At 35.6% G+C, this 72,089-nt stretch overlaps 1 long non-coding RNA gene across 1 annotated transcript; it reads left to right on the forward strand.

The window, feature by feature from the left end:
- The first annotated feature begins 15,694 nt into the window (after positions 1 to 15,694).
- LOC141373313 (uncharacterized) lies at positions 15,695 to 53,659 on the forward strand. The gene is made up of 4 exons (XR_012379191.1): positions 15,695 to 15,823; positions 18,370 to 18,694; positions 37,376 to 37,453; positions 53,485 to 53,659. It is a non-coding gene; the product is annotated as an uncharacterized lncRNA (long non-coding RNA).
- Positions 53,660 to 72,089: the final 18,430 nt, after the last annotated feature.

Here is a 72,089-nt window from a genome sequence, read left to right on the forward strand (position 1 = left end):
GGCTAACCCATCCCCCACCCCACTCCCCTCTAGAACCCTCAGTTTGTTTCTCAGAGTCCATAGTCTCTCATGGTTCGTCTCCCCCTCCAATTCCCCCCCCTTCCTTCCTGCCAACTTCTTCTTCTTTTTTTTTTAACATATGATGTATTATTTGTTTCAGAGGTACAGGTCTGTGATTCAATAGTCTGCACAATTCACAGCGCTCACCATAACACATACCCTCCCCAATGTCTATTACCCAGCCGCCCATCCATCCCACCCCCCTCCGCACCTCCAACCCTCAGTTTGTTTCCTGAGATTAAGAATTCCTCATATCAGTGAGGTCATATGATACAGGTCTTTCTCTGATTGACTTATTTTGCTCAGCATAATACCCTCCAGTTCCATCCACATCGTTGCAAATGGCAAGATTTCATTCCTTTGATGGCTGCATTCCTTTGATGGCTGTGTATATATATACCACATCTTCTTTATCCATTCATCTGTTGATAGACATCTTGGCTCTTTCCACAGTTTGGCTATTGTGGACATTGCTGCTATAAACATCAGGGTACATGTACCCCTTCGGATCCCTACATTTGTATCTTTGGGGTAAATACTCAGTAGTGCAATTGCTGGAGTTTCCTCAAAAAGTTGAAAATAGAGCTACTGTATGATCCAGCAATTACCAATCATTCTTAAATACTAAGCTTATCAATGAACTTCTCCACTTAGAAAACTCTGATAGTGGTTATCTAATGTGTTGGGTTTAAATTCTACTCACTGGCACCAACCTACCAAGCCCAGCCTGCCCCTCACACATATGCAGTCACTGCTTCAGCCAAACCTGGCTCCTTCTTTCCCACCCACCTGGAGCATGGGCTACTACTACTCTGCTTGCTTCCCACCCTCTTGCTGCCTCCCTCCCTTGCTCCCTACCTTGTTTCTTCCCTTCCTTCTCCTCTCCTTCTCCTCTTCTCCCTTCCTTCTTTGCCTTCTTCATTTCTTGTCTTTTTCAACACCTTAAGTGCCAAGTCACTTTAATAGGCTTAACATCAACCATACTGATCAAAATAGAGGGAAAAGAAAAATTAATGCTACCAGTCTTGACCTTTGTTGCTGGGAAGATCAAAAAGATCAATAATACACTTAGTTGCTGAGAATATGAAAAACAGGCATCTACATAAGTAGATAATTTGGTACAAATTATGTAGAGGGTATTTGGTAATAACTACCGAGGTGAGAATGCACTTGGCCTGTGGAAAAGCAATGCCATTTTTTAGGAGTTCATCTTACAGATGTGTACTTGTGTATGTGTGTGTAATGGATATAATGGCTACTCACTGTAGGAGTTTTGTTGTGTTGTGTTTTTTTTTAATAGCAAAAATTTAGCAAATATTCATCAAAGGAATCTGTTTAATAAATTTCACACATGGAATGTTACCTGAGTAGATAAATATGATGTCTTTATTTATTTAAATGATTAAATAAGATTATTTCTTACACAAGATTAAGTAAGATTTATCAGTAAGGAAAAAAGAACAAAAATATATTTATGTATTTAAGTGGGAGGATATTCAAATATATGAATTGCAGAATGAAAAAAATGAGCAAGGTGCCAAAAACTATACATATGCTATAATATGTGTGAAAAACTGGAGAAATTAAGAAAGTGTATTTAAATTTACCTGCATATCCATAGATATATTCCAGATGAATATATGAGGAGTTAGAAACACTGCTATTAAACACGGGAACTGGGGCAAAGTAGGAGGAGAACTTACCTTTAAATGCCCTTTTGAAATCATAAAATTTGAAAATGTATTTCTGAAAAGAGAAGTTCTTACTAAACACTGCAACTAAACTACGTTCTCCTTGTCACCAGATGCTTCAGTTAGTGTGTTCTTTATCACTTAGCACGAAATGTTGCTTCAGTATGATGGTGATCAAAGAGTAGTTTCAAAACTCCTGGGACTTGATTCAAATTTTGAATTATATGTTCTGGTGTCTGGGAAGGTTGTCAACCTCATTTCAATGATTTTTAGCATGGCTATAGCTCTGACAGGATGTGGCATGCAGTATGATGGCAGACTTTCCACGTTTCGTGGACCATTGCATATCCAGGAATCTACCATATGTCAGTGAATATTTCTTAATGTCGGTATTTTTATTTTTGAGAATTACCGAATCCTCGAGACACAACAGTGCCTCTGAAAATTCCAAAAACCTATAATGATTGTAGTTTCCAAAAGAAAACCAAAGTAAGCATGAAAAAAAATGGTGACACATCATTCATTATGGAATCCATTGTGGTTGTAAAAGTCAACATATATATTTTTGTCAATTACAAATTTCATAGATAATTAAACATTATTCCAGATATGAAGATAAAAACTTGTCATCAGAATAGTTTTCATTTTTTTAAATACCATTAAACTAAAAAGAAAGTCTTTCTTAGGTGAAAATTTTGTGTATATGATTACTTATAGTTCATATATTTTAAGCATATGCTTTTTATTTAAGAGAATTTTTAAAAATATTCCATTTTAGTTTGAAGGATTTAATTTAAATTTTCAATCCTACCAGCAAATTTCTCAGCAGACTTTCTTTTGCTTGGCATTATATAAACACTGGGAATATTTACTGAATGGGAACCAAACCACAAAGTTCTACAGCCAACTTTGAAAAAAAAAATTAACTCATAGAAGCTTATAGTATGGTTTTTCATGTGATTTCTTTTGAGTTGCTTATGCTTTTGTTCACATGTCTCATTTCAGTAACTTCGAATGCAAATGTTTATGCGTGCAGCAAAACAGGAAACAACATTTTACTTTAAATGGGGGCAGGAAGACTCTTTTAATATGGAAACAAATATTTAGGAGTTATTTGCTTTTCTGTTTCATCAAAGTTAAAATGAAAACATACTAAGCGATATCTTGATTTTAATAAAAGAAATGTCTTGGTAATATTCCGCCATAAATTATTTAAACTTTAAAAATAAATCTGATAATATGATTTTATCATTAATTGCTTTTCCCTTTGACTGTTAGCTCTTATTTAGAATAATTTTAAAGATGTATAAGGGAATGTGTTTGCCTTGTATTTATTGTGACTAGCTTTTTTAGCTGTGTTGAGAAACATAGATTTTTTTCAAAGTTTTTACTTGAGTGTAGTTGACACACAATGTTACATTAGTTTCTGATATATAGCATAGTGATTCAACTTCTCTATACCACAAGTGTAGCTACCATCTGTCACCAGGCAACACTATTACAATATCATTGATTGTATTCCTTATGTTGTGCCTTTTATTCCCCTGACTTATTTATTCCATAACTGGAAGCCTGTATCTCCCACTCCTCTTCACTCATTTTGCCCACCCTCCCCAGCCCCTTCCCTCTAAGAACCATCAGTTTGTTCTCTGTAGAGAAATGTGGATTATCCTAAAGCTAATTCTTTCATCTCACTTTTTAATCCTAATTTTGTTGACTCTTAAAGGATAGTTTCAGAACTTCTAAAAATGAATACACTCAAAAACATTATTGACTTTAAAGTCATACAAGAAAGTCTTATTTTTATTATTTATTATTATTGTTATTTTATTTTATTTTATTTATTTTAGAGAGGGGGTTGGGGAGAGGCAGAGGGAGAGAGAGAGAGAGAGGGAATCAAGCAGGCTCCATACCCAGCATGGAGCTGGACGTGGGGCTCCATCTCACAACCCTAAGATCATGACCAAAGCCAAAATCAAGAGCTTAACCAACTGAGCCACCCAGGTACCTCATGAAATTCTTCTTTTTAATATGTAAAACTGTGTTGTATTTCAGAGGTATTGTGACATTTGAGAACTGTTTGCATGAGGCGGAGGGTACAACTATATGATGAGCTGTGTTCACGTACCATGACCAAATTCCAGGTAGCAACTGAAGTCGTTTTTAGGAATTGGAATTATTCTCCATAGTATTGGAATTATCCTTCATGAGCTTGTTCCTTAAACTTCTTGAAAAAATGTTAAGGAGTGGTAACTCCTGCAGATTTAATTCTTATGGATGTATTTAAATATAACCCATGACTTTAAATATTGATATTGAAGTTAGCTCCCTTAGCCTTGATGACAGAGGTCTCAGCAGAAGATTTATCTATCAGTGCTATGCTTCCATCTAGCTTTTGGAATCAACTCTGCCTTCATAGTCAGTTTCATTTCCCTTTAGAGCTTCTCTTCTCTCAGACTCCAATTTGACAGTCTGAATCTGCCATTGGAGAGACCCAACTCCTGCCATGTACCTTAACTAAGAGTAGCCATGGCCTCTGGAGCTCCAAAGCCCAGTTCACGAATCCTGAATCTCCTCTGCTCAAATTGTAAACTGACAGATATTACTGCTATATCTAACTCTTCAGGATGGCCTGGTGTCCAGTGGAAATGATTAACAGAGGACTGAAACAGCTACAACTCAGAGGTTGCTGACTGTTTGGCTAAGAGCATCATGAATATGATATAAAAGAGTGGTGAGCTATCCACAGAGAGTTGTTAATAACTGAGATTTCCACCAGAGCCAGATAATGGGTACAACATCTGTAAGAAATAATTGTCTGCCAAGAGGTAGTGCTTCTTTGCTACCATTAATACACTGAAAATGAACCATTCAAGAAATTCACAAGCTTTTGGAAACACATACATCCAAAAAAGAATGATAAGAGATCTTTGAGTTGGAAGTTGTACTTGGTTATCAGAGTTCTAGACATCCTATTATGATCCATTACTGAAACTGAAAAAAGCTAAAATGATTGGAACTTATAGAGAGAATTGTCAGTTTGAATATTGACTACTGAAGCATCCAGACTGGCACATTTACTCTCTTCACATTTCAAGTGTCTTTGTTTTAATCACTCTCTCTATGGGAAATAAATATTTATTTTTCCAGCTTTATTGAGATATAATTGACCTATAACATTGTGTAAGTTTGAGGTATACAATATGTTGATTTAATACATTTGCATATTGCACAATTATTACCACCCTAGTTTTAACACCTCTATCATGTCACATAATTACTGTTTCATTTTTGTAGTCGAAACTCTTAAGATCTACTCTCTTAGCAACTTTTAAGTATATAATACAATATTGTTAACTGTAATCACCATGCTGTACATTAGATCTCCAGACCTTATTTGTCTTATAACTAAAAGTTTGTACCCTTTGATTGACATCTCCCCATTTCCCCACCCCACAGCCCCTGGTATCCTCCATTCTACTGTCTGAGTTTGGCTTTTTTACATTCCACACATACTTGGTATCATACAGTATTTGTCTTTCTCTGACTACTTCACTTAGCATGATGCCTTAAGGTCCAGGCATGTTGTCACAAATGGCACAATTTTCTTCTTTCTCATGGCTGAATAATATTCCCTTTGTATATATATCTTCATCCATTGACAGATACCTAGATTGCTTCAATTTCTTGGCTATTATGAATAACACTGCAATGAATATGAGAATGCAGATATTGCTTTAAGATCCCATTTTAATTTCCTTTGGGTATAAACCCAGAACTAGGATTCCTGGATTATATGGTAGTTCCATTTTTAACTGTTTGAGGAACTTTCATACTGTTTTCCATAGTGATTATATCAACTTACATTCCCACAGAATAAAATAATTTCCCTTTTTTTCATATTCTCACCAATGTGTATTGCTTGTCTTTTTGATGATAGCAATTCTAACAGGTGTGAGCTGATACCTCATTATGGTTTCAATTTGCATTTCTCTAATGAATAGTGATGTTGAGCATCTTTCTATGTATCTGTTGACCATTTATATGTCTTTTTCTTTGGAAAAAATATTCTTTTTCTCTTTCTATTTTTAATAGAATTGTGTATTGTTTTCGATTTTGAGTTTTATGGCTTTATATATTTTTTTATATTAACCCCTCATCAGATACATGATTTGCAAATATTTTCCCTTCCCATAGGTTTCCTTTTCATTTAGTTGATTATCTCTTTTTCTGTGCAAATGCTTTGTAGTTTGATATAGTCCTACTTACTAATTTTTGCTTTTATTGCTTGTCTTTTTAATGTCATACCCCAAAAAGCCTTGCCAAGACCAATGTCAAGAAAGTTTTTCTTTAGGTTTTCTTATAGGAATTTTACAGATTCAGTTCTTATGAACATAAAACATTCAGTTTAGGTGTTCAATCCATTTCAAGTTAATTTTTGTGAGTGGTATGAGATGGGGAAAAATTCCATTTTTCTACATGAGGTTATCCAGTTTTCTCAACACCTCTTATGGAAGAGATTATGTTTTCACAGTGAGTGTTCTGGGCTTCCTTGTCAAATATTAGTTGATTGCGCATGTGAGGATTTATTTCTGGGCTTGCAATTCTGTTCCATTGGTCTATGTTTCTATTTTTATGCCAGAACCATTCTGTTTTGATTACTATAATTTTACACTATAGTTTGAAATCAGGAAATGTGATACAATCAGCTTTATTCTTCTTTTGCAGGATGGCTTTGGTTAATCAGGGTCTTTTTTGGTTCCTTATAAATTATTTTTTTCTATTTCTGTGGAAAAAAAGCCTTTGGAATTTTGATAGGGATTGCATTGAATCTATAGATGCCTTTGGGTAATATTGACATTTTAACAATATTAATTCTTCTAATTCATGAACTCAGGATATCTTTCCACTTATTTGTGTCTTCTTCAATTTCTTTCCTCAAAGTCCTGTAGTTTTCAGCATACAGATCTTTCGTTTCTTTGGTTGAATTTATTCCAAAGCATTTTATTGTTTTTGGTGTTATTGTGAGTAGGATTGTTTCCTTTTCCTTCTTCTCCATTTATTTTTTTTAGATACTTCATTGATAGTGTATAGAAATGCAACTCATTTCTTTATGTTGATTTTGTATCCTGAAATTCTACTGAATTCATTTATATGTTTTGGCAGATTTTTGATGCAATTTTTCAGATTTTCTATATATAAGGCTTAATAGTGCCATCTCATTGCTTTCTGTTTGTTTTATACTTCTTTTTTTCCTCTCTTCCTCTCTTGCTTCCTTCTTTTGTGAGTTGATGATTTTCTGTAGTGGCATGCTTTCTTTTTTATCTTTTGTGAATCCTTTGTAGGTTTTTGTTCTCTGGTAACCATGAGGCATATATCAAACATCTTATAGACATAATAGTCTATTGTACTATGATAACAACTTAGCTTCAATCACATATAAAAACTCTATCCTTTCACTCCCGTCCTCATTTTATGCTTTTGATGGCACAATTTAGCCCTTTTTATATTGTGTATTTATTAACAAATTATTGTAGCTATAGTTATTTGTAATTCTCCTGTCCTTTAACCATCATACTGGAGTTAAGTGGTTAACACTCCACAATATTACAGTATTAGAGTATTCTGATGACTATATACTTACCTTTACCATCTTGTAAATTTTCATGTTACTAATTAACATCTTTTTATTTCAGCTTGAAGGACTCCTTTCAGCATTTCTTATAAGACAAGACAGTGGTGATAAACTCACTCAAGTTTTGTTTTACTGGGAAGTCTTTATCTGATGTTCATTTTTTTTTTTCTGATGTTCATTTTCGAAGGACAGCTTTGCCAGGTAAACAATTCTTGGTTATTCTTGGTTGGCTTTTCTTTTTTTTCCTTTAGCTCATTTAATATATCATCCCACTCTCTCCTGACTTGTAAGGTTTCTATTGAGAAACCATCTAGTTCATGGTAGCCCATATATCTTAGCTAAACTCTGGGCTATGAACTCTGCCCACTGAGCTTTCTCCCCTTTTCATAAGAAACAACCTGTGTTGGCAGCAACTTAACAGCTTTCTCATCTTGCTTCTTTTCCAAGAGGTGCAAAAGTCCAAAGATCTATTTGCAGTGTGAGCAATTCCAGCCTCCCTTAGTCCAAGCTTGTGGTCATTTTCTGATCAAATTCCTTAAAGTCTTTACAAGATCTTAAACAGTGGATTATACTCTATCCATTTGAAAATTAAAGAAAGTCATGCCTACATATGTTTTTATAAAAGGTACTCCCTACTTTGGGGACAGTGTTGGGCTGCTGTAGAACCATGTCCTTAAGAGGATTGGGAATCCATTTTTCTTTTTCTTTTTTTTTTTAAGATTTTATTTATTTATTTGAGAGAGAGAATGAGAGACAGCACGAGAGGGAAGAGGATCAGAGGGAGAAGCAGACCCCCCGCTGAGCAGGGAGCCCAATGTGGGACTTGATTCCGGGACTCCAGGATCATGACCTGAGCTGAAGGTAGTCGCTTAACCAACTGAGCCACCCAGGTGCCCAAAGAATCCATTTTTCAAGTTGAGAAGGTCTACTACACCAAAAATATATCTGGGGTCTTGTTTTAGTTCAGGGTGTTACACCAAAGGACCACAGACAGAATGGCTTATAAACAACAAAAATTTATTTCTCACGGTTTTGAGGCTGCAAAGTCCAAGTTTAAGGTGCCAGCAGACTCATTGTATGGTGAGGACCTACTACCTGGTTCATAGATAGCTATCTTTTCAACATGTCCTCACATGGCAGAAGCGGGGAGGTTACTCTCTGGAGGTTCTCTTTTATAAGGACCTTAATCCCATTGATGAGGGCTCCACCATCATGATCTAGCCACTTCTCAAAGATCTCACTTCCAAATACCAGCACATTGGGGATTGGATCTTGACATTTGAATTGTGGTGGGACACACGTATTCAGTCTATGGTAGACCTTAAGAAGATTCTCAGAGCCATATTAGAATGATCTTTGGCTCCAAATCTCCTTTTATTTTTTTCAATATTTTATTTCCTTATTTGAGAGAGAAAGTGAGAGAGAGAACACAAGCCGGGGGAGAGGCAGAGGGAGAAGCAGACTCCCCACCGAGCAGGGAGCTCAAATGGGGCTGATCCCAGGACCCTGGGATCATGTCCTGAGCTGAAGGCAGACCCTTAACCAACTGAGTAACCCAGGTCCCACACAAATCTTTTATTTTGAGAATATTTGATCCACTTTTGAGACGAGGGATAAAGAGAAGTTTTGTTCCTTATGTATTACCTCTAAATTCTGATCACTAAATAGTTTTTTTTAGCTCATCTCTCCTTTTTTTATATTATTAAAGGAAACAAAAGAAGCCTAATAAAACTTTCAACATTCTACCTCGAAATGATTTTGTCAAGATTCACAAGATAATTTTGTTAGTTGTTTTGGTATCATATTCTCCTATAGTAGGTTTTTTTTTTTCCTGCTCTGTTATCTTCCACTAATAATTTTTTTCTGCCATTTTTCAGACCTCAGCCAATAGCAAGCCTACCAGTGGCAAAACTGCTTGGATATCAGCTATCTACAGACATATGAATGAGCCTGTCCAAGAACATCAGAGAAACTACATAGCTCTGTCCAGCCCCATTTACAGATAGACAAATTTGTAAGCTAAAAAACTGGTGTTTTAAACATTAAGTTTTATGATAGTTTGCTACATACCAATAGATAATAAAAAACATTATCCTAAGTAAACAATTCTTATTGCTTCTCATTCCAGTCTTTCTAGCATGTATTGATTCATTACTTATTAATTTTATTTATATTTCCCTTTCTGTGGCATGACATCATCTCTGAAATTATGCAGACTTGAGTTTTTGAAGGCTGGTTGTATCAGTTGTTGGCTATGGATACTGGAATATGTTATTAAGTTTCCGGATTTTTGATATCCTTAACTGTAAAATAGGGATAGTGTATGTCACATAGAGTTTCTATGATGATTAATAAATGAAATAAGATAGGTAAGATACTTGGAATATGGTAGGGGCTTAATAAAAGTCTCCTCTATCTGTGCAGTTTTACTTGTTAAATTTTTTTATATTCTGTAGTTTTTTAAAGATTTATTTTAATTCCAGTATAGTTAACGTATTATCCTTGCAGTTTTATTTATTTTTATACTCTGCAGCTTTTTAAAATTTTAGTTTTAATTCCAGTGTAGTTAATATACAGTGTTATATTATCTTCGCAGTTTTAAATTAATATTTTATAGTAGATTGGGAAAAATGGCTGCAATTTTTTTTTATCTCTGTATGCACATCCCTTAACAGTATGAGTTTGCTGCTCCTCCCACCTAAAGATAGAGTTCTTTCTTCATTCTCCAGAACTTGGTCAGACCTTTGACTCATACTGTGTGGCAGAAGTAATGTTGTAGGATTTCAATGGCAAGCATCAAGGAACCTTGTAATTAACATGCTCACAGTCTTAGAAAGCAGTCACCAGAGCAAGCTAGTCTTGTAAGAGAGCTGGAGTGGTTTTGCTGACAGCTTGAGGTAATTTCCGGAGATGTAAAGGAGGCCACCCTAGACCAACCAGCCTCCAGCCAGCTACCTCTTAACCACAAATGCATGAGTGATCCCAGTTGACACCATATGATACAGAGATGAAATGTCTCAGCTGAGCCCTGCCTGAATTGCAGACCTATAGAATCATCAACACACATTTTTTTAACCACTAACTTTAAAAGTATTTTTCTATATACCAAAAGCTAACTGAAAATATTTATAATATACAGTTATTAAAATACATGGTATTTTAAATTTTAAAATTTGACAAGCATGGTGTCTTTATGTTTAAAAAGGGGATCACATGCATTTTACTCTTTGAAAAGAGTTAATATAAAAATGCAAAATGATAATGTATGGAAAAGTACTTTGCAGACCAAAAGTATTTTCAGCTATTTATCAACCTATATTGTTTCAATCATTTTTTAAAAAAATGCATTTCTCACATAATTGTTCCATGCCTATTTATGTAATTGCTTGTTTGTATTATAATGTTCAATAAGAAAAGTCTACCAACAAAAACTCCAGAACTAGAATTAGACATAAACAAGTAAAGAGTCAATGAAAATGTTATGGGACAAATTCTCAAATACAGCACTCTGTGTGCAAACAGGAGAGGTACCTAAACCAGTATTATAGGGATAATAGAACAATTTCTCAGGGGAGTAATAATAATAATAATATCTTGTAGTGTAGAGAGCTGCTTATTAGGGGGGAAGGTCACACAGTGAGGGGAGGTACATTATGCATATACACTACAGTGGAGCATATCCAATCTATAGCATATTAAGTAGCTGAAATAGTCATAATTGCAGGATTCAGTGGAGTAAGTTAATGCTATCTCTTCCCCTTTCCAAATCAGAACCCATGAAATAATGGATATTGGATGATATAGTTCAAAATAAAAGTTTATTAACTGGATTGGAGATGTGAATTCAGTACCTGACAAAATGTTTAAGTTTTCCCCTATAGCACACAGTCTCTGCTCTAATCACAGGAAAACTAAAGCACTATGGGTCTCAACCACAGAGGCAGAACTCTCCTCATCAAGATTAATGCAAGGCAAGAAAGGAAATGTGGATTTGTGTCCTTGAGATAGACTGATTCTGAAAAAAGAGAGGGGAAAGGATTGGTTCAAGTAAGCTTAGTTTCTTCGCCCAGACTTAGGGGTTATGTTTTTTGGTTTTGTTTTGTCTCTTTGTTTTTTGTTTTGTTCCCTCCCCCCCTGGAGAGAAGTGAGTGACAATTTGAGAAGCTGGGATTATTATTGAAGCTGAAGTTCCTTCATTTGTAAACATGAGGCTCAGGAAACAAAGCTACCCCATTTAAAATATGCATTATTATCACAGTTATAATCCCAATTATGGCTATCCCAATTATAATCAGGCTAAAGAATATAAACTATAAAAAGGAAATGTTAACAATAAAAATAAATTTTAGCTTAGCAGAAGTATTCACCTGAAGATAACTACCCCAAGTGTAAACTATAGTGTATGTCTGTATCTGATGGTCTGAAGATGCCCTCTCCTTGGTTCTGATCTATCTGACTTAGGTAAGGGAGATGCAATCCCCTGAGTGTCCAGGCCTGACTAAGGAGCCCACTCCAAAACCTTGGTGTCAGTCAGTTCTAGCAAATCACAAGCCCTGAGATGTAAATTTAAGTGTCACTACCCCATGGGAGAGTACATGTTAAGTGGTCCAAATACCACATGTCTCCTAAGACATCCTTCATAAGAAATCAATTAGAAACACACATATTCAAAATGGGGACTGCAAATATATTGTACACGGTAAAATGCAATTATTTTTTATAAATTCATACAAAATAATTACTAAAATTTTTAACTTAGACTGATCCAGCACAACTATAGATGTGTTATATATTTTTAATATTTTAAATCATCAAACAATGGAATTCTTGATGCTTTGATATTAAAGCACATATTTCTAGAGCATATTTTTCAAGAAAACTTAAATACTACATCCGTGTATATATGTATATCTATATATACATAATACAAACAGCTATAATCTCATATACAATGTTTAATAACAATTTTGTATTGAATTTTTAAGAACCTCAAAACTAAAATCATTTATATAGCTTAAATGTTCTAATTTAAAAAATATATATATATATTTAGAAATATATGTGTATATGCATATATGGTATCTAAGTTACCTTTTAAAAGAGTCTGACTATGAAAAGATAGGTAAACAAGAATAAAGAAGGGTAAAGAAGTATCCCACAGAACTGAGTTCACAGGAAATGTTATTTTGCCAAAGATTCCACACTGCCTTGCTCTAAAGATGTATCATTAAAGATGTGTCACAGACCGAGTTTCACTGATGGGTGACTCACAATTAAATACTTAAAAGAGGAGAAGTAGTCTCACTAAATACATTCTCACCTCACCTCTACTTTTTATATGAAAAAAGAATGTATAAAACACCTTATAACTAATAGTTCTTTGATATGAATGACTCATAACCAATGCTGCTAAGTAAAATACCACTTACAAGTCAAGTAGTGTGAATCAGAAGGTGAAACTTTCATATATGAAATTTCCTCTATAAACTAAGAATAGTATATTCAGGCAGAGAACAGGTCATATTTCCTTAATGGATGTTGTAAACTTTTAGAGGAATACTGTGTGATTCATATCAGAAATATTTAGTTTCATTTCATTAAAAAACTTATGCATAGGATCTTAAGGTGTTTCTAGAAATATATATATATACACACATATATAAATATACATTTTCACCAAAGTAGATATAACTTATCAACAGGAATTTCGATCTTTTCAATAATTTAAATGCTCCAATAGGTCATCATGATGAAGCAATTAAAGCTCCAAATTAATTCTGGGGGGAGAAAAAGTAGAATAGATAGAAACAGAATTCTACAAGGAATAACAAATGGTTCATTTTGGTTGATTACAGTTAATTAGCACATGGTTGCACTAGTACATATTCCCTAAGAAAACATAGCTACACAAAGGAAAACGAAGAAATGTTTGTCTTACATGTGGTGATAGAAAATACAGAATAGAGAAAACTACCATTCGAAGGTGTCACCTTTGGCTACTCTGTTAAATTTTTTACCATTTATTTGTAGGTCCCAGCCCTATTTTCACAACTTGCATGTCTCAGGAAATAACTTTGCTTTATATTCCAAGGTGAAAACAGATGTTGTAAGCCACAACTTCCCTCCGTTTTCATTTCCCCTACTTCTGTGGTTACCTCAGAAGTCCCTATACTTACTTCCTTAGAAGACAAATGCTCTTCCATATGCACACCTGGATTCATCTACCTTTTGCCTTATGCAATTTTTCTCTTTACCTAACCTAGGATTGTTTTGTTTTGTTTTGTTTTGTTTTGTTTTTTGAGGAAGAGAGAGTGAGAGAGTGCATGAGTGAGGGGAGGGGCAGAGGGAGAGAGAGAGAATTATAAGCAGGCTCCATGCCCAGTGCAAGCCTGATGTGGGGTTCAATCTCATGACCTGAGATCATGACTTGAACAGAAATCAAGAGTTGGATGCTTAACTGACTGAGCCACCCAGGCCCCCTAACTTAAGTAATTTTTAATCCTTTTCTTTCCTGTGACTCACTTCAAACAATAAACACACTCAAAACTCTTCCACTGAAATATAACAATCTAATAAAGAAGTGTCCTATTAACCTAACCTCTACTTCATTTTTTTTTTCCTTTACAATCATATGTCATGGAAGTATCAAGAACCAGACAGACTTACCCAGTTGGTCCCTGGCAGTATTAGTTTAGATTAAGACCTCAACCTGCAACAGCCACCTCGGCTACAGAGTTCATCCCATGGCCTTCAACAACTGTTAACTGTGCTGTGGACAGACTCGCTCTCCAAACAGAAAGAAGATTGCAGATCAGAGCAAAGCAAGCTTATCCTGATTGTGAACTTGTCAAATAACCCCATATGGAGAAAAATGATTGAGTTGTGAAAAGCCAAAGTTGTTCCATTATGGGAGCAACCTTCATGAGGAGGGTCTGATCAGAAAAGAGGAAAACATTCCCCCACACACCCAAAACTGTGCTCAAATTTTTGTTCTTATAAACCATATAAAGTCTGTCTGTTTAAACTATGATCAATCAAGACTGTAGCTCTTGGGAAGAGGTTATATGTCCACATCGGAAGACAATTCTTTCTCGATTTCTCACCCTCGATCTTCTAAGCAAACGAAACTGAGAAACTTTGTTTGGGGATGATTGAGTAAAGCATAGAAGACAAAAATATCTTCCCTGCCCCCCACCCCCAGCCCCCCGAGATAATTCAGGATAATAAATTCCCTCATACTTTTCCTGGGGTAGAGTTGCTTATTTTCAAAGGTAAGGAGTAATCTCTTTCTGGAGGAGATTGACAGGCCACCAGTAGCTCTGATAGAAGATCATATTATCCTAATTTGAGGGTTGCAATTCTGTGAATGCACAGGTGAACATGCAGCCCTCACTTGTGTAGCCCTGTGGGGAATTTGGGCGTTAGTAACTGAGGTGAGATGCTACACTGCTTGATATTTCTGCTGTAATAGACCATCTGTGTGCCTGACCCATGGCTCTGGTGTCTTCTTCATCATATGTATGTGAACTTATACACATAAGTAGGCTAACTTATTAACTTGCCATTCGGAAACATCTGACACCATTCACGGTTTTTGACATAACAGCTCATCTGAGGGGCATGGTTTCCTCTTTCACTCGGTTATTTCAGAAATACCAACCATGAATGGTGTCCCTTCTGATCTCCTCATTGGAAGTAGTGGGAAATGTAGAACTTGTTGTTTGGTAATCTATTGTTTGGTTTCATATTTTTCAACAAAACTTTTAGTCATCAGTGAGGTAAAAAAATGCATAAGTAATAAAAAGTTGAAGATTGAATCTCTATTTTTCAAGAAATTTGATGATAAGCATTTATTTTGCATAAATGCTGTAAACACTGATGTCCACTCTGTGATCCATAGTGATTTCAGCGGCCATTTGAAAACCAAAAGACACAACCCTGAGGAAGAACCATCAGCAACTACTGCCAAAGTTATTATGTTAAGAAATTTGTGCCCAAAATGGCAATTTAAAACATGCTGCCTCTATAGCTCTTTTTTTCATTTATTTTTTTATGTTATGTTAATTACCATACATTACATCATTAGTTTTTGATGTAGTGTTCCATGATTCATCCTTTGCATATAACACCCAGTGCTCCATGCAGTACGTGCCCTCTTTAATATGTGGATTTTCACTTGGATTAAATGACCGTTATGATAAATCACATTTGCTCATTTTTAACTTCATGTTTCCTTTTGTATGTCCAACAGGGAAAGTAAGACAAAAGCAAGCATTAATAGTTGGTGCCTTTGACAGGGGAAGATCTTCATGGTTCCAGTTTGTATCAATTATATCAGATGCTTCAGAGAATCAGATAAGTAGATTCTAATAGTGATACGTTGTTTCAACAAATCATGGAGTCAAAGAAAAATGTTTGAAGATTCATTCTGTTGAAGGTGAAACATAGAACATTATTGTGAATGTGATTATAAATTTAGAAATTATACATTACACATTTCAAAAATTTACTATCGATGATAATTTTGCAGTGATAAAACACATAAATTTTAAAGACAGTGTAAGGGTAAAAACAATACTCTAAAATAAGAGGAGAAATTTACTTGAATTTGGCTATGTGTACATATAATCTGTAATCATACTGTCATAAATTGTGAGATTATACTGAAACTAAAGTTGAACTTCTCTTTTGCATGGTCAACCGTTATAAGTCTTATGCAAAATTTGTGAATTTTTATATATACTCAATGCAACTGAATTATAAAATTTTGTGAAAATACTGATGTTGAAAGCAAAGAAACACTTTAATACAGCAGTATCCACTTTCTCTCCGTCATCAGATTAATTTGACATGAATTGAAACCAAGTGTGTATTTTTATAAACAAGTCCTCTCAATTCTAGTTACGTGGTATTCCACATCTTTTGGAAATTTTTAATCAAAATATTCAGTGAAAGGGGAATCCAAATACTTCAACTTTTAGTGAATGGAAGTTATTTTTTTTTAAAGCTAGCAAGCAATAAGACATCTCTAAAATAACAAGGGAAGAATTGAATAAAATAAATTGATGAGAGTTCAAAGTTCATTGAGAAAAAGGAATTAAAATTATATTTGTTAACTAGATGGATTTTATCCTCTGTTATTTCACTTTGTAGAAATAGCTCATAGAAATTTTGATAAAGTTCTTATTTTTAATTGAATACTTATATGTATTCTCTACTGTTAATAGACTGATATCAAAAGATTCTATCATTTTTTAGCATCTAATAAAGACAGTATGAGGACAACTTATATGATGTCTTTCAAAATATTCTCTGAACAGCACCTAAAAGCAAGAAAAAATACTACCTGTTTTTGAGCTAAAACATTATAGCATTTCAATGTGAAAAAATAATAGAATTGCAAATATTCTCAACCTACTGAATTTTCTGGAGTATTTTTTCAATTATAGATGTTATTGTCTACAGAGAAAAGTCATTTTTACCCATAAAATAAGACTTTGATGACAATTGTAGACAATTTTTTATAGTCTTAATAGCATAAATCAAATTTGGGGAAATAACATTTCTGAAAAATACATAAATGACATTGTATTTAGAGACAGATCCGTCTAAGTCAGATATAGCTAAGAACGTAATTATATACAAATAATAATTATTCTGTTTAAGTTATTATTCTGCTGAGATTTATTATTTAATTTTTAAGTATTTAGATTACAAACAAAAATTTTAAATTTTCAATATATGTAGGTGTGTGTTGTTTTCTTGTAGAAAATATTTTTTTAAAAAATTGTTTATAAAATAAAATCATTTTACAAGTTCACTAATATAAAAATCAACTTTCTGGTTAACAAAAATTCCAAAAACTACATAATTATTTAGTATTGCCTTTTAGTCTCACAAGTTTCTCAGTACAGATGATAAATTTTATCGTCACCATAGTTATGTCCAGTAATGTAGCATTTATTCTCTCTTGGGAGTATAAATTTCATTTCAATCTCTGAGGAGTAGTTTCCTCTGTCTCTCTTCTCATGGAATTGGTTGAACCTAATAAACCTACACTCTAGAGAGAAAAATCTCCCTGATATAGAAGGTCCTACTACCAAAATTACCTTCCTAAAAATGAGTTACATTGTGATATGACTTCCAGTTAAAGAGTCTCACCACTAACGCCCTGTTCCTTCCCTAACATGCTAGAAAAACCATAAATACCTTCATGCATGCGCACGCAGACTCTCTCTCTATTCTTATCTCTACCTCTTCCTCTACCCCTACTTCGACCTCTATGTCTACATCTACTTCTGCCCGTACTTCTGTCTCTATCACCACCACATCTTTATCTCCATATTGCCTTCCTAAATGACCTATATTGTCTTATGATTCCAGGACTTTGCACATCTTATTCTTTTATTTCAACCTCTCTTTCTTTCTTTCTTCAGCTAGCAGCTTCCTATTTATTTTTCTTCTCAAACCCGCACCCTCTGTCAACATATTACACTTATTTTTAACTCTGTTGTGTCCCTCCTATGTCGTGAACTGCCTATGGCTGAAGACTAAGGAATATATTTATTGACTAGATGGATTTTAGATTCAATGTAATTTAAAGGTATAGAGTGACTTTCCAAATGTTCAATGCAATTATATCCGGGGAAGACTCATTTCATTAAGATAATTGTTGCTAATGCTGTTTTTATTTTTCCCTTTCAAGTTACTATAGAAAGTATAAATTTTATGTTCACCTAGACATAAAATGAAGTTGTTATATGAGTATAATACTGATTTTTGGATAAAAACTTGAGGGATTCTGATTTAAAAGACATATTTACAATTGCCAGGTATTAATCTTACTTTTCTCTTGAAAATATGATCAAGATATGAATTCTGGCCAAAATATTATTTAAAGAATATTTGCTTATATTCTACACCTTAGTCTCCTTATATGAAAATGTAATTATAATTATATTTACCCTGTTCTCTTTTCTTCAGATGAATGTTTCTGTAGTCAAAACCACATTCCTTTTGACAATAGGTAATTTTCACTGACTCTCTCAGTGTGGAAATCGTGAGACACAAGATTTAAAATGCTTAGCTTTATGTTAATGATTCAACAGAATATTCACTGGGGCAAAACCACTTTAAAAATCATTCCTGAAATATTATCTCATCTTTGAAATAATGATGCATGACTGAAGACATCCCATGAATCTAGAAGGGTGCGGTGGAAAGAAAATGTGATAGGAATGGCTTAGAGAGAAAGGATTCTCCAAGGAAAAGAGAAATATGGTCACACTACTAAAAAGCTCTTTGGTTGGTAAGTGTTCTTGTTTTTATTGTCATTTTTAAAATTTCAGGTGTTAGAACACTGTACATTTCTGCTCAATCCTTGGAAAACACACACACACACACACACACACACACACACACATATTTTAAATTTACTTTTAAAGAACCATAGGAGAACCTAGAATTTTTTCCCAGAGGTGTGCATAGCCTGATTGAAACAAAACAAAACAAAACAAAACAAACACACATACATGAGATTCAAAATAATCAAAGTTATATCCTGTGGTCAGAAAATTTTACCCAAGCAAGGTAAACCCATTCTGAAGAAGTTGGAATTTGCCATTAAAGCCAGGTAAACACTGTGTCAACACATTTAATAATAGTCTCTTGCCAAGTGTGTCAGCATTTCAGTTGGTTTAGAATGGGCCTGAATGATCCCTTTGTGTGGGAGTGCCTATTTGCAAATAAGTTCATTTCTATATAAGAATAAAAGAACACATAATTATGAAAATTACCTATTTCAAAATGCCCTGTTATCATGAAATGGCCCTTAAGCAGTATCAGAAAATGTATAATAATAGTTACAAGGAATATAAGAAGGCTTTTGTTACAAGAAATAATTCTACATTAAAGGCTTTAAGGAAATTTTGAATTAAAGATCTATAGGTTTTAATCAGTTGCTTACCTCATTTTCTTTATAAATGTGGGATGGAGGATAAAATCAACTGAAAAATATACAACCTTGAAGAACTATATGATGAGGGCCATCTGATGTTAAAGCAATTCGCTCAAACAAGAATACGCCTATTCTAGTAAAGCCTAGAGATAGACCTGTTGCCAACTAGAGAGACACCACAACAGCTGTGAATGAAACATTATTCACACATTTGAGGCTCTGTCATTCATTCTTCAACAATGTCAAGTTTTCCACTTGTGCAAGTTGTTTTGGTTTGTTGGTGTTTTTATCTAGGAGACAATTTTATTCACTGATGAAATATTTTAGTTATGCTGAACCTTCTTCATATAGAGTTAGGGAAGTTAGTATATCCAAATAAGGGAAACGGGAGTCATTCAATGACACCAACAAGCCCATTGTTCAGTTTATGATGACTCATTATATCTAGTGTAACATCCAAAAAATCAGAGAGCAATGGGGGGACACAGCTGGGAAAAGGTACTGTATGAGATGTTAGACTATAGAGTAAATCAGAAGTAGAATGGAAGATTTCCAATTGATAAATTTGTTCTATATTTATAGTTTTTCTTTTACTGGGGAGGACAGAATTATAGAAAACAAGAAGTGAGAAGCACTCATAAACTGCTTTAACTGATTGCAGACTCAGTTAAAGAAAAGAAAATTTTAAAACTAGAACGTTGCTTAAAAATCAGACCAGGGTGCCTGGGTGGCTCAGTCATTAAGCGTCTGCCTTCGGCTCAGGTCATGATCCCAGAGTCCTGGGATCGAGTCCCACATCGGGCTCCCTGCTCAGCGGGAAGCCTGCTCTCCCTCTCCCACTCCCCCTGCTTGTGTTCTCTCTCTCACTGTGTCTATCTCTGTCAAATAAATAAATAAATCTTTTAAAAATATTTTTAAAGGGGTGCCTGGGTGGCTCAGTTGTTAAGCGTCTGCCTTCGGCTCAAGTCATGACCCCAGGGTCCTGGGATGGAGCCCCTCATTGGGCTCCCTGCTCAGCAGGAAGCCTGCTTCTCCCTCTCCCACTCCCCCTGCTTGTGTTCCTGCTCTCGCTGTCTCTGTTTCTGTAAAATAAATAAATAAAATCTTTTAAAAAAATTAGGCCAAATATGACCAGTATATTAGTTTTAGTCTTAAACACTGGTTTCAAACTTTAATTCTTGTACCTATGATCCTTGAAATGATACAAAATGTGATTTACTAGTAGCTCTCTCATTAATAATTTTATATCCTTCAATCTTTCAATTTTGGTAAGTCTTTTTTGACTTATTACATAAAAGAAAAAATAAAGTTTTTAATTAGTGATGTCAAGTAATCAAAAGTAGTCATGACAAAAATTGTATGATATCTCTGGAATTTAATTAATTTATTTTAACTAGTTGATAAGCAATACAGTGACTTAAAATTCTAATAGATTGATAGGAGGATCATTATTTAAAGTATTAGTCTCAAGACTGGTACCTGTGACCATGAAAGAACATATATATCTCATTTCCCCTATTTTACATAATTTAATAGAGTTAACCCTCAAGGTTAGGGACACAAACCTCCCATGCAGTTGAAAATCCATGTATGACTTTTAACTCCCTAAAATTTAACCACTAAGAGCCTCCTATTGACCAAAAACCTTACCAATAACAAATAGTTGATTGACACATATTTTGCATGTTATATGTATTATATATTGTATTTTATACTAATTATGCATGTTATATATATTATATACTTTAAAATCAAGTAAGCTAGAGGAAAGAAAATGTCATTAAGAAAATTATGATGAGATAATGCATTTACTGTGCTGTACTACATTTTTTAAAAAAAATCTGTGTATAAATGGACCTGGGCAGTTCAAACCTCTGTTGTTCAAGGGTCAACTGTATTTAGCACCAAGAAATGCTCTGTTCTTTGAACACATCTTGAGCAGGTATGTGACCTACAAACCCAGATGGAGGGACTATTAGTAGCTTTCTAGTAAGTAGAGAAACACTGTGGAGTGAGGTAGAGATGTGACTTGGCATCAAGTATCTTGCTCTTTTGTGTACATTCTCCGTGGTCATTCTGACTTTTTATTTCTCTTAGCCATTCACTATTTTCTGTAGCTGTTTTGTGATCTCCCATTATGTTTTGTATTAGTTTCTTAGGTCCACCATAATAAAGTACATCAAATGAATGGTTTAAAAGAACAGAAGTTTATTCTCTCACAGTTCTAGAGTCCAGAAATCTGAAATCAGGGTGTTGGCCTGACCATGCTCTTTCCAAAGGCTCTAAGGGAGAATTCTTTCTCACCTCTTCCAAAGTCTGATGGGTCCTGACATTCCTTGGCTTGTGGCAGCATGTCTTCAATCTCTGCCTCCTTCACATGGCCTTCTCTACGTTTCTGTGACCTTTCCTATTCTTATAAGGACATTAGTCTTTGGGTTTAGAGTTCACAGTAAATTCAGAATGATTTCACTTCAAGGTCTTTGACTAATTACATTTCAAAAGATTTTTTTTTTTCCAAATGAGGTCACATGAGGTTCCCGGTAGACTTGAATATTTCAGGGACAGTCCAAGTCTTCAACGTGTTATTAATCCTTCTCCACTCAGTTATTCAGAGTCAATTCATCAGAATCCTCAGGCTCCCTTTGTGTAGCTCCAAGTCTTTGTGGAAAGCCAACATCTGTCTCTGGCATGGGCTATATAAAGGTACCACTTCCATTTCTATGACCCTTTAAATGATTTGAAGTTTGATCATGAAAAATAAAATACATGATTATCAGGAAAAATAAAATAAACATTTACATTCATGCCACCCCACACCACTGTGGGAATATTAAGCTATCATTTTGGCTGGTGTGTGGACTACAAATCCCAAGAATTCTTGTTGTACAATGGAATGCACCATTTGGCAGACCCACAGATTTGCATCTACGAGTTCAACAGCTGCATCTTGATGTGTGTCCCCAATTGAAAGAGAGGCTCAAGAGCAGAAATTCTTAGCTGCTTCCAAGATAGACTAAAGGAAGGAATCAACATAGTTGGACATGAACATATGCTCTTGCTGACATCAGTGAAATAAACAAACTACTTGGCAAGCCATCTGTGTCTGGGTTGTGGTAGAAGCATGATGAGTCAAAGCACCCCCTAAAAAATAGAACTTGAAGCAAAGTTTGTGTGGTAACACTTTAAGAAGGGGTGCAATACCAGGTCATCAAGGTTGAGGGAAAAAACTCATATTCAAGGTGGCGTGTTATTAAGCTGGCCACAAGAAACATAGCTGGTTCCTGGGTGATGCGGGATGTCTGTGGAGAGGCTAATAGAAATAGTTTCCGCAAGATGACTCCTTGAGGTGGTTGGAGGTGTTCAGATGGTGAGTAAATGTGAGGAAATAATATGTTGGCTCTTCCATTTCTCCTGATTTTTATTGAGCAAGTTTTATCCCAACAGTTTGAAATCCCCAACACTTTTGCATTATGTTACTTAATCCCTCTGACAGTAACTGGGGAGGCAAACTTCACCCTAGCTTCATGGATCTTTGCACTGGGCATTGGACTTGATATAGCTTCTATCACAACAGATAAGAAAAAGACTGTGCTGTTGTCTAGGCCATGCCAAAGGGAGGCTGAACCGTGGCATCTTGAGATAAGGCATGGACACTGATGTAGCACCTGTACCTTTAACACAAAGCAGAGGCCTAGGGGAAACAATTGGGAATGAGAAATACCTTAGAAAATATCATATCTCAATGGGGATAAATAGGGGCCATATGGTGATAAATAGTAGTTTTAGTCAACTACTCAATTCTTATAGAAATGAACAAGATAATTCTCCAGATTCATGCTCTATGAACCAGAATGGGTCCAGCAGCTCTAATGACCAACTCAGTCCAGGTAACCGCCTTTAAGGAATATGTATACTGTTTACTAGATCCTGCGACTGGGGTACCTTATCCAACAAGAAACCTCTTCCCTAGAATACAGAGAGGGGATCCTTTAATCAGAGAGCATCTGTCTTAGTCATTTTGGGCTGCTATCACAAATTTTTGTAGACTGGGTGGCTTGAACAACAAACACTTATTGATGATGGTTCTGGAGTCTGGATATCTAAGATTAGGGTGCCAAAATCGTTGGATTCTTGGTGAGAACCCTCCTCCTGGGTCAAAGATGGCCACCTTCTTGCTATATCCTCATGTGGCAGGGAGAGAGAGATTGAGGAAGCAAGCTCTCTGCTGCTTTTTCTTATGAGGTAGTCTCTCATCCATCATGAGGGCTCCCCTCTCATTACCTCGTTACCTCCCAAAAGTGCCATCTCCAAATACCATCACACTGGGGATTAGGGTTTCAACATATGAATTTGGGGGGGAGACGCAAACATTCAGTTTGTAGTGACCTCTAGCATCCATGACCACATTTCCTTTGATCTTCAGTATCTCCTGGAACCACCACCTCCCTACTACACAGACTTCATTTCCATTTAGTCTTTTCCCTTTTCTCTTTATTTCTTCTTCCTTCCTGATTCCCACCTGTGGTGGGCATAAATTCTCATCTTCCAGACTCAGCACTTTCCTCAGTGACCCTTTGGGTACTACAAATTATCCTGGAAACATATTTTCTAAGGGGCATTTTGCCCCAGGCAGAACACTTTGAAAAGCTTCCCCAGGAAAGTAATTTCAGAGATGATTTTAATAGGTGGATAATTATAGACAGATTATTTTGTACTGATATTTATTCTGTGTATTGTCAATGATGAACTATTCCAGTTTAATAAGTTAAATTGGTTGTAAAGACAGTTCCTTCTGAGCAGAATCCTGGTGATAATTTTGTTACTTGAGGGGCGCCTGGGTGGCTCAGTCACTTAAGTGTCTGCCTTCAGCTCAGGTTATGATCCCAGGGTCCTGGGATAGAGACCTTGTTGGGCTCCCTGCTCAGCAGGGAGCCTGCTTCTTTCTCTCCTCCCCACTTGTGCTCTCTGTCACCATTTCTGTCCCTCTCTTTCAAATAAATAAAATCTTTAAAAAACTTGTTACTTGAAGCCAAGAATGATTTAAATGCATAAAATGGCTGGGTTGATTGTTATAGAAGACATTAATTGTCATCCTCTGAAGCCATAGGTGAAGACCCATGACCTTAAGTGATCCGGTGTGGTGGAGAGGAAATGAAGTCCTACTAAAGTACACAAAGCATGATGCTTGGCAATGGTGGTCAGCCACTTAGGAACCATTGGTGTTAAGACCCCTTATCTCAAAGTGGAAGCAGGTGGTGCAGTGTTTGGAATACAGGACTCTTAAGAGTTGAGATCTTCAGTGAATTGTGTTGAATGCTGTGTTAAAATTCTCCACACATCTACTGAGTTTAAGACTTAAAGGCCTTCAATGTAGACTGTACATTCTACAATATCAGAATTTTTTTCCTCCAGGGCATTCTGATTTCATGTATTAGATTATTACATTGTTAGTACAATGATTTATATATACCAGATTATTTAATCCTTATAAAAACCCCATGAGGTGTGAACCGTTATTACTTACAGTTTACTAATGAAATAACTGGGGCAGAAAGACTTAAGGTAAATTATCTAAGATTATTTGGAATATGTATTAAATTGGGGATTTAAACTCCGTCGATAAAAGGTTGCACCTGATTTCTTCTTAACTTCAGTCTGTGACTTTTCCCTTTGCTGATTTTACTCCCTATCATTTCTTTATAATAAACCATAACCATGAGTATAACAATTTCTGAGTACTGTGAGTTCTTCTAGTGAATCATCAAGTCTTAGGAACCCTGGACACAAAACCCAAAAAGGAGAAACTAGTCTCTCATACAGGATTAGGCAAGATTAAATTCTAATGATGACCTTGAGTTTGTGCAATGCTTCAGTCTTTTTCTAACCAAAAATTAACAGAAATCTTTAACGCTTTTGGTCAAGGTTGAAACACTGAAATGAAATCCTCATGTACTTCCTAAACATTGATTTTAATACACCTAAATGATGGACCTTCTTACAATTCTTTCAGCAAGATCTCCTTTAAGGACATACTTTTGAAAGGTGAGATGTAGTATTCTGTGGTCATGTTCTCTCTAACACAACATTCATAGCTTGAACTACTGCTGTCTGGCATAGCAAGGCTCCTGAACACTCATAAACTTTCAAGCATCCCTGGATGTCACTAATTACAATAATTATATCATCTGACCTTTCTCCCACCTCTCTCTCTCTCTCTCTCTCTCACACACACACACACACACACACATTTTTCTACTCTCCTTTCCATCATCTCTGCCAAAAAAAAAGTTCAGAAATGGGCAGAGATTTGCAAAAAATGAAAGTCTTGAAAATCATTTTCTCTAGAATTCAGAGTACCATTAGGCTCTTTTCCAAGTTCTGGTTCATTTTAACATTTCATTATCAAAATAAATACTTCTCGTGTAGCTGACTGATTCTCCAGTTTTAAAGAAATCTAGTCTTAAATAAGGGGAAGAAAAACCATTTGTGATCTAGGTCACACAGCACTGCTGTTTCTCATAGTAGAAGCATTTTTCTTGACAGGCCTTGTAGCTGTCTGACCTCCGCAGCCAGATGCTTATGGGCAAACTAGAAAGTCTAACTTATGTAAAATTGGGTTATCATGTTCATTTCTCCTTTCCAATATATGTCCCTTTTATACACAACATTTAACAACAGAAGATATCAGAGAGACCTTGTCAGGCCTTATCCTCAATTACAGTTATAAAGCCAAAGTTGGATTTAGCTTCATTGAACTGACATGAGGAACAAGTCATTTGTTATCCACCAAAGTATTTGCTCAAGATTAAGAGCCGTATGTGGATGCTCCCAAGAGTGCCAAGTACAACAGAACCGAATCTCATTCCTCCAAATGACTAGTTATGCGCTGTTAGACAATCTCAAATTCAAGTTTATAGCCTGAATATGAAAGATGCATTACCATCTTTGTTTCTCATATACTAAGCGTGTTCTTAATTCTCTTTGTAATTACTGATGTGGAAAATACACAGGATGCTGTATAGTTAAAATTCTCCACACATCTACTGAGTTTAGGACTTAAAGGCCTTCAGTGTAGACTGTACATTCTACAATATCAGAATTTTTTCCTCCAGCGCATTCTGATTTCATGTATTAGATTATTACATTGTTAGTACAATGATTTATATATGCTAGATTATTTACTCCTTATAAAAACCCCATGAGGTGTGTACCATTATTACTTACAGTTTACTATTGAAACAACTGGGGCAGAAAGAATTTAAGTAAATTGTTTAAGATTATTTGGAATATGTATTAAATTGGGGATTTAAACTCCGTCGATAAAAGCTTGCACCTGATTTGGAATTGTAATTACTGATATGGAAAATATACAGGATGCTTCAAGGCTGAAATAATTTTTAAACATTTTGGACTTAATTAATAGAAAAGTCCTTTTGGAAATAATTTTTGGTCAGAATCTAGATTAGGAGTAAGCAATATATTCAGGTGAAAGTCAAACACTTGATGAAGTCAACTAAACTGATGAAAATCTCTCTCAAGAATATAGAATTAAGTCAAGCAGAGATTTACTAAAACAAGCTTTCTAATCTTGCATGCTTATTTCATTCACATTATCCACAAATGGTACAGAATCACTTCTGTTCAGTAGAAATTCAAGAACTTTGTCTGTAGCTTGATGATCTTGGCCCCAGTGACTGCTTCTCCCAAACAGATTTTCATTCAAGTTTTAGTTCCTGCTTTCTCAGAACCTTTGGAGACTGTATTCCTTTTTCCAGCTTCTGGGCCTTTTAGATCCCCATTCCTTCTAGAGTTTATGGCATGCCTAGATGCAGTTGGGGAATGTTGAAACACACTTTGTCAACTTTACTTTCAAATATTTTTGGTAACCATCCCATCCATGTTTTTTCCCCATCCTTGTTTTGATTTCTAACTTCCTAGAAGTCTTTTCAACCTTTTTCAGCCATTCACTACCCAATTGAGATAGGGTGTTTCAGAATCTCTCTTCCAACTAATGTCCTCTCTACGCTTATCAAAAATCTCTTTTTACTGACCAGGCAAACTAGAAAGAATCTGACATTTAGTTTAATTTAATGTACATTTATATTCATTTATAAGTAATTATTATATTTATATTTTTTCATTTAAACTAATGTGTTAATATATGTATATATTATCTATATAGAGATATTTACATATTAATAGAGTAAATTGTCTTTACTTAAATCAGTGGCCCTCAAACTAGGCTGTACATTAGAAATACTTAGAGAATTTAAAAATACATATCAATGCCAAGGACTCACCCCTAGAGGTTCTGTTGTGAATGCATTTAAATACAACCATCCAAGAGAGTATAGGCAAACTTCTTGATTCAAGTATCTCTGCCTCTGTCATTTCTGACTTCTTGCTTCCAGGATTTAAATTTGTCTGATAAAAGGGAAGGCACAGGAAAATTTTATAGTCTTAAAGGATACCTTGCAAGAGTTTCCTCCTAATATCTCATGTAACCAAGGTTACCCATGTAAGAAAAAGAAAAGTTGCAAATAACTGCATCCATTCATTTGTTTAACAAATATTTATTGAGCAACTATTATGGATTGAATATATTAAGTGTTAGGAAGAATATCAACAATGAAGACAATCAGGAAATATACAGCCCAGTAGTGAAGGATGGCCAGGGAGTGGAAGGAAGCAAACATTCAACCAATCTCTATTCCAAGGTAATTGTGGTAAGAATTAGGAGAAAAAATACTGGGAGGTATTTATCTGGGGGCCTTGGGGGATCAAGGAAGGGCGTATTTGAGGGAATGGCATTTAAATTGAGAATTGAAATATGGATATGGGGCAGAGAGGTTAATGGTGGGGAGAGGGGAAATGCAGGCCAAGAAAACAGATAATGTTTAGATTCAGAGGTGGGAATGAGCTTGAGAATTAAAGAAAATTATTTTAAAAAAATGAACTCAATGTAACTGGCACAGAATAAACAGAGGGTGGTGGTGGAAGGTGTGGCTGGAGAACTAAGCAGAGGCTGGAACTCTTAGAGGCTAGAACCCTTAGAAGCCGCATAAAAAAGGTCTGCGTTGGAAAAAAAATAAAAGGTCTGCATTGTATTTTAGGAACAATTATAATTAACTGCAGCTTTTTATAAAAAGATGGCAATCAAAAAAAAAGATTTAAAAAGGTGTATTTATTATTTCTTTCTTCATTCATTCACTCACCCATCCATCCATCCATTCATTCATTCGTTCATTCATTCATACTTACTCAAATCTCACCTTCTCAAATAGACCTGTACCGATTCCTCTATTTAATACAGGAACCTGTCCCTACCCTCAGCCTTGACCCTCCCTAACACCCCCGCTCTAATGCAGTTTTCATTCTGCCTCCTACCAATAGAATCATTTACTTATCACATTTACTGTCTGCTGTCTGTTCCTATTCACCACTGCACGCACCACATGAGCAGAAAGCTTTTCAGTGTTTTCTGCTGCATTTCAAGCAGATCCTTAGAGCAGCACTTAGGACATAGGAGAATATGTGCTCAATAATTATTTACTCAGGACATGAATTTCTCTCTTGGCTAAGTCACTTATTAAACTTTTGATCTTCATCACAAATTCACACTAGACAGTTTAAACTTAATTGAGTAGTACAAAAAAAGTTTTTTTCCTCCCTTTGTATTTTTCCAATGAAAAGTCTTAGCATTATTTATGTAAGGTTTGTAACAGACATGATCATGTTCTCAGCAGAAAGGTCATGGACCAAATATTCTCATCCAAGAAGATATTTTCTTTAGATCAGACTCAGGAGGTACAATATTGGCAAGTCAGCATGTATGATATTTTTCTGAGCCTGTTCCCACACATATCCATTTCTGCTCACAGTCCACAGCGTGAACTTCACATTTATGGGAGGTGATTCTTAAGTTCACATTGTGACCCCTCAAATATGTAGCTCAGCTCAATCTGCTGTAGATTGTGTAGCAGAAGCTCAAATTTTTTTTTTTTAACTCCTGAGGTATCTGAACTGTCATTACCCAGAAAGTGGCAGGCTTGCTTTCTAAAAGCACACTGGCCCTTGTCTCCAAGAGGGTCAGCAGTGTTGACCAGTAGAGGGCAGCTGCAACTCTTCAAATTTGGCTCCATGTCGTGAACTTCAGGAGACACATGCTTCATTCATTTACAAAAAAAAAAAGTGATTATTGTCTTCAGCCTATTTTTATTCCCTTTCTAATCATCCAATATTATTGATTTTTAAACATAAGAAATATATAATAATAAAAATAAACATATGCAAAAAAGAAAACTAATATTCCCATTAGTCAGAGATAACATAGCTACTATTAAAATTTGATATGTAATAATCCAGTTATATATGCATATAACTGCTATTAATTTTCCAAAAATGGAACCATAGAGTGAGCACTATTGCACTGTTTAAAAATATGTCTTTAAATGAAATAAATCTGAGTCTGGAGCTGTATCTTGTAATGCCAGGAAGTGCAAAGGAAGAAAGAAAAAAAGAAAGAGCAATGAAAGGAAAGAAAAGGAAAGCCTACATTTATGGAGATATGACAAAAGGACAGAGGAACCTAATGAATGTGCTCCCAGTGTCCAAAGTTGAAACAATTGGGCAAAAAAAAAAGAAATAAAGTAGAATCAGACCATAATCCAAGGTATAAAATAAATATGAGTTCATATGGATATCAATACATGATTGAATAAGTTAATAAGCGTAGAGACAAATCTGCTTTTGGAAGAATCTCAAATATTTGAAATAATTCCCCACTCCCTGAGTGTGGGCTGTGCACAATGACTTCCTTCCAAAGAGAACCTATGGTGTAGGAAGAGGAAAAGAACAACTTCACAGTGGAGAAACCTGACAAACACTATCTCAGTTGGGTGATCAAGGTCAGAACTCAACAACTTTTTTTTGATAGTACGTTCCCTTGACATGTGTGATGAAAATGGCACTTTATCTCTGTGACATTTCTTCCAAAACCCTACAACCTAGAAGAAATGAAGACCTGAAAAGGCTGAAGGCAAATTTCAAGTCGCTGCATTTATTGATCAATCGAACATGTGGAGAGAGAGCTAAGACAAAACTGGAGGGACAGCTGATAGTGCACATCTGGATGAAAGTAGATTGTATCCACTTCTGAATAGAATGAACAATCAGTTGCACACAAATGTAGTTGCAATATATACAAATGCCAGGGTCCCCTTGGCGAGACTGCTAAACCCATTTGCTGGATAGAGTATTGCCCTGTTCTCACAGATCACCTGAATCATAGAGCAATATCTCTCTACAAAACAACTACAATTACAGATTTAAAAGTTTAATGAAGTGAAAAATATAAGCTTGTGAATTGGAAAAACTTGAGATCAAATCCAACTCGCTGTTTTAACTTTGGGCAAGCAAGTGAACGTGCAAAGTGAGGTAATACCTAAGTTACAGGGTTGTTATGAGGAATTGATGAAATGATAAAATGTTATAAGAAATTGTAGTGTCCCTCCTGAAACTGGGATTAGAGAAATCATTATAATTATTTTTAGCTATTAGAAATGGCAGAGGGAATCTATTTGCTGGTGTCCCATTAATACAAGATGTTGAAAGATAATCCATATCCCCAAGCCACCCATCTACTATGGACGGACATCTATCTGTTGATCCTAAATTTAATAATCCTATTTTAATTAACTGGTTATTAAAACTTCCCTTCTCTTATTAAAAAAAATAAGGTCTCAGAGAATATCAATAGCAGTCTTCTGAGCCCTATGGTAAAGAACAGGAAAAAAAATCCTTTTCAGCTTTTGAAGGGTATTTTGTTTTTAACATAGAGTCTTTATTTTACAGGTTTTGGCCAATCAGGTACACATCTGCTATTAAAATGCTAATACATTCTCTATCAACCTTATTTTATTTTTTAAATTTATTTTATTAATTTTTTTGTTTCGAGTTTTTATTTAAATTCCAGTTAGTTAACATATAATATAATACTAGTCTCAGGAGTAGAATTTAGTGATTCATCACTTACATATAACACCCAATGCTCATCACAAGTGCCCTCCTTAATACTCCTCACCCACTTAACCCATCCTCCACCCACTTCCCCTACAACAACCCTCAGTTTTTTCTCTATAGTTAACGGTCCGTTTTATGGCTTGCCTCTCCTTTTCCCCTGTTATGTTCATCTGTTTTGTTTCTTAAATCCACATATGAGTGAAATCATGTAGTATTTATCTTTCTCTGACAAACTTAGCTCAGCAGAATACACTCTAACTCCATCCACATCATTGCAAATGGCAAGATTTCATTCATTTTTTTATGGCTGAACAATGTTCCATTGTACGTATTTACCATATATTCTTTATCTAGTTTTCATTTGATGGGCATTTGGGCTCTTTCCATAACTTGGTTATTGTTGATAATGCTGCTATAAGCACTGGGGTGCATGTGTCCCTTCGAATCAGTATTTTTGTACCTAGTAGGCAATTGCTAAATCATAGGTTAGTTCTATTTTTAACTTTTTGAGGAAACTCTATACTGTTCCTTAGAGTAGCTGCACCAGTTTACATTCCCACCAACATGTGAGAGGGTCCCCTTTCTCCGCATCCCTGACAACACTTATTGTTTCCTGAGTTGTTAATTTTAGCCATTCTGATAGCTGTGAGATGGTTTCTGATTGTGGTTTTGATTTTTATTTCCCTGAGATGAGTGATGTTGAGCATCTTGTCATGTGTCTGTTAGTCATCTGGATGTCTTCTTTGGAAAAATGTCTATTCATATCTCCTGCCCATTTCTAACTGAATTATTTGATTTTTGGGTGTTGAGTTTGATAAGGTCTTTACATATTTTGGATACTAACACTTAATCAGATATGTCATTTGCAAATACCTTCTCCCATTCCAACAGTTGCCTTTTAGTTTTGTCGATGGTTTCCTTCACTGTGCAGAATCTTTTATCTTGATGAAATCCCAGTTGTTCATTTTTGCTTTTGTATCCCTTGCCTCCAGAAATGTGTCTAGTAAAAAGTTGCTACAGCCAATGTCAGAGAGGTTGCTGCCTGTGTTCTCCTCTAGATTTTGACAGTTTCCTATCTCACATTTACGTCTTTCAATGATTTTGAATTTATTATTGTGTATGGTGTAAGAAAGTGGTCTAGTTTCATTCTTCTGCATGCTGCTGTCCAGTTTTCACAACACCATTTGTTGAAGAGACTGTCTTTTTTTCCATTGGATATTCTTTCCTGCTTTGTTGGCACAAAACAGACACATAGATCAATTGAACAGTAGAAACCCCCAAAATGGACCCACGACTATGTGGTCAACAAATCTTAAATAAAGCAGGAAAGAATATTCAATTGAAGGGTTTTTTAAATGGTCTATCTGTTCACCTAGTCAATATCTGAAACCCTCAACAGGTAAGAAATCTCCTTCTATAGCCAAACTAGATTATTTAAAATAGCATTGATTTTTTTTTGGTTATTGCTTAAAAATATCCATTCATGAATGATAGACACTTTAAAGTCTAACCATAACTGAACCGGCAGCAGAGTATATGACTGAATGCGATAGACTCATGAACATAACCAAAGATGATGTGAAAAAGAATCTCTGAGAAAAGCTTAATGGGAAATATCCGATGAGGTCACTTCCTGGGTAGGGTGATATGGTGAGGTTAGTGCAAATTCTAGTTGCTGTGTTAGAATTCTGTGTGTGCAGCCCATAACCTAGAGTTATTCTATTACATCTCTATAGAGGTGCACACCATTTTTGTGATGCCATTCATGATAGGAAATGGCCACCTATATCCAAAATTAATCTAGGAATTTATTGTAACCACCATTTCCAAAGTAATCCCATCATAAGAAATGATCGTATTAAAAGAAACATGTCCTTAGGGGATACTAGTAGGCTTTATTCCTCCCTTCTTTTTTTCCAGTCTATTTCTAGCCACATTTATGGATTTGATGTTCTTAATACCAGTTTTGAGATCTGAACTAAATGTGTCTTTGAAATTGATCAAAACTGTTGTCACTTAATTGCAAGTAGTCCCACAGGTCCTCTATTTTTCAATGTTTACTCCATATAAAGCTGACTCTTGAACAACACAGGGGTTAAGAGAACCAACCTCTCCCTGCCCTGCCACACAAACACACAGTTGAAACTTTACATAAAACTTCTGACTCTCTAAAAACTTAGCCACTAGTAACTTACCATTGACCAGAATCCTTACTGATAATATAAACAATCAACACATTTTTTGTGTTATAAGTATTGCATATTATATTCTCGTAATAAAGTAATTTAGAGAAAAGAAAATCTTAAGATAATCATAAGGAAGAGAAAATATTTATAGTACTGTTCTGTATTATAAAAAAATCTGAGTATAAGTGCATGTATGCAGTTCAAACCTGTGTTGTTCAAGAGTCAACTGCAACAGAGTTGATAAGAAGTAGATGAGATTTAAAACTCTGAGTTGACTCTGTGATTTATTGAGGTTTTGGGAGAATGGTAAGATAAAATGAATGTATTTTGCACGTGGATTGCTTGCAAATCTTTGGAGGTCAGACCGCAAATTGTGGTGGGCAGAGTAATGGCCTCCCAGAGATGTCCACATTCCAGAACCATTGGTTGCAAAGTGGTGAGAACAGCTGCTTTCCAAAGATGTTCTTTTTTTTTTTTTCCTTTAAAGATTTTATTTATTCATTTGAGACACAGAGATACAGAGAGAGAAAGCATGAGCCGGGAGAGAGGCAGAGGGAGAAGCAGGCTCCTCGCTGAGCTAGGAGCACGATGTGGGGCTCGATCCCAGGACCCTGGGATCATGACCTGAGCCAAAGGCAGACGCTTAACCATCTGAGCCACCCAGGCGCCCCTCCAAAGATGTTCTTAATCTCTGGAACCTTTTTTTTTAATTTTAATTTTAATTTAATTTAATTTTTGGGAACCTTTGAATATGTTTTGTTACATGGCCACCAGAATTAAGGTAAAGATGGAATTAAAGTTGCTATTCAGCTGACCTTAAAATAGGAAAGATTTCCTAGATAATCCAGGTGGGTCCAATGTAATCAGAAACTTGGAAGGAGTGGGAAGGGCTACTATCAGCATAATGCACAGTGTGAAAGACTTGACAGGCCTCTTCTGGCTTTGAAGATGGAAGGGAGCCATAAGCCAAGAAATTTGGGCAGTCTCTAGACACTGGAAAGTAATGACTTCTTCCTAGAGCCTCCAGAAAGGACTGCAATCCTGATGACCCTTGATTTAATCCTTTAAGCACATTTCAGGCTTCTGACCTCCACAACTATAAAATAATAAATTTGCATTTTTAAAGAGACTAAGTTTTGTGCCACAGCACCAACAGGAAATGAATACATTTGTGATAACCTAGTAAATAAATATTCTGGACCCAATCTAATGTGGATCTAGTTTGTGCTAAGTTTTGCTCTGCAACAAATAGAGTTATTATAAAATTACAGTATAGTTATTAAATTCACACATACACTCATTAGTTCAAAAATCTATATACATCCTAGTTAGTGTATAAGATCAATCAATGTGTATTAAAGGATGAGCATATCTCCTCAACAGTATTATTCTAAGCTATTTTTTGCCCCCCTGCTTTTGAAAAGACTATTCAACCTGTCTTGTCATTTTCTTATTAACCACATCCTTCCTTCTCTTACTAAATAATTCCTTTTGTCCTTGAAGATTCAAGTCATGCATAACCCACTCCAAGCAACATGCCCAGACCACAATTAGCTCAGGTAGATACTTCTTCCATATGGTTACTTATGTTCTACCCTAGTACGCCTTATAGTTTTCTGCAATACACTCTTCAGGTGTTTTCTCCGTGACAAAGCAAGCACTTTGAAGGAAATTACCTACACCTTACTTATCTTTGTAGCCCCACAATGACTCCTATTGCTATCTACGTGACACTAATATGGTACTCACTAATATGTTGTTCCAAAATGAATAAATGAATGAGTGATCGCCCTCTTGTTGAGTTTCCTTAGAGACTGGGCCTAAATAATTTCCTTATTCCTGAAAGATTCTTCCTCCTCTTCCCTTTAGTTTATAAACATGCTTGCTTGTCTCCTAGCTTAAACAAAACAAAACCAACAAACCTTAAAGCTTTTCCTTACTGCAAATTTCTCTCCCCTAGTACGTCCCTTTAACCATAAGGCTTATAAGAGACATTCACATTTATTGTTTCCTCTTTCTACCTTCCAGTTTGGTAAAATGACTTTTCTTCCCAGCTGTATTAGTTTCTAAGGCTGCCATAAAAAAGGACCACCGACTCGGTGGCGTAAATGACACAAATTTATTTCCTCACATTTTTGAGGCTAGAAGTCTGAGAGAAGCCCTTCTGAGGCCTCTCCTTGGCGTTAGAGGGCTGCTTCCTTGCTGTACCCTTGCATGGTTTTTCCTGTCTGCACACCCTCGTAGTGTCTCTCTGAGTGTCCAAATTTCCTCTTCTCATATGGACACCAGTCAGATAGGATTAGGGCCCACCCTAAACACCTCATTTAACTTTGATTACCTTCTTAATGCCCTATGTCCAAACACAGTCACGTTCTGAGATACTGGAGATTAGAACTTCAACATACAAATGTCAAGGGCACAATTTGGTTCATGATACCTGCCCCTGGTCAACACAGATGCTCTTTTGTAAATCCTTCAGTGACTCCATAGTGTCAGCACAACAAACACCGTTCAGTTCTTTCTGACTAAAGTTATTGGTGTCTTACAAAGTTCAGCCTTTCCTTCCTCCTGAAACCCTCTTGCTCCTTGGTAGTCAGCTGCTGCTGTTCTGTCTCTTGTTTTCTCTCCATCCCACCTGGCTTCTATTTTCTGCTCCTTGTCTGGTCTTCCCTTTCTTTGTTCTTCATATGCACCCTCACCTGTAGTGCCCTGTCCCTCCTAAGACAGTTTCCTAAGCAAACTCATCCAAACATTTTGCTCCAAATTCTATGCATATATTAATGAATGTTAACTTTTTCTTTCTAACACCTCCATGCTCAGCCCTTGACCTATATATTCAAATGCCCACCAAATATCTTTGTGAAATTCAGAATAGCCCAAATAAAATGTGCTATATTTATTTTTTGCATTTGCTTTCTCTTTTATTAGCATTTGCATGTGTGAGACATCCATTTACCCACAAGCCCACACCAGAGACATCCATATTTTCCTAAATTCATGTTTTTAATCCTCACCTCCTATCTATACCTCCAAGTCAGGCTTCTTTAGCTCTCCTCAGTTCATTACAGCCTCATAAATAGTTCCTGGCTCAAGACACTTATTGCTTGTATCCTGAAACACTACAATGCCTTTTTATCTGGCTGCTTGGCCTTACCTCCTCCCATATCTCCATGACTACTCCACCCTCTACATTATTTTCAAAATGATATTTCTAAATTTATGATCATGTTACTCCCAGGCTTGACATTTGCACATACTTCTCCACGGTTTTTAGGTTAAAGTTTTGACATTTATTTTAAGTTTGGTTATCTAGTTTCTTACTACTTTTCCAACATAGGCTCCCACCAATCCATGACTATCCTTCTCTTTAGCTAACCAAACCACTTTACATCTCCAAAATCTCTCATATGACCCACACTTTTGTGTTTTACAGCTGCTGTTTCTTGCAAATGAAATGGACTGCCTTCTTTTACCACCTCTTTACTTCCTGTGTAGCCTTCAAAGTTCAGATTATGCATTTCTTCTTCCAGGAAACCTTCCCTGACTGCCACAACCTGACTTGCATGTTCCTCTTGATCTTCTATAATAACCTCTGTATCTATCATTGTACTTATCACTGAAAGAATAAATTCAGGAAGGCCTTTAGAAGGGTATTAGAAGATCGGTCATTCTTAGCTCACAAGGTTTGCATGTGTGAATATGTTTGTGGGTTTGTGTGGACGTGTGCGTTAAGATGTTAAATAAGGTAACAAATGTGAAAATGCTTTGTAAGTGGTTAATTAACAGCCAGTCATTGGTTTTTGTTTTGTGCATTCATTGTTTCTAGCCATGAGATAGGAGAGACGTTGCAGAGGAGGAATTACTACAACCCACAAAAGATCGAACATGATTGTCAATAATAAAAGTAGGTGCAAATTATAATAAAAAGGTATTTGTCTTTGTTCTATCTTCTATTTATTTCTGTTTACTTATACCCATTAAAATCAATCATTTATAAACAAATACTGGAATATTTAGGAACCTCTCTTATGACCCCACTCTTTGGAATTTCAGATAAAATAGGAACATTCTACATGAATCACTGTCCAGAGAGTCTTCTCTGGTCACAATGTGACAGGGGATGATATTTGACAAGGTCCTCTCCCTCCCCTTTCAGTAGACATCTGAATTTATTAGTTAGTTCTGGTTATTCATATGGTAAACACATTTCAGAGCAGGGAATTTTGGGGGAGATAAATAGATATGTATATATTTTAACCTTCATTGCATACTTAACCAGGTGCCAAGTACTGTGCTAAGCACTTTGAAATTTGTATCTTATTTAATATTGAAAATAACCTTTGTGATGCAGATATTATTGCCATCCCATCTTATAGATGAGAAAGCTGAGACACAAGATTACATGGATGGCACGCTTTGGAAGTAAGGGTTTGAATCCAGCCTTTGGAATCCCAAGCAGGGTCCACACCTAGCATGGAGCCTGATGTGGGACTCAATCTCACAGCCTTGAGATCATGAACTGAGCCTAAATCAAGAGTTGGATGCTTACTGACTGAGCCATCTAAGCGCCTCCATTTTTCTTAAGTAGGCTCTATGCCTAGTGTGGAGCCCAGTGCAGGGCTTGAACTCACAACCCTGGGATTGATACCTGAGTCAAGATCCAGAGTTGGATGCTTAATCAACTTGAGCCATCCAGGTGCCTCAGTGATACTCTTAAATTTGTTCTAGCTATATACATATTTCTGTAGAGTTCTTGGACATTATTTTAACGTTACTAAGGGAAATCTCAGTAAATAATTTTCCTCATACTCAGTTCTACACTTCCTAAATACCAGTTACTAAATGTTAATTTAACTATTAATTATCAACTTTCCCTCTGCTAACAACATCTGAGACAGAAAATGAAATGAAAACAAGGAAACTTCTCTTTGTATGTATTTGAAACAAAATAAGTGCCTCACATATAAACATTTAGAGCATACTGGATTTTTTTTTTTATTTTACAGTGATATCAAGTCCAAACTATTACAACTTGAAAATTTTGAATTCTCTTAAAAAATATCCTTGGCAAAGGAAATAATAGTTACAGTAATCATAAACTATTGATTCAGGCTAAATACAGATGAATCTTAAGTGCATTTTGCTAAGTAAAAAAAAAAAGCAAAACAGAATTAAAAAGCTATGTACATCATGATTTGTGATTCCATTCACATAAGACTATGGAGAAGATAAAGTATAAGGACAAAAAAAGACCAATGGTGGAACAGTTTAGAGAAGTATGGGTCAAGGTTAATGATAAAAAGGGACCATGAGAACATTTTGAAGTGATAGAACTCTTCTGGATGGAAATGGTGTTGGATATATGACTGCATGTATTCACCAAAAAAATAAGACTACCCATTATAAAGAGTAATTACTACTGCATGTAAATGTTAAAAATGAAACAATCAGCCCATGGTGAAGAGATAGAATGCAAATTTTGACAAATAATTGAATTGTATCACAAATGAATTATATAACTGCACTGAAGGGGATGGGAAGAGAGAAGCGATTTATGGCAACTTCAGAATACAATATTTTGACTGCAAATCATATGTCAAAAACAATGTGAACTATACACATATACTGTGTTCTGGTGCATGATGGATTAAAAATTCCTAAATTATTTTGTTTGCATAATATATTTGAGAAAATAAGTATAATGTGATAATGAGAGCCAGGTTGTTCAAGAAGTTATAAAAAATAAAAGGGGAGGTTAGAATTAACCCTGTGGTGCTACAATGAACTATGTGTGCATGCATGTGTGTGTGTGTGTGTGTGTGTGTGTGATGATAGATAAATGATAGATGATGGATGATAGATGATAGATAGATAGAGATGTGAATGTATTAATATACATACACATATTTCTTGTCTCTATCCACTGAAAGCCACTAAAAGCAATGATACTCCCTAGCAGTGAGGATACTTAGCACCCAGTTATCATAGAAAACATCCTTTTCTAATAAAATAAATCAGACTCTTAACTATAGAGAACAAAGTAATGGTTGTCAGAGGACAGGTAGGTGGGGGTGAAATAGGTGATGGGGATTAAGGAGGGCACTTGTGATGAGCAGTGGGTTATGTATGGAAGTGTTGAATCACTGAATTGTACACCTGAAATTAGTATTACATTGCATGTTAACTAACTGGGATTTAAATAAACTAAAAAAACAAACAAACAAACAAACAAGCCAGGATTTCTTGGAGACATGGATGATTCTAGGACTAGGTCAGAGATAACATATGATGAGCATGGAGTATCTTGTGATGATAGACGTTAAGGAAGTGCTCAAAGCAAAGAAACAATTAAAAGGTGGGAGCATGCCGAACATCAACAACCTGGGGCCACTGATATGATGCAAAAAGAAGGGCATATTACCTCCAACGCACCCTTCGCAGTAATTTATAACCTCAGTACAATTGTGAGGAAATATCAGGCAGATGCAAATTGACAGACATTCTATAAAATTACTGACCAGTACTAATCAAAAGTGCCAAGGTCATGAAAGACAAGGAGAGACTAAGGGACTTTCACAGATTCAAAAAACACAGGAGACATGACAAGTACATACAATGTGGACGCTAGATGGGAACCAGGAACAGGAGATGGGAACTGGTGGGAAAACTGGTGAAATTCAAATATATTTGTAGTTTAATTCTATAAATGTATAACAATTATGTTCTTTGTTTTAACAGATATATGATTGTGTAAGATGTTATTAAGGGAATCTGGGTGAAGGGTTTAGTAGACTTCTTTGTACTGGTTTTGTAATTCTTCTCAAAATCTATAATTATATAAAAATAAAAAGCTATAACTATTTAAGTCCAAATTACTGGCATTTCAATTCTTTTTTTTAAGAAAGTAGGTATTATGAAAACCTCTATAATAATGTAAGCTTAGTAGAATATTTTGACAACTGCATTAAGCATGAACTGGGCTTCTAATGAATCCTTTGGAAAGTATATTTTTAGTTTCTTTCCCAATCTCTAGGTTTAGAAGAGCAAAAGCAATAATAAAGTGATAACCGAATAATAACAATTTTAAAAACTATATTGTTAGTAATATATTCAACTAACCCTACAAATGATATTTAATACATCTTTCTTGCATGGATTTTATACTCACAAAACATCAACAACATTCAAGTTGCTTACACCACAATGAACCTGTGGAGTGAAGGTAGAGTGGGGGAGGGGAGGGAAACGTCATTTTTTAAGGGGTCTTAAAAAAACTTACCTATGAGTTACATCTGGTTTTGTTCTGAGACTGGAGACATTTGAACTCATTATAATTGTTAGAATGGCAATTTTCTCACATCCGTGTAATGTAAAATAGAAAATGGTTTTAGAAACAAGTGGCATACTGTTGCAGATTTATTTAACAAAGCTCCATGGAAGTATATTTATTAGGGTGTTGCCCTGTTAAAAATAGTGTTTTAGGATTTACCCAGATCACTATTAAATTACCTCATGGGCCAAAACAATTAAAATGGAACTTTTCATTTCAACTATTCAGAACATGTGCCCAGAGCACAATTAACTGCACTAGGACCGGCAATGAGGGAAGAGTACAACGCCAGAAAGCAGCCAGATACCAGAAGAGAATGGAACAAAGCAGGGTTCTTAGCCTTTGGACGGATCAATTCACCTGGAAGACTCTGATTGAGAATATACATTTTCTAAACAAATCCCCACCCTCTCGCCATCCAAATATACTCAAGCTTATCCTATCAAAATTTTGCAGACATTCAAAAAAAGTTTATAAAACTTGAGCCCCAAACTTGGAATTAGGCTGAAAAGTGCCTGGTATAGAGAAAGTTAATACAGCTTTAAAATGTTAAAGTAACACTTTGTAAAAAATAATCTCATTATTTATGAACATAGAAAGCAGAGTGATGTTTTGTACCAAATTTTAAGCTGTGAGTTGTACTGTACTTAACATGTTACTCCGATAATCTGAAGTGTTGAGTCAGCTGGTCTGGGCGGCAAGATGTGTGCTTTATCTTTATAATCATTCTCATTTCCAAGCTGGTGCTTGACCAGAGATTGGCCATCCCTGAAAAAATAGAATTACTTTTTGGACAAAGACACACATATTCTTTTATTTTCTCACTGGGTCCTCCATTTAAGTCTTTGGGATTTGTGGTGTATTTCTAAAACCTTATCCATGGTACTTGAACGCCGGGTCTTTTAAATCCAAGCTTGAGAACAAGGATAACAGGCATATTATGAGCTTTGCACATTTTCCTACTTTATCTCCGCATCATTAAAAGGGAGATATTTTTCTCACTGACCTCTAATACTACTGAAAGATAAAACATGATGAGTGCAAAGTTCTGTTTGGTGGTTGGGTGATATTTAGTTATTTTAGTAACCATGCCCACCGACACATAATTACATAAAATGAGTTTTCTAGATAGCATGGATGTGTTCTGTAGCAAGAGGAGGCTTAAAGCCAGAGTTTTCAGTATAATGAAATGATAATTGTTGACATTTGGCTGAACAATATACACAGTTAAAGCAAGTCACACATTTGGCAAACATTCTAAGATCTAAATATAGCAAGCACTTCAGTATAATTTGGCTTTTGACCAGATTTTCCTTAGATTAGGGAAATGGTAGGAGTTCTGTGTTTTACTTTATGTCCTAAAGAAGGCAGCTGAAATATGTGACTTTGTCCATAGGATCCAAGGAGATTTTTTAATATGAATATCCAAATATATTAGGCTAGAAAAAGCAAATACTTCCTTGTTGAATAATATTATTAAAAATACTTAATGTCACACCCTTGTAATATGTCACAACATCACTATTCTAAAATAAGTTATATGTTTATTAGGTCCTAAACCCTACTGATGATATAATAAGGCAATATTATGAAAAGTAATCATGAAAACTTTTGATTGAGAAAATATTCCTTTGAACTGAGAAACCAATAGCAAAATCTATGAGGATAGTCATAGTAATTAAATATAAGTAAACTCTTACAAATTTGAAAAGAATAATATTTTAATGTAGTGCCAGGTACACAAGAGAGAGCATAGCTTATATTTTATAGATAAAATGATCATAAATATGAAGAAATAAAATTAACTTGAGTTTTTAAATCAGTCATCTTTATACATACTGAAATGTTAAGATATAATGTAATACTTTGGGTTTCATTTTTAAATCAACAAAGGTCATATCTTGAGTATTTTGATCTTTTATCTAGTTGAAAACCAAGCATCTTGTTTGTCCCCTTATTTCTCACAGACAAAAAGTCTTTTTTTTTTTTTTTTTTTTTTTTACTTAATCTCCTGACTTAATATAATGGGCTTGAGACTAGCCTGGTACATCTCTATCATCTCTATTCTTGACTTCTGAATATGATTAATCAAAGATGAGTCACATGTCTTCCAATTTGAAGTAAGATGGCATTTTAGATCCACTAGGAGCCTGCTACTATATTTAGAATACACATTTTCAGATAAAACATTAGATGACAAATTTGAATATGTAGTTTGTTTTTTAAGTGGTAGATACAGCCAAGATTGAAGTAATTTGGCCACTGTTGGAAGATGATCAAAAGGACTTTAAAGTCTGTGTTTTTTTTTAATAAGACAGTACTGAAGCTGCAAAAGCAATTGGTGACGGAAGTAGAATGCTCTTTAATAAATGTAAGTCACACTAATTAAATCTGATTCAGACAGGAGATGAATGATATCATTATTCACAGCTCTAGTGAACAACTTCCAAATATGAAGGGTTACATAGGGCTTGGAAATAAAGTTATTCAAAGAGACAAATGATGCATTGTTCAGTCCAATGGACAATTTGTCCTTTCAAACCATCAAAAATGTCATAATTTTTATTTTTTTGAAGTGAAACAAAATTTGTATTAAGAGAAATATTATTTATTTTTTGGTTAACCAAGGACTTCCAAAAACTCAAGCTTTATAACAGTAAGAAAATATGGTTAATTATCAAAGAATGCATGAGTTTGTCCTTGAAAATCAATATTAAATGTTAATAAAAATAGAATATTGATTGCCCCTCGATGGCGATTTGCCTGTTTTAGATAGAACAATCTTCTTGGAAGAGTTGGTATTGTGTTTCACATTGTTTATCCTGGTGGAGGAATAGCACAGAGACATTAAACCCAGGATAGGTTTGTTCTGAATTGAACAAGTTAGGAAGAAACATACATTGGCAGTCAAAGACAGTGAAGGAATTTTTAGAGGATGATGCCAGTTGTCCTGAGAGGAACTATTTATCTACATGTATTTGAAAGTGGAAAGCCTGCAAATATCCTAGGATAACAACCAACCAGGGCAGAGCTGATATCAACATGTAAACATCACAGCTCATATAGTTGAACAGCCACTGTGAATGAGTGAGACTCTGTTGTTACACAGTCGTAATCCAAATGTTCTTTGTTCTTGTCCCTTGGCCAATACTCATTTCTTCCACCTAGGGAGGTCTTTGCAGCTTCCAGCCAGCACCGTACACTCCTCTCACATAGAACTAATAACTAAGGCGGGGAGGGTCTAAGTGGGAGCAAACTCAGAAAATATCCAAAATAAACACCAGGAGTGAAAGTAATTTATTCCCTTGGTTCTGACTTTATATTTAACCAGATGGGTAAATTTTAGAAATAAAATAAATTAAAAATCTGTTATCAAATTGGTATGCTCTTAAACCCTTTCAGCTGAACGTATGACACTCAGAATCCAGAAGAAAACATGATTTTGTAGCACACACTCAGTTGTGTCATCCATAAACATTCAGTTAGGATAATCAGAATGCCAGTCTGTGATCTCTTTCTCCTCCATCCCCTTCCCTTCTCCTTGCTTGTCTTCTTCTTCCCTCTCTTTGTTTTTTTTTCTTTATCTGAGAACTGCAGACATGACTTCCAACCTTATAATCTTGGTGTCATTGATGAGTATCATAAGGCTCTGCCTAACTTGCTTATTTAATCATAATGGTCCTAAAATCCACATTTGTTATAAAATGAGATTTTTTTTTCTTCCTCTGGAATAGCCAAGCACACTTAAGAAAAAGGAAATTCCACTAATGTAGCTCTATCTGGTCAGTGCAGGTCTGAAAGACTTCAAAACTCTAATCTCACAGGGTTAAAAAAGATGAGATATGAAAAGGAATACCAACTCCCTGACATGTGCTTACTACTAGTCTCACATGTCCCCCACATTTACTCAAGATGTGGATAAATTTCAGGGTGAGCATGGATGACTTAATTCACCAAGTCTTAATCCAAAGTAGATTTAATCCTTTAATGCAAATAGAAGACATGAGATAAGAAACCAGACAGAATGGATAGCTTGTCAAAAATATTTAGAAGACGTAAAAATAAACGAGGAATCACACAAATATGTATTATCTCTCATCATCATGATGACTGTAGGAAAATTAGATTCTGGCTTCACTGTTTATAAATTGAGTCTAATATTATTTATTCACACCAACAGATTAACATGTTAAAATGTTTCAAGTTTCTAAAAATATTTGGAATTTCTTAAAATTTTTCCAGATTTTGATATTTCTGAACTCACTGGAATGCAAACAAAATTTGCTTTATTTTTCCTTCTCTTCATTAATGCCTATGTGTTGTGTCAAATCTCTTTTCTCAGTTTTTGGATAATGAGGACTCAGGAGTTTCCTGGCTTTTGGATCATATTCATTTATAAATGCAAGTTTGTTTTGGATAATTATCATAATTCTCCAGGGGTTTAAATTTCCAATCTAACCCAAAACTTCAAATGTATGTCTAAATCAAGCTTCATTTTTCCCCTCTATTTAGTTCAGTTCATGGCTAGTGAACTCACCACGGTAGAAGAGTTAAAACTCTGGGTTTTGTGTGTCTGTTTTGTTGTGTTGTCTACTTCTTCTCTTTAAATATCTTTAAATCTTCCTGAACTGAGAGAAAAATAGAGCAAAGAAAAATAGAGTTTGGAGGAAGAGAGCAAAATTCTTCACATCTAGGTTGGATGATTTTCAGACTTTCATTGTCAGTGTGTCCCAGTGTGGCAATCATCCATATTTTCTCTCTTCCGAAGGCTTCTATGGATGCTTCAAAACTTCTCTTGTGAGGATGTACACACAGAAATTCCCTAATATTAACTCTCTGGTGGTGTCTTCTAACCCACGTTTAGCTCCTGCCTTCAGGAAATTTTCCTCCAGAGCTAGTTCTCTTCCCTTAGGCAGCTAGTTCTCCTTGGTGAGATCACATTAAGTGATGCCAGTTGTGTATCACGACATCTGCTTGACCTACAAGAACACATGCATTCATTCCAGAGTGGATTTGTTTTATAGTTTATGGGACTGGATGTGCACTGAACGAGTTGAAAGAATGACCCCCGTAGTTGTGCAGCAGGACAGTACTGCCTGCCGTGACAAACACTGGGAATGTGGACAACTTACTGTCCTTTCAGGGAGCTACAGAAAATCTTTCACCTTGAGCATAGAGAGTACTAAGAACAAATAGTTACATTCATGCATAATCTAGACCATCTCTTCTATGGAATGAGGGAATAGGGTAGCTTTTTAATGGACTTGAAGAGGATTAGACAAGTCCTGCATGTTAGTGTCTAGCTGTATATCTCTTTAGAATATTGGTGTAGTTCTCTAATATTCTTGCTGCATTGGAAGTTCAACCAAAACTTTGGGAAAAAATACTAAATACCCTATTTAGCACTCATCTATGTTTACAAGTCAATATTACAATTTTGGCATAGTCTAATCTTATCGCATGTGTTATTTTGTGTTTAAATCCACTTTATGAGTTTAAAATTAATGTCTCAAATATTCTGCTACTAATTATGATATTTGCTTCAAGTTTCAAGCTGATGCCCTTTATCAGATTTAAAAGTTTCTTTTGATTCCTACTTTGATTTTTTTAATTATAAAATGGTGGGGTTTTTTTTAAATGTCTTTTCTACATCTATTAAAAGGATCATCTGGATTTTATCCATTGGGTCTATTATCTTATGTAGTGAAGAACATTTATTCAAGTTAAAAAATTTACCATTTTGGAGAGCTGTCAGTTGCAAATCAATAGAAAACAAAACTAACATCAACTTAAACATTTTTTTTCCTTACATAAGAATAAGTTAAGACGTAGCTAGTAGATAAGGCTGATTCATTTCTTAAACATGTCATCAGGGATCCAAGCTTTCTTCATATTTTCACAGTGCCTTTCTGCCATTCTAGTTTATTGGATTTCATCCTCATGTTTTTACTGAATTTTCCCAAAGTAGTTGGTAGAACTTCAGACATCATGTCATCATTCAAGAAATGAAGAGATGGAAAAGGGTGTTTTTGAACCCTCTGTCTCCTTTCACTGGGAGAGAAAAATGTTACACTCAAATGGTCTGGCAGATTTTATAATATCTCATTGGTCATAAATAACTATGTCAAATGGCATCCTTGCAAGGGAAGATATGGAAGGGAAATTTAAAGGAGAAATTACTGAGTAAATAAAATTTGTATTAGCAGGCAAGAAGAGAAGACTGGATATTAAATTGGCATAGAAGTTGTCTACAAAAACATCCTTGAAGTTCTAGGTTAAAACCAAATAGAGTAGGATGGATTTTTATGTTAATATTATCTTCTTTTGTGTAGAATCTTTAATTTTTCTTTCAAAAGTAAGATTGATTGACCTGTAATTTTCCTTTGTTACACACAGTCTTTTTCTGGCTTAAGTATCAAGACCATATCAACCTTATAAAACAATTTTGGGAGTGTTCCTACATTTCATAGTCTAGAAGATTTTATATATATAGTTGTGGGATTACTTGTTCTTCAAATATTTAGCTGAACCAGCTTCAAGTACACTATATATCAAGCATAAATATAAATGCATCCAAAATTTCATGGGCTTTCCTTTTTTAAAAGCTGTTTACTTGGTGCCCTTAAAATAAAGATAAATTCACTTAACTTTCCATTTTTTTTAATATGTTCTAGAGTATTTGTTCATCTGCCTTTCAGAAAACTGGCTTTCCAGAATGGCTAGATAGGAAGATCCTCAACAAAAACATATGGTTGTGTTTTATTTTATTAAAAAAAAAAAAAGAAAGAAAACTCTATATTCCTCTCCTTGACAATTCTAGAATAACACAGTGACAAACAGTTTACAAGCCTAAATAATCACACCCTTTGTACTTTACCACCTTTTTATATCAATTAGCCATGCAAATACAGCTTCAGGAGAAACATGAAGGGATTATACTAAAAGAAGTGCTGAAGCTAAAAACAGCTGATTGAAGACAGAGAAATAAAAAAGGACACCCAGTGATTTGTTTCCATCTGATCAGCAATGTACATCACATATCATAATTCAGCAAGTAAAGGTACTCAAAACACACGCAGCGAGGCCAAAATACCGGAGGCCAACTGCTGTCTCAATGTCATCATGTTCTTTAAACTAAACCATATGTTCTCACCTTTGGCTAACAAGGAACACACCTTTGCACCTAATTCAAACAGCAATTTTAACTTGTTCCCAATTATATCTTTAAGAAGGTACACATTTCTCCAATGGGATATGATAAATACTATACTTGTGTACTGAATACTGATTGGGAAGAAAAAATAAAGAGGGTTAGTGCTTTTCTTAGTCATACTTGACATTATATGCATGCAGAATAACTTCGAGTGATGAAGCGTTCCTATTCTACTTTGTGACTTGGCCTCTGGCAGGCCAATGTATTCTTAGACTGAGTTTTTAGCTTTCTTAACTCTTATGTAATATTTGTCATGATAGATGATTCAACTTTTCCTTAAACATACGGAATTTTCACCTTTGCTTTTTAATTTCCTCAAGACTTAATTTTTTACCTGTTTGTTGACAATTGCAACTGTATGATGTTGAGACCAAACTCAAGTGTTTGAACCTTTCACAACAGTCTTCTCCCCATGCTTGTGCTCATGCTCCTACTGGGCTTCCATAACCTGAGGCTTTAATTGCTCCTCGGTGTGCATAAACTGCATATACCACAACCCCACTACACTTTTAAATAATATAATAGACATCTTTTGATTTGCCTGCCTGTTCCCGACCCACCATCTCCTACCCCTGTCGCTAGCCAAATGGATTCTCTCTCTCGATATTTTGATCGAATTAACACAAAAATTCTGGTTAATTATCCATTAGTGCTGAATTTGGAGTCTTGATTACAGGGCTGAAGAGTAGATGTGAGGATTGAAGATGTAGATTTAAGGGTTGCCACTATAGATGACCTCTTTTGGATTTGAGGGTTCAGGGAGATCCTTGCAACCACAATCCATGGGAGCATCTCCCTATTCTGTATTTCAGGGTCTCAGAGTTTTCTAACCTGGCCTTTAGCCTTAGCATGAGAGATCTGTCTTGCCTAGGCAGTCAGTATTATCGGGAAGTCTACAACTCTATTTATAGGTGTTTGACCATCAGTTGGGTTTATTTTCCCATTGCAGGAGATGTTCCTCTTTGGACTCCACCAAAGATGCCCACTGAATGTCACACTTCATCTTTAGTGGTTTCATTTTCCTCCATATTTCATTATTCCTCTGCAAGGTGTCAGTGTAGATTGTTCCTTTGATACCTTTGAAATACCTGAATCATTGCATCACCAGGGAGGTTCACTGCCCCTGGGGACACTTTCCCAAGATAATATTTTAGCAAATTCTATGGAATTAGGAAACCTTCTTCCAGAGGCATCCTTTGCCTCTACATGTCACAGAAGATGGATTTTTCCTTTCAAGTTGGAAGTGATCCAGTTAAAAAAAAAAGTCTTACTCCCTACAAGTATCTATCTGATCACCCTTGCTTCCAGTAGGGTTAATGCAAGTCTTCCAAGAAGCAGACTCCCCAAGGTGGAATTAGAAATATAAGAAGTTTATCAGGCAAGTATCTATGAAGGGTCCAAGGGAGAGGGAACAAGAGTGAAAAGGGAGACAGTATGGAGGTTCCTCAAAAAGTTGAAAATAGAGCTACCCTATGATCCAGCAATTGCACTACTGGGTATTTACCCCAAAGATACAAATGTAGGGATCCGAAGGGGTATGTGCACCCCGACGTCTATAGCAGCAATGTCCACAATAGGCAAACTGTGGAAAGAGCCAAGATGTCCATTGACAGATGAATGGATAATGAATATGTGGTACGTATATTACAATGGAATATTATACAGCCGTCAAAAGGAATGAGATCTTGCCATTTGCAATGACGTGGATAGAACTGGAGGGTATTAGGCTGAGTGAAATAAATCAATCAGAGAAAGACATATATCGTATGACATCACTGATATGAGGAATTCTTAATCTCAGGAGACAAACTGAGGGTTGCTGGAGTGAGGGGGTGGGAGGGATGGGGTGTGTGGGTGATAGACACTGGGGAGGGTATGTGCTATGGTGAGTGCTGTGAATTGTGCAAGACTGTTGAATCACAGATCTGTACCTCTGAAACAAATAATGTAATATATGTTAAGAAAAAAAAAGAAGAAGAAGAAGATAGCAGGAGGGGAAGAATGAAGCGGGGGAAATCAGAGGCGGAGACGAACCATGAGAGACGATGGACTCTGAAAAACAAACAGGGTTATAGAGGGGAGGGGGCGGGGGGATGGATTAGCCTGGTGATGGGTATTAAAGAGGGCACGTTCTGCATGGAGCACTGGGTGTTGTACGCAAACAATGAATCATGGAACACTACATCAAAAACGATGTAATGTATGGTGATTAACATAACAATAAAAATTAAAAAAATAAGTGAAAAGGGAGAACTCAGATCATGATGCAGGCCTGACACTTTTGACAGAAGAAAAAGAAAACAGAGAATCAGGTAGTGAGAGCTTCAGACTTCAGTGAATCTGTAAGAAAGTCTTGGGTGGGCTGCTGGAAAAACCCCACAGCAAATATTACACATTCGAGGAATCCTCAGTGGGGCAGAGATGGCCCAGTTCTGATACCTCACTGTGCTCAGTCATTGGCAGCTCAATGAGTAATCAGAAAACAAATGCATTGAACAGGCTAGTTCAAGAATTAGACCTTTGCCGGCACCTTATATGTATCTTCTGTCCCTTCCAAGCACCATTCTTTTACCTTCACCCACTATTCTAACTTCCAACGCTGTATTTTTTATTAGCTGTTATGGAAGTTTATATAGCATCATAAAGTATGTACTCTTCTGTGTTGGCTGATTTCATTATGTTTGTGAGGCTCATGTTTGTTGCTATAAGCCAGTATCATGACAAAAATTGCCATGAAAAATCACGTCAACAACTCAGTGCACATCTGCCCACATTTCTGTTAGGGTTATTCAGTGGAATTGCTGTGTTCTCAAGATTTTGTATCTTCAACTTAGTAGATAATGTCAAAATGTTTTCTGAAGTGGCTGTGTCAATTGTATTTCCTTGGCAGTATAGAAGAGAACAGTTCTTCCACATCTTTAGTTATTCCATGAGTGTGTAGTAGTGTCTGTGTTTTCAATATTTTTAGCTGGATATTTTTATGTGACCAAATCTTTCAGTCTCTTCCTTTAGATTAAGTCATTTTTCCCAGGCTTTATTTTTCTAAAGGAAGCCTTCTATCTAAAAGTCAAATCGTATTTGTCAATATTTTCTTTTAATTCAAACAACTGTTGCTATTTTATTTTGATTTTTAAAATTCTTTCTACAGTTAGCTGCAGAGGAAAGCTTTAAAATATTCTCCTGCATAGCTGATCAGTTTTACCACATCATTTAGGAAAATAACAATTTCTCCCACTTCAAATTGTGTTGCCTCTTTATTAAGTTCTTATGTAGACTTTATAAGGTTTCAGGACTATTTCCTCTGTTTCCGTGATATGGCTACAGTTCAATGTCACATAATTTTATTTCCTGTAATTTTAATATATTCTTTAATATTTAGTTTTGTCATTCAAGTAATATTTATTATATAGCCACAATTATGTTAAACCTATTTTGGAAAGTGTTTTTAATATTAAATCCTCCAATCCAAGGACATAGCAATATTATCAGTTCTCACATATGCTTCCATCATTCCTTCCTTCCTTCCTTCCTTCCTTCCTTCCTTCCTTCCTTCCTTCCTTCCTTCCTCCTATTCTGAGGCTATAAGTATAGGTTGTGTGTGTGTGTGTGTGTGTGTGTGTTGTTTTGTTTTATCTTTAATGCTTACACTGGATATTTGTTGTTGGATCATACGAATCATCTTGTTGGATGATTTTCTGTTTGTATATAATACTGGATTTCTACCGTCTGCTGTCCTCCACAATTTATTTGAGATTCAAGCTCATCTCCAGATGTTTTCTTGGCATATGTTTTTTTTAAAGATTTTATTTATTGGGGCGCCTGGGTGGCTCAGATGGTTAAGCGTCTGCCTTCAGCTCAGGTCATGATCCCAGAGTCCTGGGATAGAGCCCCACATCGGGCTCCTGGCTCAGCGAGGAGCCTGCTTCTCCCTCTCCCTCTGCCTCTCTCCCTGCTCCTGCTTTCTCTTCTCTCTGTATCTCTGTGTCTCAAATGAATAAATAAAATCCTTTTAAAAAAAGATTTTATTTATTTATTTGACAGAGAGAGACACAAGCAGGGGGAGTGGGAGAGGGAGAAGCAGGCTTCCTACTGAGCAGAGAGCCCGATGTGGGGCTTGATCCCAGGACCCTGGGACCATGACCTGAGCCAAAGGCAGACGCTTAATGACTGAGCCATCCAGGTGCCCCCGGCATATGTTTAACATGGGAAAACTAAGTAGGTCATCACATTGTGGTCCTTAATACTACAAAAGTAGTTTAATGGTTCTCCCAAAGGAAAAAAAAATATCACTGCAATAAGTTATAATAATAACTAAAATCCACGAAGTGATTATTGGGTACTAGGCGCTGTGCTCACTGCTCTGTATCTATTAACTCATTTACTTTTCAGATTCAGGAAGTTACTGTTTGTTACTGGCCCCATTTTACTGATAACAAAAATGAAGCACAGAGAAGTTAATTAACTGTCCATGGTACGTACACCTGCTAAGTGGGGAGGACAGATTTTAAAGTGTGGTTGACTGGTGTAGTTTGGGTGTTTCTAATCAGTGTACTATGTGTCCTTTCTGTGCTTAAAATATGCACAAGACAAATATATTTTGTATCTTTAGAAGACAGAAAAGAATGAATTCTAGCATGATGGAAAGCCTGTCTGGAATAGATTAGGTTTCATTGAAAGGAGCTGATGGATAACAAAATGGTAAATAATAAGAAACATCCTTGAGGTGAAAAAACTCAGGCCAGTAGTAAAAGAAAAGATCAGGTAGATATCAGAAATACTGTGGTGAGAAGATTGATGTCTATATATATATAGACATTATTATATATATATATATGATGTCTGTTATATATATAATGTCTATAATAGAGTAGCTAAAATTATAGCCTTTATACTCCTTAAATATGAGTAGGAAAAAATTATTAGATCTGTCCTCAAATATCAAAATAACCTAATATTAAAATAGTGACCCAAGTGGAGAGAAAGAGATTGAGAATTATTTACATTGAAGGAATTGGCTCACATGATTGGCTCACATGATTATAGGAATTGTCAAATCCAAAATCTGTAGGTCTAGCCAGCAGGTTAGAAATTCAGGTAAGAGTTGATAGTACATTCTTTTTTCCCCCAGCTTTATTGAGATATAATTGACACATAACATTATGTAAATCTAAGGTGTACAACATGATGATTTGTTATAGGTATATATTGCAAAACGATTACCATAATAAGGTTAGTTAACAAATCCATCACCTCATATAATTATCACTTTAGGTTTTTTGTAATGAAAACACTTAAGATTTCCTCTCTAAACAACTTTCAGGTATAAAATACAATCTTATTCATCAACCTATACAATTGAATCTCCAGAACTTATTCATCTTTTTTTTTTCAGAACTTATTCATCTTATAATTGGAATTTTGTAACCCGTGACCAGCATCTCCTTATTCTGCCTCTTCTTTCCCCCACCCCCACCCCTGGCATTTGAACATGATATCAGAATTTAAAAGCACAAGGTCGTCCTTAAAATGGTGTGGAAAAACAAAGGAAGGCAAAGCATCCAAGATGGTTCTATATTCAGCTGCATATAAAATTCACTGCATATGACAATTTGTTGCTTTTCTTCTTTTATCTCTGTTCTACTATGTGCTTGATGAATTCTTAATGTCTTAGAACTAGATCTTCTATATCTAGGTTCTTTTTTCCAATTTCAACTTATTTTCTAGAGAAGCATTTCAACTCACAACTCGAACAATATAGACCTATGTTTCATTTGTTTTGGTTAACACAATGTACTTTTTTCTTTACTCCTCCGGTAAAATGAGTTGACTTGTAAGTATATAACATGGCTGGCAGGGAGAATACCCAGTGACATCATCCTCAAAGATCCTGAGAGCCATATATTATCTCTTCCCAATTGAAAATACTTTGTCATGCCAGATACAGACTGAGTGTGCTGTGCTTCCCAAGTTTGATTTTATATTTTCAAGAGTCAAGTTCATCTGTGGTTAGATTCTGATAGCAGAGCTTCTTGTATTCCCATGTGGCATTGTATAGACATCATAGACTTTCAGGGTGTTCAAATGGACACAATTGACTCATTTGTTTTTGTTCAATGATAAAGACAGTATAAGTAAAGAAAACTTTTCCAAGTGCTTAAATACTAGGAACACACAGTATGAAGTTGTTCTCAGTTTTCTCGTATCTGCAATTTGGTAAGAGAGAAATTAGATGATTAAATATACTAAATTCACTGGATATACATTTTTATTCATTTAAGACAAGGTAAATTTTCTGAGATTTCAGAATGAATCCTAGGAATGGCACAGTAAACAATCAAAAGCCGAAATTCCTCTCATTGAAAAGAATGGTGGGCTGAGCATTTAGAATTTAATAAAACAGGATGTGTATCAACTGACCCTAAGGCCCATTCTAAATGTAAAACATAATAATCTTTGACTTACTATTTCTCTCTGTTATCACTGAGACAATGATTTTAATTGAGCCACAGGTTATTTTCACTAATTTAAAAGTTTTATGCATAATCTGTGTGTGCATGCTAGTCAAATATATCCAAACAACAAGGACAATATTGTTTACCTCTTTTTTTTTAACATTCTGATGATTTCTTGTGAATGACCAAATACTATTTCATCATTCCCAAATTTTTGAATAGTACTGGAAATTTTTAAGGGAATCACTATAGTGGAAAAAAATCTCCCTTGAGGTCTCATCCATGTGTCTTTTTTGCCTGGACTACTTCCTCTTAAATAGATACCTATCATCTATTCTTGCAATTTGGCCACATTCTCTCATGCTGTCTGAGTGATGTTCTTAAGGTGGAAATCTGATCATGTGATAATTCTAGCAAACTTCTTTAATGGCTTTTCATGACTTTCAGGATAAAAATTGAAATTTCTAAGACTCTGTACATGTTCAGATTCCTGCCCAAGTCTGTAGCTTTAAATTAGCACACTCTCTCACCTTCATCTCTGAATTTCCAGAAAAACTGGCCTCTACTCCATGCTCTTCCACAGTTCATTTATATTAAACCTTTAAATTTTGGCTCAAATGTCACTTACCCAAAAAAGCTCTTTCTGGCTCATTAGATTAGGTCAGGGCCCTCCATTTTGTGCCATTAATTTTTTCCTTCATATCATTTATCAAGTTGTGATTTCATTTTTTTTTAAGTTATTGATCAAGATCTAGTCATCTTAGTGAAATGTAGTTCCATGAGGGTAAGGACTCCTCTAAGTCCAGTATCCCAAGCACTAAGCACATTGACTGTCACATATAAAGCAGCTAATAAAAATTAATGGAATCCATGTGCATGAAGAATATGAGATTTGGGGATTCCAAGTGACTCACCCAAGTTTAATAGCTGGTAGGTAGTGGAACTAGGAATTATATCCAGGACTACCTGACTAAATCCCTAAGGTAGTTAATGTGTGATTGCACCTCAAGCACTAATTGGTCATGATGTCTTTCTTTTAAAATGCTTTGGCATAGACATAGTGATTTTTATCTGTGCTCATTAATTTAAACTTTAATGCTAGAATAATCAGTTGTCTAATTGGGGATTCCCAATCTAAGAATGGTCAGTAAGTATTGTGCCAGAAACTCAACACACATGAAGCTTCAGCTGTTATATCCACATTAATACTTCATGTTTTACTGATTAGTAGGTAGAACATTAAAAAAAATGTTCTTATTGAAAATTAAAAAAAAACACATTCAAGCTATGTGTTTTGGCTAAAAAAATTTAATTTTAAAGATTTTATTTATTGATTTGAGAGAGAAAGAGAGCAAAGCAGGTTCCCCACTCGATCCCAGGACCCTGGTATCATGACCAGAGCCAAAGGCAGATGTTTAAGCAACTGAGCTACCCAGGGTGCCCAATGGATAAAATATTTTAAAGGCATTTTCTACTCTTGTATGAATAGGGTATCAAACTCCAGTGAGGCATATAGCTGCAAAATTAGGGTTATATTTCTAAGTTCTTGTACCCACACTATTGATTTATGAGGTTTTCTGGATTCCTGATGCAGAGAATAAGGCTAATAAAATATTGCCTCAAGTGAACCTTTAGTGTAAGAATTCAGTTAAGTGCTTATAGAAAGACAAAGACTTGTAATTTAATAGAGCTCACAGAACAGGTATTCCGAGCTAGTTTGTGTATTAGTCTTTGCATGGGGCAAAATATGGTCTTAAAGTTGCTTTCCTTATAACTTTCTAGCAAGACTGTACCAATTTCTCTCTCTAATCTCCAAAGTCTTCAGGGGCTATCCTTATCTTCCAAATAAAGCTTCAGAGATGTGCACGAACAAATGGACTCAGATAAATTAACCTACAGTGTTAAAACCTTTGAGTTAATGGATAATACAGTCAACCAATATAGGTCTTCATAAAGCAAGAATGAATTGGTAAGAGATATTTAGGGTCTGTTAAATTTTATTTTGGAAATCTCGCTGAGAGCATCTTGAATGAGGCATATGTGCACAGAACTAATAACTGAAGAGCTCTATGTTGAAGATTTGGAGCGCCTCAGTAAACAAGGCAGAAGCTACTAGAAATATCCAGGTAAACTGTTATTAGTAAGAAAAATAATGGTCAGGAAATTCCAATAAGATGGTTATTTTCCCAAAATTTAAAGACCACATTCCATGTTTATAATGAAAGCACTTTAAAATGTGTTAAGGCATTTTCAAAGTACTTAATAAATATTGTCAATGAATAAATGAATGAACCAATTTGGCAACAACTGAGAGAAATAATTGATCTTTATATTAAATAGAAAAGTTGGCTGGAAAGTGTGCAGGTAAGGATTCATTCTGATGATATTATATTGCTTTGATTATAAAAAGTCTTGATTTTGTGCAACAACAAACACTTCTTAAAACCTTCTCATTTGTATTTAATAGTTTAGTTGCACTGTTAAAATATTTCATTTCCTGGTTCAAGTATATTTGTAAGTACTTGTTATATTTTAAATTGAGCAAATGTTCCTCCTCTGTATTTATTGCCCCAAGATAGAGTACATGTGAGAAATTACATTTCAGTTCAGAAATCTTAAAACAAAAAATCCATGCATATATTATTTCAACAATGAAAAGTCATTAACTTAAATTGTTGTGTATATTTCTTTCTAGATAGGCATTTTTATTAATATAACTAAATAGAGATATATTTCTGATCTAGATAGTCAAAAATGTAAAAGTCTAAAAAGAAAAAATACAAAAAGTTCAAACTGTTATTTTAATTTTCATGTTATTAAAAAAAATTTTTGTATTTAAGCATCCAAATTGCCTCTGGACAGAAAATTACACTTGGGGGCGCCTGGGTAGCTCAGTAGGCTAAGCCTCTGACTCTTGATTTCAACTCAGGTCTTGGTCTCAGGGTCTTGAGATTGAGCCCCATTTTGGGCTCCTAGCTCAGCTGGGAGTCTGTTTCTCTCCTTCTCTCTTTGCCCTGTCCCCCACCATTCTCAAGCACCTGAGCTCTCCTCTCTCTCTCTCTCTCAGATAAATAAATAGATAAATCTTAAAAAAAGAAAAGAAAGGAAAATTACCTTTGTGTGACAGTAGGCAGAGTGTTTATACCATTACCAAAGTAAAGTGAGTTCACAGATGTAGCATACAGGTGAGAAACGTTTCAATTTCCGTCAATTGGTCATGGACCTAAATCAAAGTATTTAATTTTTAGTATACTAGCATATCTCAGTATAAGTCAATCTCACCCAAAAAGTTGTTCTGTTGCATGGGTCACAAAGTTTACATTATTCCGATTAAGCCTAAGATAACAAGTTAAATTTAGTATGTTCCTTAAAGTATAGAGGAAATTATGATATTATTTTGCTCAACCCCTAGATTGTATGATTTTAAGGAACTACAATTAACATATATAGCTTAGAGAAAAGATATTCCAATTTTAATTTCAACTGCAGTGTGTCTATAGTCAGTACTATTATTATTTGTTCCAGTGTTAATATTGTACTAAGATGTACCCAGCATTGTGCCAGGAGGCAGGAGGAAAAAAAGTGAATAAAAGGAAATATTTGAATTTTTCCCTCAAGGAAATTATATATACAAGTAAGTACCTTTAGTAAACTGAGTTCTGTGTGACTTTAAATACAAAGCTTATATTTTATATATATAATGTATATATTAAGATTTTATTTATTTATTTGAGAGAGAGGGAGAGGGAGAGAGAGCATGAGTGAGGGAAGGAGAGAGAGAGAAGGAGAAGCAGACTCCTCACTGAGCAGGGAGCCCAAAGCGGGGCTCGATCCCAGGACCTTGGGATCATGGCCTGAACTGAAGGCAGATGCTTAACCAACTGAGCCACCCAGGTGCCCCCAAAGCTTGTATATTTTAATTTCTCATAACTGGAAAGCCACACTCCAAGGGGTTGTATAGTTTTAAGCAGCTTGATGCCCAAATTGAATCAATATTTTAATGTCTGATCAAAAACAACACTTAATTTTTAAAATATTGGTGAATAATTTTGGTTCATGAAAGGTTGAAAAATTGTTCTGGTGACCTATTGTTGTGTAGCAAATTAGCCCTTAGCTAAATAAATGGGATTACGTTTAGCAGATTGTATGGGTCAGAGATTCACCCAAGGGAGACCAAATGTGGCTTCATTTGCTCCATGATTGGGTTTTAACATGGAAGACTGAACTATGTGGGTATGGCTCAAACAGCTGGAGGCAGATTGATCTGGAGGCCTTTTCACTCACATGCTAACTGCTTGGGCTGGAACCCTTTGAAGGTTGGGCTCATCTGGGACTTTCTGCCATAGCACTGATACTTGGTCTTCCTTTATGGGCTTCTTCTCAGCCTCAAGATACTTGGATTTTTTATATTAACGGTCCCAGGCTTAAAGAGCAAATGTGCCAAAAAAAAAAAAAGAGCAAATGTGCCAGTAAATAAGACAGAGCCGAATGGCCTTTAACTACCTAGCCTTGGAAGCCACAGAGTTATCACTTCAGCCACGCTTTATTGGTTGAAGTTTTACAAGCCAAGTTCAAGGGGAGAGCATGTAGATCCCACCTCTAGATAGAAAGGGTGTCAATTTCTTGCCATGATGCAAAACACACACACCTGTTCTATGTTACACTTTCAGAAAATCTCATTTGTGAAATGGATTAGCCCTCCAGGGCTATATATTTTCACTGTGGTGTGTGTTTATGCTGTTTGTGCATGAGCTATTTTTGTCAAAGTTGAAAAATTTTTACTTTGTCTTGACATCTTTGGTATTTGTGCATCAAAAATAAACAGCCAGATAAATTAATCTACATCAGTTCACCTGGCATAAAGGCATTTTGGGAGCTGTCTGCAAGGATGGAATGATCGTAGTGGGTATTTGAGTTTAAATATCAGTTTGGGGAGGCACCTGGGTGACTCAGATAGATAGTGTCTGCCTTTGGCTCAGGTCATGATCCCAGGGATCGCTGCATCAGGCTCCCTGCTCAGCGGGGAGCCTGCTTCTCCCTCTCCCCGCTGCTCGTGTTGTGTCTTACTATCTCTGACTCTCTCTCTCTCTCTCTCTCAAATAAATAAATAAAATCTTTAAAAAAATAAATATCAGCTTGGACAATAACTTGGAGAAGTTATTCAACTTCTTTGTTTTTCAATTTCCTCACCACTAAATTGGAGAACAAATTAATCCTAAGCACAGGGTTGCTGTGAGAATCAAATGTGATAGTATAAATATAAGCACTTAGTATAGCACCTTGTACTTGAGAAGAATACAATAAAAGAGAATATTTCCTTGGTTCTAACAATATGATTCCCTTAGCAAGAGGAATTCTAGTAGTGAGCATAGACATTGACCTGAAGGCAGCCAACTTTGCACACTCTCTCTTCCGATTTCAAAGAAAGATATCCATGCAGACAAGAGCCCACTGAAAAAATCCATTTTCTCACCCTAAAAGTCAATTAGACTTTTACTTGAAATCAAATGAATTCCAATATCACTGAGAACCAAGTCTGGAGTCCTAGAAAGTCTGAGCTATTGGCTCTACAGAAAGTGTGATTTTTACATGTTCGCTTTTCATTTGGCTCTGTGGTTCAGTCTTGCTAAGCCAAATGGGCTTTTAATTTGCATTTGGCCTATGTGCATCAGTGGCAAAGTATTTTCTTTATAATAGTTAGAATACTGTAAAGTCTTCACTCCAAATATTCGGTTGGTCAAAGTTTACAGGGTGAATTTATCAAGTGTAAATCAGCCAGGTTGAGACTGTGCATGCCCGGTGGGCACAGGTGAAAAAGACTCCCCATATAGGCTGGCATGGCTAGCCGTAGGGAGCTATCTTAGGGAACTTGAATTTTTGAAGTCATGAATCACACCTATAATCACAAAGTGACTTACACTACTCTTTGGCATCATTAAAGTCTTCAATACCATCTGGAAAGGAAAGGAGCAAAAGTTTTCCTAGTAGGTGGCTTATAAAACTCTTAAGATATTTAGTGATTACATGTAATGTTTAAAATATTCAAGGCACTTTTAAAGGCGCTATTTGAAGCACTCCAAATGATCACCTCTCCTAATTCACCAAGCACTTGCAAGATTTGACTTTTAACAAGCAAGACTGGTTTTGATTTATGAAGTGCAAAAAGGCACCTGAAAAAAAAAATCTACTTGAAATCTTGCTTCTTTTTAAAAGACTGAAAGACGGTTTTGTAAAAAAATAAAATAAAATAAAAATAAAAAACATAAATTCTCTTGTGCTAATATTTTACATGCCAAGTAGAGCCTGGAGCTCATTTTTACAGCTGTTTTACGAGTCTTTAAAATAGTGATTTATAATGGAAAGAGTGACACAATCTTAATTATAACATGATGTACCAGGTATTATAATGAGCAAAGATATTTTTCTCAAACATGTATAGCATGAAACCTTTGCTGGAAGGCTAGTAGTGTGTTCATTATGATTATAATTCTTAATTATGCCTAGATCCCCACCTACAGAATTTCTCTTCTTAATAATCATTATTATCCCTTTACTTTTCTTTTCCTCAGTAATAAAAATGCTACAGCACAATATTCCTGGAAAAATAAGATTTCTAGTTTCACTACAACATTATAGCAAAATATTATTAGTCAGCACAACATGCAAAATTCAACAGTTACACGATGGCAGGTATTTTATAATTTTATTTAATAGTTATGATTTCATCTACCAGTATTAGGCTCTGAGGAAGCAATAGTATACCCTCTCTAAAAACAGACATTGGTCATCTAACAGAGGTTTGCTGCAGGGAGCATAAGTGCTCTGAGAAGTCTTAATTTCTGAGACCCTGACAAATATGGGGAGGGGAGGGCGGCCTGGGAAGGGCCCCTGGTTCTTGAAGTAGAAGTGGATGTCCTTTGGCCAATCTACTTCTCCAGACTCAGGAACAGAAAAAGCAACCTTGTCATATGGTCAATGCCTACAGAGTGTGTGTGTGTGCGTGCGTGTGTGTGTGTATGTGTGTCTGTGTGCACACACATAAGCATGTGATTTACACTGGATTCAAGAGTGCGCAGGTGTCTTAGTAAATAGAACAAAGATTAGTAAGTGGAGATAAACAGTAAATAGAAATTGCTAGTAAATAGAAAAATCTTAGTAAATAAAAAAATGTATTGTTAGAGTAAATGATAGTGAAGAGGTAATAATTATGAATCAGCAGTACAAACTTCCCTGGAATATAAATAATTATAAATAATATAGTTAATGTAATAGTAATACACATCCTAATAATGTGATCCTTTTTGTTTGTTTGTTTAAGAAGATACTGTATCCCCTTGCCTATAATTCCTAAACTAGAAATAATTTTAGGGAACATTTTGGTGTGACAGTGGTACTTATTCATCTATCTGTGGTATTTGTTATTCTACAGAGTAAATCACTGAATGGCAACATTATTTGTAAGTAATAGTATAACTCCCTTTGTGTATCATCCAGAAATATAAAATATGGTGGCACTTAATATTAATAAAGAAAACATTTAACAAAACAGAGGAATGCTTCTATATGCAAAACTCCATCAGAAGCTTATTTAGGAAAATGGTAACAAATCTCACAGATATTTTATTACTCAGTTTGGAGAGCAACGCTAATTGACAATGATTCTAATGCTTTATTTTTTTTTAAGATTTTTATTTATTCATGAAAGACAGAGAGAGAGAGAGAGAGAGAGGCAGAGGCAGAGGGAGAAACAGGCTCCCTGCTGAGCAGGAAGCCCAAATCGGGACTCGATCCCAGTACCCTGGGATTATGACCTGAGCCGAAGGCAGATGCTTAACCATCTGAGCCACTCAGGCACCCAGACAATGATTCTAATGTTTTAGGTCATTTTGTAGACCATATCTAAGTTCCCTACCCACATTATTTAAATGTAGCTCAAAGGAATTATAATGGATTGCATAATAAAATATAAAAATATTTGTATAATGCATCTTATTGTTAAAGCTACCAGCAAAACAATGGTTATATTATGGGTAGTTTGGACAAAACTGGTTTGTAAGGGGAATGCCCCCTAATTTAGTCATGCCTAGAGAAATGTGGGCAAATCAAATAGTTTTCCTGAATAATTTGTAATTCACAGAGTAGATTTTTAATTACTGATTAAGATCAGGGAATTACAAAGACTAGTTCAAATCATAGGAAAATTTAGAAGGAAAAAATGTCACCAACCTACTATAAACAGTGTGTGGATAGTCATGGTTTGTATTTTTCCATGGCCTTCCTACCCACTGGTCTTCTGCACTTTCCTTGTGAACACTTATATTGTGGTGCCCTTTTGTTATTTTTAAGCAATGCACTGTAAATGTCTACTATGTATGCACCCATACTGGTGAGAGACAATGAGGATACAAAAATGAAAGAAAAACTAGGCTACATCTCTGACATCAAGGGCTCAGAATACACTGGCATTTCTCTTGAAACATGCTGTAACAACAGTAAGAAAAAACAATCATTAGTAAAATTTTAAAAAAATGATAATCAATGAACTTCCACCTATTAAATGTTCAGTAGAATGATTAATACCATGCCAGTTTTGTGCCCTTATCTTGTGACTGAGGACAGTGATTTATTTTTGTCTCTCACAACCTGTGGGTTGGGTGGATTCAGATGGGCTTTCTCACTTCCAAGGGCATGCTGTCATGTGGCTGATGTCATATAGCAGCCGGAGCTGGGGTGAATGTTCAGGATGGCACACTCACCTGTGGGCTTTGGCTGGGAGGTTAGCTGGAACTATTGACCAGACTGTACACGTGGTTTCTCCACATCACCTAGACTTCTCACACTGCGGCAGCTAAATTCTAAGAGCTGCTATTCCAACAGCTTCCAGTCTCTTATAGCCTGGACTGGCACAGTTTTCCCTCTCTTATATTCTCTTAGGGAGCTTCTCAGATTCAAGAGGGGACGTGGACCCCTTTCTCTCTCTGGGATGAAAGTGAAAAGTTTTGTGACCATTTCTAATCTGCCACAGCCTGCATCACACATTTTCTGTCAGAAATTGAGACGCTCCCTTTCACTGCTCTTCCAGCCACCCCTGTTCCACGCAGGCTCTGACTAGTTTTGCTCAGGCACAACCTGATAGCATCTCGCTGTGTATTTTCTCCCTTCCTGCCCTGGGCATTTCTGGCACTATTTTGTGGAAGGCCCCTGGCAACCCAGTCAGCATAAACCCATGTGTAACATGGACGTGTAGGAGAGTTAACACAACAGCAAAATTCCTGTCAATGGGGGAGGGGAGTCAATAGACAAATGTTTCCCCCTTTCTTCTCCCCACGCAGATGGTTCTGAGATACACATCAGAGTGTCATGTGGGCTTGAACAACTTGTTGCTCCAAATCGTAGTGATAACGACCATGGTGTGCTTATATACAAGCCAGAAATAAACAGTGAGTTCATGTACTGAAATAAGTGAGAGAGCAAGATACTGTAGGCTAAATTGTGTCTCCCAAAATTTCGTAACTTGAAACTCTTACCCCCAGCATGACTATGTTTGAAGTAAGGAAGTACTTAATGTTAAGAAAAGTCACAAGGTTAGTATCCTGATCCTGTATGATTCAAGTCCTTATAAAAAGAGACACCAGAGAACTCACTTTGTCTCTCCTTCCCCCAACATGTGAGGACACAGTGAGAAGGCAGCTATCTACAGGCCAGGAAGTGGCTCTCATCAGAAACCAAATCAACCGGCACCTTGACCCTGGACTTCCTAGCCCCACTGAGAAAGTCAATCTGTTGTTTAAGCCACCCAGTCAATGGTATTTTGTTACAGCACTCTGAGCCTACTAAGACATGGGAGTAGTAAACAGTCTTGTTTAAATAAATGGTTTGAATACATTCATCTTTAAATTAAAATGACCTATTTCCTATTCTATAAAGATAACTTTGTGAACTCTCTATAGGTTTGTGGGATGCACTGATACATTTCTAAAGCTGTTATCTTTTGGAAGTGGAGGATTTCAGTGTGACATAGGGACTTGAAAATAAGTCACAATCTTTTGCAGAAATACAAACAACACTTTAAATATTTCTGTCACTGGCACCTGGGTGGCTCAGTCAGTTAAGCGTCTGACTCTTGATTTTGGCTCAGGTCATGATCTTAGGGTCTTGAGATCGAGTCCCGTGTCGGGCTCCCCACAGGGCATGGAGTTTGCTTAAGATTCTCTCTCTTCCTTTCCCTCTGCCCTCCCCCCTCTCTAAAAAAGTAAATTAATTACTTTAACTAAACAACAAACTAACAAAAAAACAACTGACTTGCATACAAGTGTTCATTGTATGAACAATAACAAGTGTTATTGTCACCAGAGGAGTATACTATTTGGTTTTCATTCCCAACCATGACTGATTTATCTACTGGCCAGCTGCACTGATATCATGATTCTCAGTCTCTGATAAGGTGTTCTTTTCTTTTCTTTTCTTTTCTTTTTTTAAGAGGAGAGAGAGAGAGTGGGGGAAGGGTCAGAGGGAGAGGGAGACTCTTAAGCAGGCTCCATGTCCAGCACGGAGCTTGATCTCATGACCCTGAGATCATGACCTGAGCTGAGATCAAGAGTCAGATGCTTAACTGACTGAGCCACGCAGGTGCCCCTCTTATAAGGTGTTCTAACATTTCATCATAAAACAAGATGAAATGAGTAAAATGACAAGCTCATTGCAACTATTCTGTAAAATAAACATTATTCCTTCAGTCACTGAGAAAACACTTACTTGAATAGGTTCTTTCTGAGTATTTTACAACACACTATTGTTCTCAAAGCTTTTATACAGTCATGAAAAAAATATATGTCCCTCAAATGCTAAGTAGAGTCACTATAGTAGTGTTTTACTGTGAAGTTTAATTATTTTCCAGTAGCATGTATGGCATAAATTGCTGGTCATTATGAGATGACAAAAGTTTACACAGTGAGGAAAAATGTAGGATATCCCACAATTTCAATTTCTTCCTTCCCACCTGAGGAATCCAACACTCATATTTTGGTCCAGCAAAGTATGACCAATGTCATGGTACTAGTTAGTGAGAGAGGCGACTCAGGCATTTAAGGATTAAGACCAACAGTATTTACACTACATCATTTATTTCTTCTCCTTCTACTGGCTCGGATTAGATTTGGATTGTGTGTGTGTGTGTGTGTGTGTGTGTGTGTGTGTGTGTGTGTGTGTGTGAAATAACCATTGATAGAAGCAGCTCTATGTGGAATTCTCCTCATGGCTTTTCTTTAGCTTTGATCTACTTCATTTTACCTCTTGGATGCCAGAATATCATATCAGGAAGAGTATGGATGTATGTACTACCATTTTCTTCTATTATATTGAAATCCTTCTTTCTAGATTTTTATGCCCTGTTTTTACACGGAAAAATACATGAGAACAGGTACTACCACTACTTGAATAAAACACAGTTTAATATCATCTATAGTTAATATATATCTTGATATCTATTAAAAATAAAGTTTTTATATTCATTCAGTAGTTAGAAGAGCTAAGCAATTTTCTTAGTTAATTTGAACCTTGGAAAAATTAAATTTATATATAAAAACGGTGAATTTGTAAAATTGTTTTTGCAACTATATTATTTCTCTATCAAGAGTCCTTTTTCTGAAAGTTTTAGAAAACTATGATTTTTTTCAAAAGAATCCAGTATACCATATTCTAAATTTAATAAATGTTTTGATGGTGGCTTGGTGGTGGTGTTAGGCAGAAGAGTGAAGTTCAGTTGAACTCCTTAGTGTTCACTCAGGTTTCCTGAAGCTGTCTCAACGTTTTCACTTCTCCATTGGCTTTAGGAGACTTCAGTCAGGAAACCCTCAACACATCAGTGTACCGTCACCTGTCTCAGACATGCCAACGTAAACCCCAAACCATCTCCTTTAATTTTTATATTTTAAATTAAAAGACATTTTAGCATATTATTAATTTACACCCAACCCTAAAAGCTGGAATGGGGGGAATGTTTTAGATACTATCAGCACTTTTTCGACCAACCAACTATTTCATTCATCATCATTTATAATAGTATACATTTTATTTCAGATTCCAGGTTAATGTGGGGCTAAAAATAGCACTGCCACCATCAAAACCCAAGAAAACAGACCCAGAAAAATGAATATGCGAAATTAATGTCGATACAGGGATTGGCTGAAAATCTTTGAAAGAAGATGTACAAAGATCTTTAATAAGGCCTTAACAACAGAACTATTAGATATAATTTTTGTTCATATGTCGCTTACATTTATCCAGCATTTTTCAAGGAAAAAATTCCTGAAATAATCCTTATGATGAACCATAAAATAATAAGACCTTTAAGATGCTTTAATTTATACTAACTAGTTCTTTCAAATTAAAAAAAAATCAGTGTTTATTGAAAGAGATTGCAGATTATGGCTTATCATGCAGTTACTAATTTGCACGTTAAGACTTCACATTTTAAATCCTCAATCTCCCAAGATTGGTAACTAACAACTGATACTAATAGTTAATGTACACTTAGATTGCCTGAGAGATGTTTAGCTATACTTCTTCTCAAGGTCCTCAGCTCCTTGTTTATCTTTGTGTCTGAAGCAAGTCCTATTTTCCTTTTATTCAATTGGGATCTAACATAACCTAACAATCTCTGGGGAGATAGGACAGAATCAAGGCTATCAAGAAGTTGTAAAATCCACTGGGGAAGCAGACACTATTGGGAAGAGAGTAAATGTTTATACAAGAAAATAAATAAGAACCAAAATAACACAGTAGCGTACCTTAAAGCTGTGTCTATGTCATCCTAAGTGGGTGGGGTTTTCAGATCCTGGTTGAGAAGTTTCCAAAATGGTCCTTGAACAGACCACAGAACATTTCAAACCATATTATCTCAGTGAGATAACGGTAGTGAAAAACATTTATTTGTCAGTAAAAAATACCTTTCAAGCTGAAAATCAGAAATTTTCTTTCCATAGACTTTGGAAGATAATTTATTCATTGATCTATTCAACAACAATACCATTATAAAGCATTTAAAAATGTATTTTTAGTATTGGATTTTCATATCCAATATTTATAGGATAAAATAACACATAGATAAATTTTATCATAAATAATTTTATGTGAAAAGAATTATTGAATTATTTTCAAGATTTCATTTATTGATTCATTTGTTGACTGATACCATCAATATTAAAATGTTAAACATATAAACCAAGCAGTTTTACCAAAATATGCTTACTTCCTATTTTACATCTATATAAGCATTGAATGAATTATCTAGACATTCATGTGCTTGGACCACTTTAGTTAAAAAATTTCAGTTGTGCTCCCAATTTCAGCTACCACTAAATTTCTTGCCAAATCCTAAGTGTCAAAATAATTTTGAGTAGCACTTTATTTATTAGCTAGCTCCACTTTTCTATTTCCAGTCTCATCTTCTTCCTACCCATTTTCTCTCCCAGCAAAAGACTTTTAATTCCCACAACTATTTTTGTTTCCAGGCTGTTTCCAACTTTGGGCTGCTTATTCCCCACTAATGCACAGAATTAAACTGCTCAGTTCACAATGTAAGAGATTTTCCAAGATATGTCAAATGGAAAGAAGCTACAAATGCTTCAGAAGTATCTCTACTCCTTTTTCTCTTGGTAATTGCTACCAGGCATGTGACTTATGTCTATAGCTTATTTGTATTTTCACATCTCAAAATATACTGAGTTCATACAAATTATATGTAAGAATGAGAATTGATGGGTTGATGACTCCACAGGTGGCCCGATGACAGTGGTTCAAGTCTTCCTTATACAATAACTCTCTGCACTTAATTTGGGAAGAGAGGAGCTAAAATAAGTCACTGGATCATCCTCCTGCTTGAAACTGCATGGAATGGATAGCAAATTCTATTCTCCAAACGTGTGCCTTCTGACTTGGGAAAGGATTAAACTTACATTTCTCCCTCAGTGTCAAATCTATGTGTTTATTTTAGGAGGAAAGTATTTTCCTGCCTCTAAGTTTCACCCCAGAATCCCTTTGCAAAATGATTGGATCAAGATGATCATTCTTGGGAGATAGAGCAGAATCCATAGCTGGCATATTTGGTGTTTGGTTTACATCCAAGTTTCAATAACTGGCTCTTAAGGTAAGTCCTGCACTCATTTGTTCAGAGGCTTGATCTTTTTGATGGCTAAGGGCAAAGTGTTATGCATAGCTGGCTAATGACTCGGTGTGGAGGTGGTTCTAACTAGAGCTGGCACTAATTGGCAGGAAGGAAGGGATTCCAGAATTTAAAGGTGTTTTATTCATGGAGAACAGTTATAAAAAGAACCCAATTTTCTATACTTTCAAAGTGATCTCCCTTAACTGACTCTGTAGTAAAGGGTCTAGCAGGTGGTGGTAAATTGACAAAACTATGTTTAATGAATGAGACTGACTCTAGCACATGTGTTATATCACTGTTATTAACTCCACATAGCATCATTGCAAGGGATGGAAAATATGTGTTAGGGTTTTGATGTTGAATTTCACTGTATATTTTTACACCTTTCCCTTAACATACACCTCTTTGCCTCTTTCCCCATATCTAAACCTGAAATGGGTTTCTTACAGAGATCCTCTTTCTTAACCAGTGACAAAAGTGGTTCTAATCAAAATCTAATCTAAAATCAAATGACTGACTCCTATGCCAACTGATGGACAAAAGGCAAACAGATTTTTCAGAATAGAGAGGCCAGCCACATTGCTCTTATACTTACACTTTTTTTTGAGTGATTAGTCAGTGCTAGACAGCGATAAGTATTTTAAATGAATTAACTTATTTTATCTACTAGTTACTCAGTGAGGTCACTACTATAAATTTATAGCTGAAGAACTCAGAGCTTAGAGATGTTAAGTAATTTCTCTCAAGTTATAGTGCTGATAAGTTTAGGAGTGAGGTTCTGATGCCAAAACCTGTAATTTATGCTGCAGAACGTGTTGACTTTTTTAAGGTCTTATCGCTTACTTGATAAGATGACACAGATATTCTTTATTTTGACCATCTGCTCTGCACTTAGTAGAATGTGTAGTTCGGTTTCATTGTGCAAGATATTCCAAGTGAGCTCTGTCTCAATGCTTATTTCTGCATTCAGAAGTATCTCTACATTAAAATACTAATATTTTTTGAAATTCTTTTTGAAAAGATAATTACACATTTCAGTTCCTTGACAAGGGCATTGACAGAGTAAATGTTATTTCATTTGGAGGACGTCCAAATTGATTTTTCCTTTTATGTATTATATTTTTGATTTCAAATAAGAAAACTCTGCCTGCACGTAGATCCCCCAAATTTTCTCTTACATTTTAATACAAGTTTTATAGCTTTACAGGTTACATTCAAATTCATGATCTGCTTTGAGTTAGTTTTGTATAACGTGGAAGGTTTAGGTCAAGTTCTATTTTATTTATTTTATTTTTTGCTTGGCCTATAGATATCCAGTTGCTCCAGACCCATCTCTTCAACAAGTTATCATCCTTCCTTCATTGAATTGCTTTTGCACTTTTATAAAAAAATCAGTTAGGCATATTTGGGTAAGTCTGTTTCTGGGTCCTTTATTCTGTTCCACTGATCTGTGCATCTTTTCATTCAGGAATATTACATAGTTCTGATTACCTGAAATCAGGTAGATTGATTCTTGCTAGTTTAAATTTTCTTTTGTAAATATCATTTTAGCTATTCTAATTTCTTTGCTTTCCCATACAAAATTTAGAACAATATTGTCTATGCCTGCAAAAATATCTTTCTGGGATCTTGAATTCTTTTATAAGATCTTGCAGTTTTCAGCGCATATGTTTTGTGTGGATTTTATTTGATTTACAATTTAGTACTGTTATTATTAATGGTTTATATTTTTGTGTCACTATCCATGCTAATATATAGAAATACAATTGATTTGCATATGTTTGTTTACCTTGTATTCTGTGACCTTGATGATCTCCACTTACTAGTTCTGGTGGAGTTATGTTTTGTTTGGTAGATTCTATGTAGACAATCATGTCATCAGCAAATAGGGACAACTTTATATCATTTTGTCTGACCTGTATGACTTCTATTTTGGTTTTTTGTTCTTTTTCTCATTGCCCTGGCTAAAACTTCTGGTACTATGTTCAATAAGAGTAGTAAGAGCAGACACTCTTGTGTTATGTCTGCTCATTGAAGTATTTAGTCTTCATTATTAAATGTAATATAAACTATAGGTTTTTTAATACATGTTTTTTATCAAGTTGAGAAAGTACCTTTCTCTTCCTATTTTTCTAAGTTTTTAAGCATGAATGGATGTTGAGTTTTGTTGAATGCTTATTCTGCCTCAACTGGTATGATCATTTTTTTCCCCCTCAGTCTGTTAATATGGTGGATTACATTGATTGATGTTTGAATAGTGAACCAACCTTGCATCACACTAATAAGTTCCACTTGGTCATGGAGTATAATTATTTTTACATATTGCTAAAATCAATTTTGGAAAGGATTTTTGCATGTTTATTCATGATAGTTATCAATATTTAGATTTTGTATTGTTTTGGTTTTCTGTCTTTGTCTGGCTTTAGTGTCAGGATAAAACTAGCTTCATGAGGGCACCTGGGTGGCTCAGTCTTTAAGCGTCTGCCTTCGGCTCAGGTCATGATCCCAGGGTCCTGGGATCGAGCCCCGCATCGGGCTCCCTGCTCAGCAGGAAGCCTGCTTCTCCCTCTCCCACTCCCCCTGCTTGTGTTCCCTCTCTCACTGTGTCTCTCTCTGTCACATTAAAAAAAAAAAAATCTTTAAAAAAAAAACCTAGCTTCTTAAAACAAATTTAATAATATTGAAAGAGTTTAAACACACGTTGGGGGAAGTATTGAAATGGATGAAAGGTGGTCAAGTTGAAAGCTGCAAAATCATGGAAAAATAATAATTGCTGGCAGAGGGCGCCTGGGTGGCTCAGATGGTTAAGCGTCTGCCTTCGGCTCAGGTCATGATCCTGGAGTCCTGGGATCGAGTCCCGCATCGGGCTCCCTGCTCCTTGAGAGACTACTTCTCCCTCTGCCTTTCTCTCTCTCTGCCTCTCTCTCTCTCTCTCTCTCTCTCTCTGTCTCTCATGAATAAATAAATAAAATCTTTAAAAAAATAATTGCTGGCAGAAATCTGTATTATCACTAACATGCAATAATTTCAGCCAAAAAGACAAGCTGATACAAATATACACATACATACGTATATCTCTCCCAAGGCCTTGAAAACTCTGTCTTATAGTTCATTTCCAGGGAATTGTTTTAGTATGCTGTGACTTGAATTGAATACTGAATTAGGTGAATTTTTACCAATTTTTCTAGGCCTGTATCAATCAAGATTGTATCAGAAAACAGAACTTCTTGGAATGATATAGATTATGAGATTTTTTTAAAAATAAGAATTTGTCCTTATGTAATTGTGGAGCTGCCTAAATAGCATATACATAACCATTGCTTCTATGTCACATGCTAGTCCTGACCCAGGATTCCGAGATTTGGAAGGAGCTGAGGGGTT

The sequence above is a fragment of the Callorhinus ursinus genome, unplaced genomic scaffold (genome assembly GCF_003265705.2).
Source record: "Callorhinus ursinus isolate GAN/ISIS: 27379988/994484 unplaced genomic scaffold, GSC_fseal_2.0 scaffold1, whole genome shotgun sequence".
Classification (NCBI taxonomy): Eukaryota; Metazoa; Chordata; class Mammalia; order Carnivora; family Otariidae; genus Callorhinus; species Callorhinus ursinus.